The sequence below is a fragment of the Helianthus annuus genome, chromosome 8 (assembly GCF_002127325.2).
Source record: "Helianthus annuus cultivar XRQ/B chromosome 8, HanXRQr2.0-SUNRISE, whole genome shotgun sequence".
Classification (NCBI taxonomy): domain Eukaryota; kingdom Viridiplantae; phylum Streptophyta; class Magnoliopsida; order Asterales; family Asteraceae; genus Helianthus; species Helianthus annuus.
In genome coordinates, this window is record NC_035440.2 from 21,083,661 (window position 1) to 21,155,749 (window position 72,089).

Below are 72,089 nucleotides of genomic sequence, written 5' to 3' on the forward strand. Positions count from 1 at the left end.
GGGGTTACGCTCATCCTTCGGCCCGTCGTCGTTGCGTGTGGTCCGAGTAGTTCACCGTCTGAGGCGAGAGTATTGCAGAAGTGATCACGCTTCAGGATCGGAGACGTCAATCCATGAGTTTCAATAAACGAGAAGGAGTAGGAAAGGTATCGTTTAATCATTCGACGCGGGGACATCCAACACAGGGACGTTCGTATAAGCACCTAACATTCTACACGGTTCGCTAGGTGTTCTGATGGGTGTGAACGGGTAACACTCGACAGCATCGAGTTTCGAAAGAATCCAACGATAAAAGAGAAGTTCGCGTTTAAGTTTGAGTAGGGAGACAATTACTGCTATGGCCCCTATAGGTTGGTTATGTTTCACACTGATCAAATAACGGGACAGAACCCCTTTTTCCACTTGTTAAGCCTTACTGGGACTCATATGCACCCCACAATATTATTATGTGTGCACCCACAATAATATTGTGATTTGCATGTTCATCTCAGTTCCTCTTAACTCATGTCAAATGGTTCCCCACACTCGAGTGTATTTCAAAGAGTATCAAGTAGTGTAAGTTATGAAGGTTTAGGGAATGACCACCCTATCGGTCTCTTATTACATGAAAATGTACATGAATTCGTATCGTGGTGCTAAGCGTGCAATCACATGCTATATCGTATGTAGGTGTTCAATAGTTATGTAGTACAATGAGTATAAGAGGGACGAACCTTGCAATCTGGAGCTGAGTGTCATGGTCGTATTCTCGTTTTCAGAACTGTCCGGTTATAGTCTGGTTTTACAAAAACAGTTTCCTTTTTTTTTTAAACCAAGTTCACTATAACCAATGGCTCTGATACCAATCTGTCACACCCCCAAAATCCACATGCGGAGTACCACCGCTTGGAGGCGTGACTGACCAGGATCTTAACCATCAATCACATTGAACTCATAAGTATAAGTGAATAATACTTTCATTTATAAACAACAGGTGTTACAATATCACAATGTTTCACAGTTTACAGCAGAAGCTTATTTAACTCAATGAGGGTTTATAAAACCACATGTAAGTTCTTAGTTCTTGTGTTGCGTTTCCATGTGTCTCGACCCATGACCACTCCAGCATCCCAGACAGCAAGTTCCTTGGATATGCACCTATAAGCCTGCAAGGCATGTAATAGAGAGTCAACAACTAGTTGAGCGAGTTCACAGTTAATAGTTCAGTAATAGTATAGTGTGAGTAGTAATATGTTCGTTCGTTATGTCATGTATCGTATCAGTTTCCATCGCGGCCTCCCAGGCAGGTATGCGAAGATATTAGGGGATGTTTTTCCCGAGTATTCTAGACTAGGTTTATTTGTATCGCGGCCTCCCAGGCAGGTGTGCGAAGATTAGTACATTTAGTTCGTGGCCTTCCTATGGCAGGTGTGCGAAGTCAGTCATAATATCGCGGCCAACCCTTGGCAGGTGTGCGAAGATCAGTTCAATAAGTGTTACTAGTCTAGCCGTATCTTATCGTTAGGTTCTATCATCCGAGTATATACAATAAGTCATCCAATCCCATTCCCACCCGGGAACCCCATGCCTTGGCTGTGTGAACTCACCTTGGTTTGCTCGGTAGAATTAATTACTCGTGTAATAGTCAGCCAAACACGTCCTATCATTGTTTACCAACAACGTTTAGTTTATATTCACATGGCATTGCGTAGATTTTCACGTATTACACAAGTAACAAACAAGTAAGACACATATCCCTACCGCTTATCATAACAAGTGTACGAATCCCAAACACTCTCACGTCACAAATTCGTATCTTCCAATATCATGCAATCAAACAGTTAAGTTCACAAACTAGACAACATATTACGCAATGACCATTCGAGTCACAAGTTACTTGGTTTCACAAGTATAACCGACTAACAACTCATAACAGTTTAATAAGTCAATCCACTTAAAGTACGACCCACTAGTTAATTAGTGTTCTAATTATAAATCCTTGTTGTCAGACGGTGGCTTGAAGTCAATTACATTTGCATGTTATTCAAGGCCTATAATTCAAACACATAGCATATGATTTCAAAGTTTAAAGATGCCATTTAAAACAATTCAGTACATCACGTGACATCTCTTATACAATCCATATGTATCGGCCCATGTGAACATCAGCTTTAACATTTCAATCGGTCCAATTAATTTTTCTGAACAACAGTATGCGGCCCAATTACCTTTAAGAGCATTAATTGTGATGTTGGCCATTATCTAAAATCAATTCATTTACAAACCATGCTACCACTAACACATAAACAATGTTATTATATCCCTTTTTCATCACAGATTCATTTTTGTTATTACCCAAAACGTATCTTCCTAACACTGGTTCAAAACTTGTATCTCTTAGTCATTCTAACATTACAACCTTAATCACCCTTTAAAACTTCATGATCAAAATTGTATATACGCAATAGTTTAATTATAAAGATAATTCATAACAATTATTGATGATTCTATGAAACCCTAAACATTCTAAGCAATCGGTTAAACTATCTGAGTCTCATAATCATCCAAGGCATTTTATCATAACATAAACATCGACTACTGTGTAAATAACCAACCCACATGACCACATGAATACACATAACCCTAAACAATAAACATGTACTAATACAATTATGCATGATAAGAGAATCTGATTCACAATGAAGTGAGATTATACTAACCAGGCAATGTACGGAACGAAGCACAAGAGATGATCCCTAAGAGAAGGAGCTTCGACAGGGGGGGGGGGCTGTCTCTTGCCGCACGCAACTTGGAATAGGTAGGGTTTACCGATTAAAACATTCACGTAAAGGTTTGTACAAGAATAAATAATCGATCGCTACTGGGCCAAAGGCCCACTCTTGTTTTCGTTGTACCCATGGTGGACGAAAACACGTTTTCGTGGGTGGGGTTTTCGGCTAGAGGTGATTTCGTGGGTGAGGGTGTGTTTTCGACAAGGTTCCATATTTTAATTATACTAAACACAATATCAACATGAAACATATTATTAACATACACCCAATGTAATGCACACCATATGTATATATATACCAATCACAATACGATTTAACATATTGCCAACCTGTACAGTTGTGAAAACAAACAAGTCGTGTAAACAAACAACTTAAACAATTAACGTGCAATTAATGCGAAGATGGAATCTTGGAAACTCGAGTTGTCACATCGATGAGTCAGGTAAATTCTGATCCTCCTACTCCTAGTGTTTGTAATAGGTATGCAGATTTGAAGGAGGAATCCGAAAAGATTCATAGTTATAATCAAAGTTTGGTTATTGAGCTGTCTAAATCCAAAGAGGCAAACATGGCTTTAGCTCGAAATGAAATGGATTTCAAAGAAGTAATCGAAACTTTAAAGAAAAGTGTTTCCGAATTGACAAAAAAAATGTTTTTAACAAACAAATTGGTATTAACAACTACACTAATATCATTGAGGAAACAAAGAAAGAGCTATCCGTGGCAAAATGCGAGCATGATGCAATCAAGCTCAAATTGGAGAGTTATTCGAACTCCCGATATGTGCTTGATCACATCATAGAAGCTCAACAGCTGAAAGGGAACAAGAAAGGCGTTGGGTATAAGGCATGTCCACCCCCTTTGAGACACAACTATACCAAAATGCCCGATGAAGAGGATATGCCTCGGTTTGAACCTGGTGTGCCTCTTGATTATGAGGAAGTTACTAAAGGATTAGGGTTCAAACTGGACAATTCCTCGAGTGACTCATCTGTAGAAACAGGAAATTCAGCATCGATAAATCAAAGTCCTCCAATCGTCGAGGACTATGATTCGTCTGATGATGAATCAGATGTGAGTGATCAGGATACATCACTTGATAAGATGAAAGGAGTAGAAATTCCAATTGAGAATCATATTCTGTGTGATCCTTCTACTCCTACTATGCAACCAGTTGCCAAGCAAGTGATAGATCATGTCAAGGATGTCAAGGAAGTCAAGGAATCTATGTCTACCATTAAGAGTAATAATGTGTTGTACACTTTGGTCGGTGATGCTAAAATATATTCAGACAAAGATTTTCCAATTAAAAACGTCAATCCATCTTTGATTGATAAAGTTTTTGAAGATAACACAAGTAAGTTTTTGGGAAAGATGATCCTGGGAGTTGTTGTGACTCAATGTGATCCTATTCCAAAATTTGAGGTTAGAAAACAACTTGGAAATCAAAAACAACCGAAAAAGCAACAACCTATTGCTTCTAAGGGTAAACAACCAGAAAGGCGAGCTCAAAAGCCTAACGTTTCTCAATCAAAATTTGAAACAAAAGGAGCTCGTTACCAGAAGAAAAGCAGTAATGTCAAATTTGTAGCATCGAAGGGTACTGATAAAATTGAGACTTTTGAAAACAAATCAAACACCGATTTTGTCCAACAAGTCAAAATTTTAAAACGTAACAGTCAAAACAATTACACTCAACATACAAACGGATTTGATGAAAAGGCAAGTACCTCAGCTTCTACAGGTTCGACATCTGTTCGTCGATCAGATTCTCCTAAGTTTGTTGAAAGGAGAACGTGTTTTAAGTGTGGGAAGTTTGGACACATCATTAAAAATTGTACAAACACTCCCGTAGAGAAATTTGTTGAAAAAGCTCCACCTGAAAAGGTTCACCCACAAGGTCTTCCTGTTTCACCAAAACATGATAAAAGAACCATTAAAGAACAAGAAACAAAACAACGACGTCAAAACGTCAAAGTAGTTGAAAATGCTTTAAAATCTGAAGTCAAATCTGTTAATAGGGAACCAAGTTCTTCACAATCATTAAAACTAGAAGTTTGAAAATCTTTTAATAAGAATCAAACTGGTAAACAAAAACAAACTTGGAAACCTAAAACGTGTGAAAGTTCAGGGGGAGGTGCTGTGTTTGAAAATGTGTTTGTTGAACAAACCAATCGGGTGTGCGGATGCCTTGGCATGGATTGAACAACCGCACACTACTTCTCAAAGAGAAAGTCAAAGACCTTCGCTGGTGCAATGTGGAAGACCAGCCAGACCCAAAGGTTTATGATCTTGTTGCTGTGAAAGGATTTCACGGTTTATTGAAGTAGCTGCATAATCATCCTTGAAACCCACACCGGGTGGATATCCAGTTTGGGAGAGCACTCAGATTCCTTGCAATGCACGAAGCAGTTGCAGGATACGGTTTTGAATTTCTAATCTCTCCTATACTTGACGATATTTAAGCTGCTTTATGAATTATATCATCTCATACAGCACTCTTTGACCTGACACGTTGAACTTGAATATCACCTCACACGTGATTGTTTCACTATGAAACTCGTCAATGTTGTCATGGTCCACACCGATTACCAATGTGCCAACTGATTTTTCCAAAATTCGATAAATAATTCTGATTAAAGTTAATTTTGGTAAACGGCATTAAGGTAAAACATGAGTTAATCCGACATCAGGAAATCGTTTTTTTGTAAATACCTTTGTGTTTTTAAAATTTATCATAGTTTGTTGATTTTAGGGGGAGTAAATCCAAATTTAAAAAAAAATCAAAAACATCAAAAAATTTCAAAAACACAAAAACAATAGAAAAACAAAAATGAGTTTCCTGGCGAGAAAAAGAGAAAACGATAGTAAATTAGTGGTCTGTCGAAACATCTTCAAACTGAACTTAAAATGAAAAACGATAAGCAGCTCTATATAAGATGTATCGGTAGGCTCACAATCATGTTAAAGTGTGCAGGGTGATATAAACTTTAATCGATTGAAGACTGTGTGGGAACCACTCATTGGCATATGGTCTTAATACCGGAATTTCGTTTGAGAGATTGCCGAGGTTCTGAGATAATTGGTCTTTATGCTGTCTTATCATCTGGGTATCATGGGTGTATCTTTTACCGAAAAATAACAGAGACGAAGTCTAGATCTTCCATGATACTATACATACGTGTGCATACTTCATTTGACCTCAATAAGTGATAAACAATCACATGTCCAAACTAAATAAGTGCTAAAATATCACATTTATCCGGGAGTCAAGTTCGTCTCTTTGCTGTACATTGTACTGACCTGTTCACGGACTTGCTCATATGCCCTCATGCATATGAAAATCAAGTTCCTCATCAATAAGTGATTCTATCACATAGGGCTTGTTTTCAATCAAAATTAAGTGAGTATCTCACATTCTTTTATACGGTCAAACAGATGATAAACGGTATACTCACCGGTAAGATGAACTCTCGTGCATACCTTGATACGGGGATATGTCGTGTGTGGATGAACACCGGTCGGTAAGTATAAATCATACCTTAACGTATCCCTAATCATGATTACATCTTATAAGTTGAGCTTATGTGGACAACAATACCGATAATTGTTATAGGATTCTTATTTAAATGTTAACTAATTGAACAACAAGAGCTTTTTGGCATGACCGTACACTGATATGATTCTCTTACCCTCGAAACCCGCAAAAAGAATGTCTGTAAATATTTATTTACTGCTTTCAGTTTCTGCATCTTTGTATATATTTATTTAGTGCTTTCTGTCTTTACATTTGAAAAATGAAAAATACCAAAAAGATTTTAGGTGTGTTTTAATATAAACTTTATAATAGCCAAAAATATTTTGCTTCTAGTTTATTTTTGATCAACCGATGTTGGAACTCGAGTCTATCCTACCCAAAATCTTGATTATAAACCGGAAAACAATTGCATCTCCATAAACGGTCGAAGTTGATAGATTTTGAAAGTTAAAGGATTAAAACTGAACATTTTCTAAACTTTCAAACTGTTGTCGGTCGGTGTTTGATTGAGATTTGATCTCATATGTGTTGTTTGTTTAATTTGTATATATTCCAAGCGTTTGTTCTCATTGCGCATTTTGCTTTCTTGCATGTGTAGATGTTACATTCAATCCAGCTAAAGGCGAAGAGAACGTCATAGAAGACGAGCTCTAGAATGAAGACAGGACGTGAAGGCACTCAAAGGATAAAGATGATCGAGCTGCCGATGACCCTTCTTCAACACCACAAGGATCTAGAGATTCGAAGATCAAAAGATTCACGAGCATAACTGAATGGAGAGTTTATGTTAAGGGGGAGTTTATTAACGCACTTCCTAAATGAAATGGGGAGTTTGTTGATACACTTTCTACTTACGACATGTGAAGACCTTGAAGATCCTCCAACATGAAAGACATGGAAGACGAACCATCACGAGCAGCGTCCAAGGGGGAGTTTGTTGATACATTTTGTGTGGACGCGGCCCTTTCGGTTCGACACTTTTACGGAATGAAGACCAAGTCGGATATCCTCCTATCCTACTTGGGTCCGACAAGTTTGTCTCGTCTATTTTTGTAATGTTAAATGTACAATGCGTGTTGCATATTGGTTATTATGTCTATTTGTGTGTTTATATCAGTCTGCAGCAAACAGTTTGCAGCATATCCTGTTTGGCAGCCCTCGACGAAACCCCAAGCTTCGTCGAACTCATGTATGATGAAACTCCCAAGTTTCATCAAAGACATACATGGTGAAACTCCATTTGTGATGAAAGTCTAAGTTTCACCATGTTAAGTGATGAAACTCCTAGAGTTTCATCAACTTTGAAGTTTCGTCGTATAATGTATGGTGAAACTCCCTTTGTGATGAAACTTTAAGTTTCACCAAGTTAAGGGACGAAACTCCTAGAGTTTCGTCAACTTTGAAGTTCCGTCGTTCCCTCATTTGAGTTTCGTCGATGTTGTGTCAAGCTGCCTATATAAACACCTTCTGGTTTCAGTGTGAAACTATGAGAGCATACCCTGAGAGTTTTACTTCAAACTGTGTGTGTATCTGTTTGAACCGTGTTCTCATCTAATCAATTGATTGTGTTTCATAGGTTGCCTTGTGTTGTTACTCTCTATGTTTGGTTTGGCATAGTCACGGGGATTCCACACTCGTGACCGTGTTTGTGATAAACAAGTGATTTGGTTTCGTTAATCGATCCTCCAAGAATCGGGACCTACAGACGCCTTAGGTTTTAATTTATTGTATCAATTTTGTCTTTGTTGTTATGTTGTTTTCTTGTGTTGAACATGTTGTATTTGAATTTCCATGTAATGTTTGACAATTTGAATAATGAAATGAAAACGGTTTTGATTTAAATATTGTCACAAGTAACATTATGTGTGATGAGCAATCTTTCTTCGTCCCACTCCGATGTTTTCGCCAATGGTTAGGGTGTGACACTCTAGGGTTTGGATAATACGTTCAGTCTATCCATCTGTTTGAGGATTAAAAGCCGTACTAAGATTCAAGTGAGTACCCATAGCGGTTTGGAATGTTTGCCAAAGACGTGAGGTGAAACGACCATCACGGTCAGAGATGATGTCAATGGGGTTACCATGACGACATATGATTTCATCCGTGTAGACTTGAGCTAGTATCTCAACTTTGAAATTCTCATGAATGGGAAGGAAGTGAGCGGATTTGGTCAAATGGTCAATGATCACCCAAATGTTATCATGACCTGAAGGTGTGCGAGGAAGTTTGGTTATGAAGTCCATAGCAATGCTATCTCATTTCCAAACTGGGATTTCTGGTTGTTCCAGTAAACCAGAAGGGCGCTGACGCTCAGCTTTGACTTTCGAGCAAGTGAGACATTTGGAAACGAAGGTGGCAATGTCTTTCTTCATAACAGGCCACCAATAGGATGTACGAAGGTCATGGTACATCTTGTCAGCACCCGGATGAATAGAGTATCGGGACTTGTGTGCCTCCTTCAATATGAGTTCACGAAGATTGTCGCGATTTGGCACCCAAACGCAATCAAGATAGTATTGGAGTTCGTCTGATTTTGTCACAAGTTGGTCTTCAGAAGCACCACGTATTTCTATGAACAAACTTCCCGCATTTGCTGACGAATACTGAGCTTCACGAATGCAAGTATGAAGATCGCTACCGATATGAGAACAACGAATGCTACTAACATGAAATTTACAACTGAGTGTGTCGGCCACGACATTTGCTTTGCAAGGATGTAGCGAATTTCGCAGTCGTAGTCGTTAAGCAATTCCACCCAATGACGCTGACGCATGTTTAGTCTTTTTGGTTAAAGAAGTGTTGTAGGCTCTTATGGTCTGCGAAAACCACACACTTGTTACCATATATGCAGTGTCGCCAAATCTTTAACGCAAAAACAACTACACCAACCTCGAGATCGTGGGTAGCGTAGTTCTTCTCATGCATTTTCAGCTGTCTAGAGGCATACGCGATGACCTTGTCTCGTTGCATGAGAACACAACCAAGACTACGGTTTGATGCATCGCAATATACTACGAAGTCATCGTTTCCACCAGGGAGAGTAAGAATAGGAGCATTGCAAAGCAAGTCCTTAAGGGTTTGAAAGGATTCCTCTTGTTCGAGACCCTAAACAAAAGGTTTCTCTTTCTGAGTAAGCAAAGTAAGGGGAACGACGATTTTTGAAAAGTTTGAGATGAATCGATGGTAGTAACCCGCTAATCCTAGGAAAGAACGAATTTCAGATGTGGATTTAGGCGCAATCCAATTTTTCACTACTTTGATCTTGGAAGGATCAACATGAATTTCTTTTTCACTCACAACGTGTCTAAGGAATTGAACTTCTTTGATCCAAAACTCACACTTAGAAAATTTGGCGTACAGACGTTCACCACGTAAGAGTTCGAGAATGAGACGTAAATGTCGTTCGTGATCAGCTTGAGTTTTCGAATAGATGAGAATGTCTTTGATGAAGACGATTACAAAACGATCCATGTAGGGTTTACAAACACGGTTCATGAAGTCCATGAAGACAGCAGGTGCGTTGGTCAAACCAAAAGGCATAACCACGAACTTGTAGTGACCATAGCGAGTGTGATATATAGACGAAGAGTTAGCTACAAAGTCTAAATTTCCTAAAAAATGTAATATGGTATAAAACTCACCAAAAACCTCACACATAACATAATGAAGATTAGTAAAACATCATATATGTGGGTTTTGTGTTGTGTTTTGAATTATAAGGCTCTAATTATGGAATTACAAATATTAATGTGTTTTACGTTGATTAGCATGTTGTCTTTTATATTCATATTTTTACAATGATGTGTGAAGTTTTTGTTGGTACACTTTATGTGGACGCGACACTCGGTTCGGTTCGACTCGGTGCGGTTCGGCTCAAGCCCGATGTCACGACATTCCTCCGTCGTGCGCCCCAGAGTTCGACACACGAAGCACGAAGAGCCGTGAACCGTTTCCCGCCGACACATCATCATGACATCACCATGATGATGTCATGATGATGTCATTTGAAGACTTTTCATGTGAAGCATATACATAAACGTGAATTCATGTAGTTTGTCTCTATTTGTTTTATGACGAAAGTTGTAATCAGATTGCAGCACATGACGAAAAATCTGATCTCATACACTAGGTCCGACGAAACATCACATTGCTTGCTGTTGACGAAACTCTGTTCAGCTTGCTCATGACGAAAAACCAGCAAGTCTTTCATCATCTCTGGTGTTTCGCCAGGTGTCTTTCGTCAGCAATGATGATTCGTCGAGTTGTTTCATCGACTCATGATGTTTCGTCGACTACATTCATGTTTCGTCGACTACATTCATGTTTGGTGGACCTGTTACTCTATATAAGCAATGCTGAAGACAAAAAGAGGACAACACAGAAAGATGAACATAGAACTTAGAGAGACACACGAGAGAAAGTTGAGAGATTTATCTTGTATAAACAGTGTAGTGAAACGTCTATGATCTATAATATACAAGTGAACGTTAAACGTTGAATCTTTGTTCTGTTACGTGTTCTTATCTCGGTTTGCTTTCCCGGTTGGATTCCGCACAACCGGGTTTGTTCGTATACAAGGATTAGGCGACTAGATCCTCCGCTAGTGGACCTACAAGTGGTATCAGAGCCTTGGCTCTGATCCATGTTAAAACCGAGTTTCCGGTGTGATTTTCGAGCGGGTTTTGAGTTTTTCTTGGTTAAAATATCTAAAACCCAGTTGTGTTTCTCAAAAATTCAGTTTTTAAAGCTCAAAAATCGATGTTGTTTGATGTTGTTCTTGTTTAAAACTTGTTAAAATCTTTAGAGATTATCAAAGATACAAGTTATTTTGAGTTTCGACGTCAAAATTTGAGTTCGGAAAATTTGTCCGGCACCGGAAAACACATAAACTCATCCGGAGTTCTTGGTGTTCTTCATATGTTCATAAAAGATCATTATATTTTCTGGGTTTTTAAGTTGTCTGGTTGTTTCCTTTTATTGATAAAATATTAGTTTGATTGACAAAGTTGGTAACAAAATGATGGGCTTTTAAAATCCCTGTCGAAAAGTATGGTTGTTTGACTATTTGGTTTACCTACTCTCTCAAGATAAGGTTGATTAAAATATTGGTTTTCTCACCAACTAAAGTTTACATTTTTGTTGAATGTTCGTGAACCTTAATCTTCATGAAGCATTGATTTATGGTTTTTAAAAGTCTATTAGTGCATGGTGACATCACAGTTCAATTCTATTATTCTTCATGCACATGAACAACAATCATTTTTTTGTAAGCTTTCATTAACAATTATTTTTTAACAAAAAGTTTTTATATTCATAATTAGTGGATATTAGTATTTTTAAGTGGATATTGATTCTAAGTCGGGCAACATTCAACATCTATATCCATTAATTCTTAGTGGATATTAATTTTCACATTATTTTTTAGTGGTCTCGTTTCTTTCACAGTTGGTTCACATTTGCCTTTTAAGTTGCTTGTTTTCAATCCATCATGAGTACACACCTTTGGGGGTCAAGCATTTTAGGATCTCAATCATCAAATGATCCTTCTCATCAAAGTACACTGAAAATGACAACAGATATGTATGGTCGTTGGATACTGGATCCTAATGCTGATATGTATACGAGTAAAGTTTCAGGTTCAATTCCTTCATGGGCTTAGTCTCCCACACCCCCATCCTCATCAACTCCATCCCTAGTGAGTTTAATTGCGAAAATTTCTTATAAGCAAAAGGGTTCAGTACCATCTTCAAAAATCAAGCTTTGGGATAAATCTACTGTCGATTGTGATCCGACAGTTCAGTTGGAGAACAGTGGTCAAACAAGAACGGCGTTTTATGCTGAAATTGTCAAGAATGTCAGCGATGGTGAGTATGGTCACATTGTTAGAAACTGTCCATATCTTACAAAAGGAAAGGCAAAAGTTGATGCCCCCCGTGGTAACAGTTACTATAAAAGATCTGTTTCACCAAAACAGGACCCTCGTCTTATTAAACAACGAGAAGTGAAACAGAAAAAGAAACAACGAAAAGAAGTTAAAAAGGGGTTAAAAACGGAGGTTGTTCAAACACATTCTGTTAAATCAGATGTTAAAATGAAAAACAGAAACAAATTTGGAAACCAAAAACGGTAAATGTTTTAGGGGAGCTCAATCTATTCCGAATCATCAGGAAATCAAAGTCACAATCCTCGATCATGACGGACGACCCAAGTCTGTGAAGGCTTGGGTCCCCCTCTCCAACTAAACTAATCTCTGAATGAGTGTGAAGGATGTTCCAGGAGGAACTATGGATAGACTTAGGATTGTTGATTGTTGATAGTGGAGCGTCCATGCACAAGATCGGCAACATAAGGCTCCGAAATATTGTTACATCTAAGAGAATATTGGTGCCATTGATGGAGATGGAAAAAGAAAAGAAGACAAAAATTCCGATGAAGGAATGATGGTGAAAGAATGTGGTTGAATGAAGTTGAAAAATTCGACAAGTTGAAAATGTGCCAAAATTTGGTTGTTATGGTTTTTGATCGGGTCGACAGGAAAGATTCCAATGAAAACTACGCGCCTGCAGCACGTCTGAAGCTTTTCGAAGATTCATGGATTTTTCTTGCATAAGAAGTTCAAAGTCCATAAGATGAACGTGTAGGGTACTTTTCTCTACGGTGTGATTGAAGAAAATGTGTTTGTTGAACAAACTACACCGGGTGTGCGGATACCTTGGAGTGGATTAAACAACCGCCCACTACTTCTAAAGGAGAAAGACGAAAGACCTTTGCTGGTGCAAAAACATGTGGAATACATCATGCATGGATCGACCAATGATGATGTGTACAAGCTTTCTCACATGCTCCATTTGCCACTTACCAGCCGGACCCGAAGGTTTATCATCTTGTTGCTATGAAGAGATTTTTGAGTTAATTGAGGCAGCTGGAAAATCGACCTTGAAATCCACACCGGGTGGATATCCAGTTTGGGAGAGCACTCAGATTCCTGTCAATGCATGAAGAAGTTGCAGGATTACGGTTTTAAATTTCTAATCTCTCCTATCTTTGTCGATATTTAAGTTGTTTTGCGAATTACTAACATCTCGTACAGCACTCCTTGACCAGACACATTGATCTCAAATATCACTTCACACGTGATTGTTTCAACATGAAACTCGTCAATGTTGTTAAGGTCCACACCGATGACCAACGTGCCGACCTTTTTACCAAAGATTTTGACAAATCAAGATTTGAATATTTACTAATGTTAAACGGCATTAAGGTCAAGCCAGAGTAAAACCAACATCGGAAAATCATTTTCGTAAATATTTGTTTGTGTTTTCTTAATTTCTCGTACTTTTTGAATTTTAGGGGGAGTAAAAACGAAAATTACAAAAACATTGAAAAATTTTAAAAATCCAAAAACATCGAAATATTTCAAAAACAACAGAAAAACAAAAATGAGTTTCCTGGCGAGAAAAAGAGAAAATGATAGTACATCAGTGGTCTGTCCAAACCTCTTTAAACTTAAAATGAAAAACGATAAGCAGCTCTATATAAGATGTATCGGTAGGCTCACAATCATTCTAAAGTGTGCATGGTGATATAAACCTAAATCGACTGAAGACCAGGTGGGAACCGCTCATTGGCATATGGTCTTAGTACCGAAATTTCGTTTGAGAGATTGCCGAGGTTCTGAGATATGTGGTCTTTATGCTGTTTATCATCTGGGTATCATGGTTGTTTCTTCTACCGAAATATAACGGAGACGAAGTCTAGATCTTCCATGATACCATACATACGTGTACATATTGCATACGACCTCAATAAATGATCAACAATCACATGTCCAAACAAAATAAGTGATAATATATCACATTTATCCGGGAGTCAAGTTCGTCTCTTTGCTGTACGATAGTACTGACCTTAAACAACTGCATCTTCATAAACGGTCGAAATTTGCAAGTTTTTGAAAGTTAAAGACCAAAATTGATCAAATTTGTTAAACTTTCAAACTCTCGGACGGTAGTTGATTGAAAACCTGGTCACATGTGTGTCGTTTGTTTATGTTAATTGTATTCCAAGCGTTTGTTCTCATTACATGTGTGTCGTTTGTTTATGTTGGATAACTAGCTTCGGAATGAAGACACAACGTGGAGGCACTCAAAAGATAAAGATGATCGAGTTGCCGCTGACCTATCATCAACACCTCAAGGATCTAAGTGTTGAAAATGGAGTTTATTTTAAGGGGGAGTTTGTTAACACACTTCCTAAATGAAAGGGGAGTTTGTTGATACACTTTCTACTTATGACGCGCGAAGACTTTGAAGATCCCCCCACATGATAGACATGGAAGATAAACCCTCACGAGCAGCATCCAAGGGGGAGTTTGTTGATACATATTATATGTGGACGCGACCCGTTCGGTTCGACACCGCTACAAGAATTGATATCCTGCATCAAGTCTTGGCGCGATCTTGAATGTGTGTACCGTTTCTGCATATCCTGCTTGATTGCAGATCTACCAAGTTGTTGTAGTCTGGTCTGTTTGTCTTCAAGGGCTGCGACGAAAGACCTGCATATCTCATGATGAAAGACCTGCTCCTTGTAACATGACGAAACACTTGCACCTAGCCTTCATGACGAAATATCAAGCAGTTGTTCCTAACGAAAGACCTGATGTCTTTGGTCAGACTTGGTGTTTCGCCATGAGTGTTTCGTCGTCTGATGGACTTTTGTCGGCTGCTGATGGTGTTTCGTCGGCTGAAGTTGTTTCGTTGACCTTGCTGCTTATATAAACAGCAGACTGAAGACACCAGAGAGGGAGATAGAGCACAAGACATACAGCATAGAGAGAACTGAGAAAGTTTAAGTGTATAACTTATTGTAATCTTTGTAAACAAGCTTTCTAGTTTAATATATTGTGAGTTTGAAACATTAAATCTCCGTGTCTTGTATTCATCTCAATCTCGGTTTGCTTACCCGGTTGGATTCCGCACAACCGGGTTTGTTCGTATACAAGGATTAGGCGACTAGATCCTCCGCTAGTTGGACCTACAGTTTTTATGGACCATTAGAGTTTGAATATGATGGTTTAGTAATCTTCACTCTGTAATTTGTGGGTTTGGGGTGTGTTTTATGGATGAAATTATAGTGTTTTATAATTTTTTTACACTTTTTAGGAAATTTTTACTTTAAGTCCGAACGAGACCCTATTATATTATATTATTGTTATGGGTAAAATTCTGAGCCCATATCCTGGGAAATATCTTGAGTTATATCTTGATTGTATGATATCTGCTCATATCCGGGATGCTCATTCGGATATTGGTAACATCATGAATGGTATCCTCAGGATTACTAACGGGTTATGTGCAGGAGTACGCGTCCAGATGGAGCAACGTTCACAAAGACCCTTTCTCCAGGAGACTCGGACCAAGTCGTTCAAATGAAGACGTTGAAGCCGCATTACTCGGTCTACAACGTTCACAATGGAATATTCAGATCATCCCATATTTGTAGGAATTTTTGTTTGTATTTCGTTACTATAAATAGGTGGGTATATCAGATCGAATAGGACATCATAGCTACACTCACTACACTCTCACACTTGTTCTCTCGCAACTTTTACTTTCACACAAAGCATTGTAACACTTAGCGATCTAGTCAATATCCTGCACTGTATCCTGAAGTTTGAAGTAATAAGAAGAACTATGCAGCTGCGATTGTCAGCTCCCGAGGTTTTATGCCGGCAATCTAGATTGATCAAGGGTTTTCCTCATACATCTCGTGTCATTTCCTTTACTTTTTGCTCATAGTTTGATCGTAGATACAGCTCAATATCCTGAGCCGTATCCTGAAAACTGTTTTTACAAACAACATAACAAGCATATTTCCGGTACACTCTTTGGCACACTACCTCACTTAACTAATTTGATCACTTAATTACTTCGGTAATTTTTGACCAAAACAATTTGGCGCCCACCGTGGGGCAAGTGGTGCTATCTTTACTAAAAATCTTTGTGAAATCATTAATCGGTTTTCTGTTTTCAAAACTTTTTGCCACATTATTTGCAATGGCCACAAGATCAAGCATGAGCTCCTCCACTGTGTCTGCTACAACTTCTGCTACTACTGGTTCGATGCTTCCACTACCTCCTCCAAGGATGCCAGCCTCTTCACAACCTCAGGATGTTATCCCTACCCGGAGCGTTCAGGGATCTGCTCCCGTTTTAGCTTCTAATGATGAAATTATAACCTTATTTGGAAGTGTGCAAGAACAAATGAGGCAACAACAGGAAACTAACCAAATGCTGTTAAGAGAAATACAACTCTTAAAAGCTAGCTCGAGCAGATCCACTGAAGATATCGTCACTCCTCTACAACCCAGAACTTTGAACTTCAGTTCGGCTGTGTATACTGAGGATAATAGGGGGAATATTGTGCCTAGTCATTCCCAGAATCATACTCCTGAAATACCCTCATCGATCAGGATGTCAACTGTGAGGAGCTCAGGATATGTTTCAGGATATGGCCAGAATCCTCAGACCGGTAATGTGTCTAATAATAATAATACTCTTGCCACTAACAGTGTTGGATCTTTGCAGGATACAGCTGTGACATCAGCATTGTCTAGGGAGCTTCAGAAGCTAAAAGATATGATATCCAGTGTACCTGGGGTGGTTCAGCCAATTCCTGAAGTATCCTAGGATAGTCACAGGATATCTCGGTTTGTGCATCCTATTTGTGATGCTGAAATCCCAAAAAGATTCCAAACTCCCAACATGAAGCTTTATGATGGAACCACGGATCCTGAGGAGCATATTGCCCAATATAGGGAATGGATGGAAATCAATCCTATCCCTCCGGAACTTAAGGAGGCATGCTTATGCAAGGGTTTCGGCTCTACCTTAACAGGATCAGCCTTAAAATGGCTGTTAAATGTTCCTCCTCACTCAATTACTTCTTTTGCTCATTTGGTTAACTTATTTAATAGTCAATTTTCTTGCAGCCGGAGTTTTGAGAAATTAACCAGTGATCTTTACAGGATAACTCAAGGACCTCAGGAATCCTTGAGGGACTATGTGAATAAGTTTAGCCGGGAATCCTTGGATATCCCGCACCTTGATGTCGCAACAGCTGTGTAGGCTTTCAAGATGGGATTGCAGAAAGATTCCCAATTTTACCAGGATCTTGTGATGAATCCCTGCAGGAATCTGGATGAAGCTCGTAACAGGGCATTGAGATATATCAGGCTGGAAGATGATAAGAAAATGCAAGAGAGGATGAATGCATCCCCAACATATGAATCAACTAACAGGAAGTCAGAATCCTCGTACAAACCATACCGCTCTAAGCCATATGGTAGAAACGATAACAAGAAATTGAATGCTGTTGAAGACAAGGATCCTGAAGAATATCCTGAATTATCTGAATATTGCTTTTCTGATAACATTCCAGAATTAATGTATGCTATGCAGGGTTTAGGAGACAATGCCAGGTGGCCTCGAAAGAACCAACAAAAAGCAGATTGGAAGGATAAATCCAAATGGTGTACCTTCCATGAAGATTTTGGTCATGTGACTGGGGATTGCATTGCTCTAAGAAAAGAAATAAGTTATCTTCAGAGCAAGGGATATCTGAAGGATCTCCTAGGAAGAAAGAAGAAAAAGGGTCAGGATACGGAGAAGGATCCTGAACGAGCGGCATCACCTCCTGCGGATGCCAAGATAATCAACTTTATCTCGAGAGGATCCGACATTTGCGGGACTTCGTATTCTGCGGCCAAGAGGCATGCAAAGGAGGCTAAGACTGAAAGGGGAGATAAACCAGCCAGGATGAGACCCTTACAACTGATAAAGTGATCACATTCGATAGTGGTGACCGGGATACTATGCAGGATCCTCACCATGATGCTCTCGTAATAACATTATATGTTGCTAACCATTTTGTACGCAGGATATTGGTGGACAACGGTAACTCTGTCAACATAATTCAGCTGGAAACATTGAAGAGGATGAATGTATCTCCGATGGACATTACTTCGAAGTCTACTATGCTCGTCGGTTTCAGTAAGCTAGGAATACCGTGGGAGAGATAAAGTTACCAGTATATGTTGAAGGGGTCAACTCGATACAACGTTTCTGTGTGATGGATTCCCTATCCTGCTATAACATTATACTGGGCAGGCCATGGATCCATGACATGAAGGCCGTCCTATCAACCTATCATCAGTGTATCAAGATCCCTACTCCTTGGGGGGTTGTCAAGGTGGAAAGTGATCAACAGGAGGCAAATGAATGTTACTCATCCTCGATAAAATCCTCAACCAAGCTCAATGCAGCATAACAATTAAAGATACGAGCCCAGGATATCGCAGAGGCTTCAGAACAGGATGTTAAGAAAATTATCCTGGACCAGGATAATCCGGATATCTCGATGCTCGTAGGGACCAATATCCCTCAAGATATTGAGGATCAGCTTACTAACTTTTTGAAATGCAGGATGTCAACATTTGCATGGAAGCATGAGGACATGACAGGTATATCGAAAGATATTATAACTCATAAACTTGGGATTGACAGGTCTTTCAAGCCCGTTCAACAAAAGAGAAGGAAGTTTGCTCCTGAAAGAAATACAATCATACAGGAGGAGGTTGAAAGGTTATTAAAATCCAAGATGATTAGGGAAGTCAAATTCCCCAAGTGGTTAGCAAATGTGGTCGTAGTTCAAAAGAAGAACGGGAAATGGAGAGTCTGTGTAGATTACACAGACTTGAACAAAGCTTATCCTAAAGACCCATTCCCTCTGCCTCATATAGACTCGATGGTGGATGCCACTGCCGGTCACGAGATGTTAACCTTCATGGATGCATCCTCAGGATTCCAGCAGATCCAAATGGAACCTTCAGACCCGGAGGATACTGCTTTCATGACACCAACAGGTATTTACTGTTATACTGCTATGCCTTTTGGTTTAAAAAATGCAGGTGCAACGTACCAGAGATTGGTAAACATGATGTTTAAAGACAAACTGGGGGACACCATAGAGGTGTACATTGACGATATGGTAGTCAAATCCAAGAAGGCTGAGGATCATCTCCGAGATATTAAAGGAGCATTTGATATCCTGGACCAATATAACATGAAACTAAATCCTGCCAAGTGCCATTTTGGAGTGGGGGCAGGAAAGTTTCTAGGATATATGGTAACTAAAAGGGGGATAGAAGCGAGCCCGGAACAGATCAAAGCCATCTTAGATATCAAATCACCCTCTAACAAGAAGGATGTTCAAAGGCTAACAGGGCGAGTTGCGGCACTAAACAGATTTATCTCAAGATCCTCCGAGAAATGCAAAGAATTTTATGATATCCTGAAGAAAAACAAGAAATTTGAATGGGGAGAGAAGCATGAAGCAGCCTTGCAGGATTTGAAGCAGTATCTTTCAACCGCACCCCAATTGATGAAGCCTGAGGATGGTGAACCATTATCACTGTATCTTGCAGTATCAGGGAACGCAGTAAGTGTTGTCCTTATAAAGGATCATGAAGGTCAGCAGTATCTTGTTTATTATGTTAGCAAAAGTTTATTAAATGCTGAAAATAGATATTCTCATTTAGAAAAGTTAATATTGGCTCTAGTTATGGCATCAACGAAGCTTAGACATTACTTTGAGACACATAGGATTCATGTTAAAACTAATTATCCTGTTAAAAATGTGCTTAGGAAACCAGAGATGTCCGGTAGGATGGCTAAGTGGTCAGTGAAGTTGAGTGCTTATGACTAAGTATATGAACCTAGGAATGCCATAAAGTCGCAGGCTCTAGCCGACTTTGTGGCTGATTTCAGTAGTGACATTCAGGATGAGGTAGACCTAGAAGTCCAACAATTAGGAGAATCCTCAAGATCCTGGACATTGTACACTGATGGAGCATCTAATGTTAGAGGAGTAGGATTGGGTATACTACTAAAATCGCCACAGAGGGACATATTACCCCAGGCTATTAGATGTGAATTTCCTGCCACTAATAATGAAGCAGAATATGAGGCTTTGATTGCAGGATTAGAATTGGCTAAGAACATGAATATTAAAAGTTTGCAAGTATATGTTGACTCCTTGTTAATCACTAATCATTTTAATGGATCCAATGCAGTTAAAGGTGAGAAGTTAATCGAATATCTCGATATTCTCAAAACATTAGCAGGATATTTCGATGTTTTTACACTTGAACAGGTACCAAGAGAGGATACCGGAGGGAACCCAAATACCAATACTACATATCTTGTATCCTGCAACAAATCCTAAGGATAAAGAAGTAACAAGCATTCAGGATTCTGGTCATGATCCTGAAAAGGATATTGGGTCCTGGATGACTCCAATCATAAGATATCTCAAGGAAGGACACATTCCTGAAGACGAAAATTCTAAGGCATTTAGGATGAAGGTATCACGATTCACCATTATAAATAATATTTTGTATAAGAAATCTCTTGCAGGTCCATACCTAAGATGCTTGAAGGATCCTGAAGCCACGGAAGTGCTTCAGGATATACACGAAGGGGATTGTGGTAACCATACCGGGGGCAGGTCATTATTCTCAAAGGTGCTGAGAACAGGATACTATTGGCCAACGATGAGGAAAGATGCTACAGAATATGCTCGAAGATGTGATGCATGTCAAAGACACAGTAACATACTACATCAACCAGCTGAACCACTATATCCTATAGCTTCCCCTTGGCCATTTATGAAATGGGGAATGGACATAGTAGGGAAATTGCCAAAAGCCCCAGGAGGAAAAGTCTTTATGCTGGCAATGACTGATTATTTCTCTAAGTGGGTGGAGGCTGAAGCATTTGTTCAAGTCAGAGATCAAGAAGTAGTATCCTTCATAAAGAGGAATATCCTGACCAGGTTTGGAGTACCAGCAGAAATCATTTGTGACAATGGATCTCAATTTATAAGCAAGAGAACTACTGACTTTTGCAAAAGTTGGGGAATCAAGATGATCACGTCCACCCCGGTACATCCTCAAGCAAATGGGCAAGCAGAATCCTCAAACAAGATAATAGTCAACAACCTGAAAAAGAGATTAGGAGTTAAAAAAGGAAGATGGGCAGAAGAACTACCTTTTGTTTTGTGGGCCGATAGAACAACGGTAAAAAATGCAACTGGTCAGACACTATTTTCCTTGGTATTCGGAGCAGAAGCAGTGATCCCAACAGAGATGGTGATACCTACTGCGAGACCTATCCTCCAGGATCCTGAGCAGAATCGTGAAGCTTTGTGCCAAGATTTGGTCACCATAGACGAGACAAGAGATGCAGCAAGACTAAGGATGGCAGCATATCAACAAAGAATATCCAAAGCATACAACAAGAATATAAGGACCAGAAGATTCAAAGTTGGGGATTGGGTGTTAAGAAAGGCTTTTCAAAATACCATTAATCCTGCTGATGAAAAACAGGCTCCAAAATGGGAAGGACCATATGAGGTCGAATCAGAATCAGGAAAAGGAGCGTACCGACTTAAGAATATGGAGGGGGGTATGCTACCAAGATCCTGGAATGCTATACACTTAAAGCTCTATTTCAAGTAAGAATAGAATTTAATTTCTATCTCAGAATGGTATGTGTTCTATCTCTCTTAAATATATTTGAATTCGTTTATTATCTTGAACCCAATACTGACTTAGGCATCGGAGGGGTGTTAGCCAAGCTAACACCCACCTTAGTTTAAGGTTGTTTTGCAGAATATGCGTCAGGATATAGCTCCAGGATATACGCTCAGGATATTTAGGAAGATTAGAGGATTGGCCCCCTCTCTCACGTTTAAGGGATCCTCATCCCTTCAAAGGTTTAAAGGTATTCACCTTTCTTTCGAGTTGGGTTTGAACACCCCACCTGGAGCGCAAGTCATCTGGGGATAGTTCAAGGTAACGGGACCAGTTCATGTAAAAGTGGCTGACAATTTCGTTACTATTGGCTATATCCTGGATTCTAAAGGTATATGAGGATTGATCACCCTCTCTCACGAAAGGGTATTTTCATACCCTCTAAGGTTTAAAGGTTTTCACCTTTCTAAGACTTGGAGTTTATACACTCTCGCCTGTAGCGCATGTAAACCAGGGTTTATCCCCAGCATATTAAGGGTTTATGCCCAGCATATTAAGAGTTTATCCCAGGATATCAGGGGTGATCCCTGGATATTCAGGATCTATTCAGTAAAGCTAAAGTATGACTGTATCTACACTCCTATGTTAAAGACAGGGGACATATATCATACAATTTAAAGGATGGATCCAAGTTTGTAAGTCTGCACTGGGGACATTTCTATGTTGGAAAATTGGAGCTGATTCCTTAGGGAATTCCTGGTATGATATCTCCTTTTTATTTGGATAACTTACAGATTGTGTGTCAGTATCCTGGTCAGGATATCTTTCAGGAAACATTTACAATGTGTTCCCAAAAATGTCCAGACAAAATTATCTTTGCAAGTAAAATTCGTGTAATGAAAATATAACAATAGAAATAAAGCCAAAAAAGGATTATATTATTAACATACCATAAAGTTGTGCTCTTGGTTTCACCTCGAACCAAGGACCATCCACCAAGAGCGCAATAGTTCCTAGCCATATTTACTTAGCAATTGAAGGCTTCGTCTTGGAACCCAAGATACCTCCACCTTCAATTGTTAAAAGTGTTCAAAATAAACTGTACTAACTGATGACCAAGGGCTTCGTCCTGAAACTCAGGATCCCTCCACCTTTGGCCATCATAGTGTCTAAGTGCAGGAAAGTAAATTGTTTTAAAGACAAGAAAAGTAAATTGTTCGAAGGACCACAACCATCAAATCTAAAAAAGTGGGCTCCGGCCTAAGCATCAACATCCATCATCGCCCACTCAAATGCCCTCACATAGCGGCGTCTTCACCAGCCTTCTTCGTCTTCTCAGCTTCAGCATCCTGAGCAGCATCCTCACCAGCATCCTCTCAGCATCCGCCTCAGCATCCTTCTCGGCTCCAGCCTGGTCCACCACCTCTGCCGACTTAGAGGATTCACCAGCTTCAGCAGGAAGAGGCGCAGCCTTGCCTCCAAGCTCTTTCAGCTTTGCCACCCAAGAGTCAACTGGCCAAGATGGGCACACAAGGCCTGTCACCTTGGCCTCATAAGCCATCTTGATGCGGGCTTGTAGCAGAGAGACTATAGCAGAAGCCTTGATTCCTTCCCGGAATGAGACCATGGCTTGTTCATGATCCATTTGCACGGTGGCCAGTTTGAGCTCGGCATCCTGGGTGACCTTTTTCAGCTTATCCTCATAGTGCCGACTCTTCGCTTCAGCAATGGCACCTTGGTCGGCAACAGTAGTTTCAAGCTGCTTAATCCTGGCTTCGTAGAGTGCAGCAGTACCACAGGCATCATTATAAAGGTGGAGCAGATGCTGGAGGCCCTGTAAGTTAAAATTTAGGTATAAGTCAATATTTACTAACCAGAATATCCTGTCAAGATATTCTATCAGGATATTATGCAGGATGTAGTGCCAGGATATTACCTTGTTTAAGAAGGATGTCATCGGTTCTAAGGAGTCGGTAAAGCTAAGTTCATCATAGGAGAACCCTTCGGAGCCTGGGGCACTAACTTCAGAGCCCTTCCTCTTTTTTGCGGTAGAAGCACGAGTCCTCGGATTAGACTTGGGAGCCGGGAGCGGCTTGGAGCTGGTGGCAGCAGGGGTCTCCTTCTTGACCATGACTGGAGTAGGGTAACTGTCAAGCGCGTCAAGATCGAGAAGGATTGGAACTTTGCTGGAGTCTGCATACAGGGAGTAAAATTCTTTCCTAAATATTTCAAATGGAAACATGTATGCAGGATATCGAGCAGGATCCTTACCAGACATATCTGCACTAGAAAGAGGGCTTGGAGATGGTGGAGATGGGTTAAAACTTCCTTCGGCCTTAGGAAGGAGTCTGATAGCGTCAATCCTTTTCTGTGAGTCTGCAAGGGGAGGTGCGAGTTTCCTGAAGTCAGCTGTGTACAAGAAAACAAAAACGTCAGTACAAGATATAAAGCAGGATACAAGACAGGATCATCCTAAAGCCCCAAGTCCTACCCTTTTTCAACCACTTCACCGGATATTCCGTTCCACCAGGGATTGAGTCTCTTTTTACAAAGAAGAACTTAGAATTCCATTCCTCCTCATTCCTGGTGGCACGAAGTATCAGTGGGTCGCCGGAAGTAGAATAGAACAAAAATCTACAGGATCCATGGCATCTAAGCCGGTAAGCTAGGGGGAGGTCGTGAACAGAAAGATCAGGAATGTGATTCTTCTTGATCTGGTCAAGAACGGGTAAAACACGCCAAAGCATCGGCATTGTTTGGCTAGAAGAGATTTTTGTAATATTGAAAACTCGGTTATAAAGTTTGGAAAGGGGAACCGTAACCCAAAGGTGAAAGGAAAGGCATTAAAGCACAACCATTCGTTGGAAACCATATCCGACCGGATTTCCCGGTCAAACGGCCGGAATACTGTCCCTTCCTGGAAGATACCGGAGGATTTGAGGGCCGATAAATGGGCACTATCAAAGGAGCATATTTCTTTTTCCGGATCCTGGAGAAGATTCTGTTGTATGAATGTGGGAGCGGAGTCTCCGGAACTCGATCTTATTTGCCTTGTCATATTATCGTCGGAATGCTGAACCGAAAAAGAGAAGAAGATGGAAAAGAGAGAGAGCTTTTTACCTTTTTCACTTCGGTCAAGAATAAATGGGATAAGGATGAGAAGTTATAGGGTGGTGATGAGTAAATATAGGCTGAGCAGTTGCAAACCGTCATATCATGGGTCTAATCTCTTAAATTGCCTCGTTCTCCGGAAAAAATATAACCGTTAGTGCCAGGATACTAAACGGTAACATTTTTTGGGGACAATTGTTATGGGTAAAATTCTGAGCACATATCCTGGGAAATATCTTGAGTTATATCTTGATTGTATGATATCTGCTCATATCCGGGATGCTCATTCAGGATATTGGTAACATCCTGAATGGTATCCTCAGGATTACTAACGGGTTATGTGCATGAGTACGCGTCCAGATGGAGCAACGTTCACAAAGACCCTTTCGCCAGGAGACTCGGTCCAAGTCGTTCAAATGAAGACGTTGAAGCCGCATTACTCGGTCTACAACAATGGAATATTCGGAGCATCCCATATTTGTAATTTTTTTTTGTATTTCGTTACTATAAATAGGTGGGTATATCAGATCGAATAGGACATCACAGCTACACTCACTACACTCTCACACTTGTTCTCTCGCAACTTTTACTTTAACACAAAGCATTGTAACACTTAGCGATCTGGTCAATATCCTGCATTGTATCCTGAAGTTTGAAGTAATAAGAAGAACTAGGCAGCGGCGATTGTCAGCTCCCGAGGTTTTATGCCGGTGATCTAGATTGATCAAGGGCTTTCGTCGTACATCTCATGTCATTTCCTTTACTTTTTGCTCATAGGGTTGATCGTAGATACAGCTCAATATCCTGAGTCGTATCCTGAAAACTGTTTTTACAAACAACATAACTAGCATATTTTCGGTACACTCTTTGGCACACTACCTCACTTAACTAATTTGATCACTTAATTACTTCGGTAATTTTTGACCAAAATAATTATATCATAGGGTTATTGGATTTTATCACCCCTAAATATTGGATATTGGCCTCTGTCACCCCCAACTATCACTTTGACGCCCGCCACCCCCAACTTAACATTTAGTTTGATCTGTCACCATATCGTTAACTGATCACTAAGTTTTGATCATGTTACTATACTTTTGGGGGTGTCCTACGATCCACAAAGTCTTTCTAAGATCCATATGTTACCCCCAAAAGTATAGTAACATGATTAAAAGTTAGTGATCAGTTAATGACATGGCGACAGAATAAACTAAGTGTCAAGTTGGGGGTGGCAACGGCCAATAGCCAATAGTTGGGGTGATAAAATCCAATAATCTATATTATATTATATTATATTATGTTATGTTATGTTATGTTATGTTATGTTATGTTATGTTATGTTATGTTATGTTATGTTATGTTATGTTATGTTATGTTATGTTATGTTATGTTATGTTATGTTATGTTATGTTATGTTATGTTATGTTATGTTATGTTACGTTACGTTACGTTACGTTACGTTACGTTACGTTACGTTACGTTACGTTACGTTACGTTACGTTACGTTACATTACGTTACGTTACGTTACGTTACATTACATTACATTACATTACATTACATTACATTACATTACATTACATTACATTATTTTTTAATGATTATTTTTAAATCATTTTTCCTTTCTTTTTAAATTATATGTCCGTTATGATAATATATTTTTCTTTTTTTAATCAACGTTTTATTTATTTATTTATTTATTTTTTTTGCAAATCATATTTACTTGATCAATTAAGATTTAATATGATATTTTATTGAATAATTTAGTTTCTTTAAATTTTTTTTTATCTTTTAGTAATTATTTTTCTTTTTATTAAATCATTATTTTTTTAAATCATATTTTCTTTGTAATATTTTTTTCTTTTTTAAATCATTCTTCCTTTATCATTTTACTTGATTTATTTAATAAATTACATTTGTTAATTTTTTTAACAGTCCAAATGCATAGTTTTGCTTATTTTTTTTATATTCTAGTATACTTTTTTTTAAAACAAATACATAAATACCCACCAATTTTTTATAATTTTTACCACTTCTCTACTTCTTCTACCATGTCTCTTTATTTTTTTATAAAACAAACCCACAACATCCTACAATGCATCTCTTACCCGCCCACCCGGTAAGACACGTCAAAAAAGCGGCTTCAAAGATCGACGTGATAGAGTTTAGTAGAATAGCGTTTAGTTACGCTTTTGGGATTGCTACTTCACATAATAATAATTCGTAGTCTAAAATAGCGTTAACCAATATTTCAATTATCGAGTACAAGGCAATAATTAAGCAAGAAATGATAGATCTGAATAACAACCTGACGTTGACCTTGACTTTGACTTGTACTTTGACTTTGACTTCGGAAAGTCAGGTTGTTACACTTGCGGGTGTGGGACACAAGCAGTTGGTTTGGTTTATTTTATTAAATGATTCATTGTCTTATGGATTGTTATATGTGTTTGCACATGAAGTTGCTTGTTTATTTTGTTAAATAACATAAATCAAATAATAAAGAAAGATATATTTTCTAAAGTTAGATCTATTTACCAACTTTATGTTGACCCAAATCTTTTTACGCATGATACAGGTACACAACTTTGAGATGATTTGAAGTTGAAGACACATAGGATGTGTGTTAGTAATAAATAGGATATTTGTTCATAACCAATTATCTATTGGATACTATACGAATTTTGTTGTATATTTCTATGATTATGTGTGACAATTTTATTTTGTGCCTGTAATTATTTAAACATATTATATTGTCATAAGTTATGGACAATCATCATGCCCAGTACCATATCCGTTGCGGGTCAGGGTGTGACATACTGGTATCAGAGCCAACGACTATAGGGAATTAGCTTTTGGTTATTAGACCAATGACTAAAGTTAAACCCCAAAGCTAAAAATTAACCCTAAAGCTATCGTATCAACCCGAGACCGATCGAACAACGTTGCAACATGATTTTTGTTGAAAACGTAGTATTGTTACGATATCGTGCCAAATCGAGACCGGTCGAACAACACTGTATCGATACGGGTATTTATTTTTTATTGTGTTTCCTTTCGATAAACTAACATAGTATAATTACTGTACGGTATTGAACAACATCAATGCCGGTATATGTATTCATCTTTATGGTTTCTAATTTCTACAATTTTTCATTCATACAACTATGTCTGCAATAATAAATAAATATGAGTGCTACTGATGGATACCGTTCTAACAACGTATCGTACCAGTACGACAAAGAACTGAACTGATACTTATCAAATGCCCAATAAACACTCCCTTATTCACTATCTTACATAATATAAATTTTTCTTACATTCAAAATGTCCATCACATAAATCACAAAAATATCACCTAATAAAACTTCATATAAAAAAAAAAGAGTTAATTGTCATTTTAGTCCCTGTGGTTTGGGTCATTTTGCCAATTTAGTCCAAAGGTTTCATTTTTAACATCTGGATCCAAAAAGTTTTCATCGTTGCCATTTTGGTCCAACTGACTTAACTCCATCCATATCTATTAAGTCTGCCAAGGACATTTTTGTCATTTCATTTTTCTTTTTATTAACCCTTTTTTCTTTATTGCTTTTTCTTTTAAATGAAATGGTAAAAATGCCCTTGGCAGACTTAACATATATGGATCAAAATGGCAACGATGAAACCTTTTGGACCCAGATGTTAAAAATGAAATCTTTGGACTAAATTGAGAAAATGGCCCAAACCACAGGGACTAAAATGGCAATTAACTCTTAAAAAAAAAAAAAAAAAAAAAAAAAAAAAAAAAAAAAAAAAAAAAAAACTCTCTTAAATGTCCACGCAAAACCCTTTAAAAAAACAAAAATATCACCTCATAAAAGTCATATTAAAAGATCATAAAAAAACTCTTTTCAAAGTCCACGCAAAACCCTATAAAAAAAAAGAAAAAAAAAATTATTTCTACAAGTTTTCCCTTGTTCTTGATATTATGATTTTATGTCCGCCTCCTGCTCCCCGAGAGGCAACTCCCAAAAGAAAACTGGCGACTATGGACAAACTCCCAAAACAGCCGACAACCATGGAAAAACTTCCGGAGGAACTTCTATCCGACATTCTGATCCGATTACCGGCCAAACAACTTGCTCAATTTAGGTGCGTCTCTAAGCCCATGAATGCACTTTTATCTCAACCATCTTTCATAAAATCACACCTCCATCGTTCCATCCACAACAACGATGAAATGTTCATGGTCTTCTACAGTGAACTCTGTCTTGACGGTGAGATACCAATCATTGCACACCCCTCTCACTCTCCTGTTATCGAAAACCCTAATTTCATTAACTTACCAGCAAGTTTAACTATCCCACCTGGATATACCCACAGTAGTATTCTTGGTTCTCTTAATGGCTTGATATGTTTTGCTCTATGGCCTAGTGATACCGTATTCGTTCGTGATCCTATCATTTGCATTTGGAACCCTTCTCTAAATGCCTTAAGGATTCTTCCTCCATATACCATCCCAGCCTCCCTTGGTTTTGAGGGCATCGATCTTCACATTCGGTTTGGGTACGATCCTGAAACTGATGATTACAAAGTTGTTAAGTTCTCTCGCTTATTTCAACGGCCAGTTACCGCGTTTGAAAGCTTAAGCTACTTTAAAGAGTGGTTACAAGTGGAAGTGTATAGCATGAGAAAAGGCTCCTGGAAGTTGATCAATGACAGGTTTCCTTCTCATGTGGGTTGGATTTCGGACGTTGCCGGTCCTTCTATTATTGGGAGTGATGGGCATGATGGCCATATTCATTGGCTTTGTGGACTTAATGGCAAAATAACTAAGCACGCGATAGTAGCATTTGATTTGGCTACTGAGACTTTCGGTGAGATACCTCTTCCTGATTCTATACCACAGTATAACAAGGACCGGACGAAGCTTTTGGGACATTTGTCTGGAAATCTTTGTGTGATGTCATACATGGAAGATGGCGACATCGAGGTGTGGTTGATGAATGAATACGGGGTGGCTGAATCATGGGTGAAACACCATGTATTTTCCCAGTTTAGTGGTAATATAGTTCCCCTTGGATTCATACTAAATAAGGAGTTCCTTCTGCAAGGTGATAAAAACCGTCTAGCTTTGTATGATCAAATTGCTGCCAAGGTTAAATCCTTGGAGGTAATTGCTACTTCAAGGTTTGGTTTTGACAGGGTCAAAATTGTTTCTTATGTTGACAGTCTTGTTTGGATAGCACCTGCTAATTAGATTGGATCAACGGTTGAGGCATATGTTCATTTAACATTTCAATAAAGTCCTCACAGGAAGGTGATATGTCAATAAGGTATCGAGAAGCAAGATTTGGCCTCGTTATTAATACATCTTTCTGTTACAACCATTATGCATTAATTATACTATGTTTGTTTCATAATTAACCTTGGATCAAGTATCAAATGTTGTGCCTTAATTACATAAAGATTCTCTATTGTTAGCATAAGTGATGTGTTTGATATTCTGGTGTAGTTTTCTTTTCTGCTTCTATATCTATGACATTGGTGGTGCACGTTTATATCTTTTGCAACTTTTTCCGCTAAAAAGTTGGCAAGTGTTTGGTTTTATGATCTTTAAGGATCATGTGTTTATTCTACATTCAACTTAGGGTTATGGTATCCTGTTAAACCTTCTCATCCAGAAGGGTTTTTTTATATACTAGCTCGTGGGTTATTAGCCTGGTTCAATTAAGGTCTGCAAGGAACCCCCTAATGATGTTGCAATTGATAGGGTATTATGACTTTGTAATACACAGTCAGTTTCTCCATGAAAACACAAAATTGGTCTCTCCTACTTTCTAGATTCATTCATTAAGCATACATTGACTCACTCTTAGTACCCAAGCTATTTTTAGAGTAAGGATGATATGGATGTTTTGTTCCTGACTGTAATCAGTTGTTATACAGCTGATTTATTAACTGGGTTACTGTCAAAATGGTCTCATCAATGTGGATAACCACCGTTGGTGTTCTGTCACCAATCTTTGTTTTTTAAGAAAAATCATTAGTATTTAGTAACGTCCCCAATCCGTTTCCTAGATCATGTCTCGTCTCAGTTATGAATAGTTCTCAGAGATCATTTTAGCTTTTCAACATCACTTTGGCCCCCAACCGTAGTTATTTTCCTATAATTGTTTTTTTTTTTTTTTTGTAAAAGACCATTGAAAATCTTATGTTCCTGCACAAAGCGGCGCTAATGGAAACCATGCATGCTGATCCATGTTAACATATTTAGTGCTGGCCATGCTAACATTTATAGCAAGATTTTAATCATGATATCATCGTACAACAAGCATTTTAGTTATTAGTTAAAGATTGGAATGTGGCCGATTCTTTCACCAAGTCAATTGGTTTCATGAGAATTATGATAGCTCGGTTTCAAGTCAATTTCACATTAAAGTGGGATCAATGGTTCTATCCAAGAGCTCATCTATCATCAAAATCTGAATTTTTTGGCTTAACTAGCTGAAGTAGCATCTCTCGGATTCATTACTGTATAATTTTAACTGTCTAGGCTTGTGAGTACAAATCAGCTGGAGCTGTTATCCGTCAAAATACAATGGCATGCTCATGTTCACATGTAAGGGTGTTCCCCAAAATTTCCTACTATGTGTTGTGCTCTTTTTCTTTCCAAATCTTTTGTCTTACTGTATTTCATTTTTTGTTATTATTATTCTTCTCATTGATCAGGATCTGGTTAAGTACGTTTTCGGCATTCAAGGGTTCAATAATTATTAGCATTCTAATTGTTGTTATTTCATGTCTTATTCTAGAGATTTTCCAGCTGTTTTTCACTGAGACCAATGTAAATTTACCAATCTTGGTAAAACAATTAAATAGTTAGCTGATAACATGACTGCACCTTCTATTGTTGTCCCGAACAGTACTCAATCTGTTTCAAAACCGTGATCTGATATCTCCGTCTCTCAAGTTGTTGGGTCATGTTTTCTTAAAAGTATCAAGCAAAATGGTGAGTGTGAGGTGTGGGTAATGGAAGAATATAGGGCTGCTGAATCTTGGGGGAAACACTCTTTGTTTCCATCTAGCTTTCTACAAAAGAATTGCAGCCAAGTTTTTTTTTTTTTTTTTTTTTTTCAAAAATTGGCATAGAGGACATTACGACAGTGCATTATTTGTGAATTTAAATATTGGTCCTAGTGAATTTAAATATTCGGTCAATCTAAGACTTGTTCCTTACCCATAACCCGTTTGCTATTTGCTGACCCAGTTAAACAAAACCGATAACCGAGTTGACCCGTAAACGATCCGTAACATCAAGATTAATTCCATCAAGCAAAATGGTGGATATCCAATACGAGCTGCTAGATTAGCAAAATGGTGAGTGTGAGGTGTGGGTAATGGAAGAATATAGGGCGGCTGAATCTTGCGGGAAACCCTCCGTGTTTCAATGCGGAAATAGAATTGCAGCCAAGGTTATTTTTTTTCAAAACTAGGCATAGAGGACGACAGTGCATTATTTGTTTGCTGTGAATTTAAATATTGGTCCTAGTGAATTTAAATATTCGGTCAATCTAAGACTTGTTCCTTACCCATGACCCGTTTGCTATTTGCTGACCCAGTTAAACAAAACCGGTAACCGAGTTGACCCGTAAACGACCCGTAACATCAAGATTAATTCCATCAAGCAAAATGGTGGATATCCAATACGAGCTGCTAGATTAGCAAAATGGTGAGTGTGAGGTGTGGGTAATGGAAGAATATAGGAAGGCTGAATCTTGGGGGAAACCCTCCGTGTTTCAATGCGGAAATAGAATTGCAGCCAAGGTTATTTTTTTTCAAAACTTGGCATAGAGGACGACAGTACATTATTTGTTTGCTGTGAATTTAAATATTGGTCCTAGTGAAAACATGAGCTGTCAAAACAGGCTACAAGAGGCAAAACATGAGATCTACTTATTATATCTTTTGTTACTATTGTTGGCCCAGACTCATGATCATCATCATCATCGTCATTACGATGAATCATTGAATACTTGACAGCGGAATCGTTAGACATGTTTGAACAATTGATAATACGAAAAATAAATGAATGGACAAAGCAATAACATAATGTAATTGATTGTCTTGGTACCGAACAATGTTGCCGGTTCCCTGTTATTTATACATAGGAATATGGCGGTTAAATGTGGCGGGAAAACTGTCATCGGACAGTTTTCGAATTATCCTGCTTATCACCCGCCACAACTTATCACCTTGATCCGAGTTCTAAGTTATATGAATATATATACAGTTACATATCATAAATAATTAAGTTTAATAAGTCTATTCTATCACTTCCCCCTAAACTTAATTACGTTTAGCAGCAAACTTGAGAACACTTTCGTTGGCTTCTTCGACGGCTTTCCGTGCCTGATTAAAATTGAACTTCCTTCACTTCTTTTGCATGTTCCATGCACCTTCCCAATCGTTGCCCGCATAAAGTGCATAATGATCCATTGCAATCACATCCTTGATTACTTCTGCACTTGCACTCCTTCCATGGCTGCATTCCGGTGCTACTTCTTTTTCCTTCATTCTTTCTAAATCACCTGCTTTCTCCTGTACATCTTTAAACCTATAATAGTAAATTAAAACATCCAAGTACATGGCATAAACTACTCTCATGTACTCTCCATCCTTATACTCATAACCCAAATCTTTGGCAATTATCGGCCAGAGATTGTCTTCAGTCACGTTGCTGTGTCCACCATCTCTTTCTACAATCATATATAGACTTAACAAGTCTATCCTTTTGTTATCGATCATCACCGGTGGTACTGGTCTTGTGGTTATCCCCAAGAAGACTGTGATGAACCAGGATATCATCTCCTCGAACTTCTTCTCTAATTCATGTTTGTAATGAAATACAAACTTCCCATCTTCCAACATGTTTAACAGATTTTTGCAATCATTGAAATTCTTGAAATCTAAGGCCCTTATAATCATAACACTCCAATCCGTTTCACAAGAGGAGACATGTAGGTCTTCAAAATAAGAATTCAGATATTCTTCCTTATATTTTCCATTTACATCATTCAAACTTATCACTTTTTGTTTTTCTTTCAGACCCAGTTCATCTTCCTTTGATAACCCCGTGTCTTCATTTACCGTATTAACTATCGGAGGGGAGAACATGGGAAAGATCTTGCAAGTATCTTTGGCCTTTTTGACCGTGAATCCTTGCAAGGTCAATTGATTCATACTTAAAACATTCCTGTCTAATTCAGGCGTATAAATAACGCTTTGAATCGATAATCTTTCATTATTTGACTTAACTTCTACAACCCCTATCCCCCGCATAAACAGAAATTCATTTTCCCCTGAATTCGTTTCAACCCCCACTAAATGTTTTATCCATTTAAAAACATTTATGTTACCGGCATAGTGTTGTGAAAAAGAGTTACTGACATACCATATGTCTCCCCATATACCGCCTTCGGTTCCTGTCACTATCAGTGGGTTCCGATCTTCTGCAAACATCTTTTGATTTCGAATTCCTGCATTTACCGCTTGACTGATCAGTTGTGTATTCTCATCATTTTCTTTCGATTTACATTCATAAATGTAGTGCCCTGGACGGTGACAGTAAAAACATAATCTTGTTCTTTGATTTCTCTTCTGCAACTTGATTTGTTCTTCATGACAGTGTTGGCACGGAAGGATTGTCGAAGTGGGTCTGATACCACTTGTTGGCCCAGACTCATGATGATCATCGTCATTATGATGAATCATTGAATACTTGACAGCGGAATCGTTAGACATGTTTGAACAATTGATAATACGAAAAATGAATGGATGGACAAAGCAATAACAGAATGTAATTGATTGTCTTGGTACCGAACAATGTTGCCGGTTCCCTGTTATTTATACATAGGAACAAGGCGGTTAAATGTGGCGGGAAAACTGTCATCGGACAGTTTTGAATTATCCTGCTTATCACCCGCCACAACTTATCACCTTGATCCGAGTTCTAAGTTATATGAGTTACATATCATAAATAATTAAGTTTAATAAGTCTATTCTATCAACTATTAGATTATACTATATACTTAGGTGTTTCTTAATTAGGATAAGCAGAAGTACTAATTTTCAGTGCATTATATCTAGACTTTCTGAAGTAAACATGATGAGTTCAACATTGTGTTGTCAGTTTGCTTTTGTGGTGTTGGTTCATGTCTAAATTAAGTTTTTGGTGTTTATGGTCTCTGTTTATAGTCTTCCCGTAAAAACCTAAAAAACTTCTAGCTTTATGATCATAAATATGGATTGTATTATTTTCTTGAACTTGATGATTGTCGATTTGAATCACAACGATCTTGTGTTATGGAATCCTAAACATTCTAAGTTAAAAAGAGGTTTCTATTTTGAATAAATACTTGTACAAGTGGTCGTTTGGAATCCTTTATCCGTGGTAACAAATATCCCAACATATATACACTATGCCCTATACATATAATGTTTTCGCTTGAATTTATTAGGAGTTTTTGCCTAGAAATTATGGTTAAAACACCATGTTTATTTCATAGTTAGTATTGTGTTTCTTCTTGGACTGAACTTTAAGAATTGTAGAGCTCACTACCAATTACAACCAAAATTTGGGTTCATCCATTGTTGATTTACGATCTTGCGTAGATTTCAAATTGGATATACGACTTTGAGGTGTGGGTGATGGATGAATATGGGGTGGAATCTTGAATGAATAACCATGTATTTCCACAGTTTAGTGGTGACATTGTTCCTATTGGATTCACATTAAATAACAAGTTTTTTCGGCATGGTTATAACTGTCTAGCTTTGTATGATCAAGATGCTGCCAACGTTAAATTCTTCAAGGATATGGTAATTCCTAGATATCCTATGACAGGGTCAAAATTGTTCCTTATGTCGACAGTCATGTTTGGATAACACCTGTTAATTAGAGTGGGCCAACTGTTGCAGCTTATGTTCAAGTATCAGTTATACATGTTTCTTAGCTAGGCTTAAGTCAAGTATCACCTGTAGTGCCTTAATTACATATGAATTCTCTATTTGCATATATGATTCGGTTCATTTTGCTATTCTGCTTCTATATATGTAGCGTAGAAAGGTTGTTCCTTGAACATATCCAGGAATCCTCTAATTCTTTATTAGCATAAACGATTTGGTTCAACTGGTTGTCCTTTAATTTCAAATTAAATGAACTGGTGTTGCATGTTTTTTTTTTTTTTTGTAAGTCCTTCCACCACAAACGAAAATTGCAAGTGTCTAGAGCAATGGTAATTAAGGAATCGTCTAATTTCTTCAACCTGATAGCTTACAAATCACATCGATCTTGTTTATTCTACATTCAGGTTTGTCTTCTCAGAAACCTATTAAATCTGAATCAATTTAGTATGCCAAATGGCCATATTCCCTGTCTTTCTTTAAGGAGAGACAAAACGGTTTTTAACTGATTCAGGTGTCAAAACTTTCAATCTGAGGTCATTCCAGATTGTAAGTAGTAGATTATAATGTGCTCTAAATAGTAGATTGCATCTGTTTTATTAACTGGGTTGTAGTATAATTGATATCCTACTCCATTACGAATACCAAATTTCCAACTACTAATCTCAAAATTGTAGCAGAGTTATTGCCATATGATTGATATCCTTCCCTTTTACAAAAAAATTTCTTGTGTCTAGCCTCACAAAGAATGGAATGTTAACCAAGGAGGTACGGCCACGGGCATCATTTTTGAATTCACAACATAGTCATCAAGCCTTTACGAACCTGAGGCGTGTTTTGAGTTATAGACATGCAATTGGCCACCTAACTTTTCTTTTGAGGTAAATGTCATTTTAGTCCCTATAATTTGTATCATTTTGTCAGTTTAGTGCAAATGTTTCATTTTTCGCCTTTTGGTCCAAAAAGGTTTCACCAACCATTGTCATTTTAGTCTACCGGTTTCTGTTAACGAGAAGGGCTATTTGGTTTTGTGTTGTGTTTTGAATGATAAGGCTTTAATTATCGAATGGCAAAAGTTAATGTGTTTTATGTTGATTAGCATGTTATGTTTTGTATTCATATTTTTACATTGGTTTGTTTGAAGTTTTTATGGACCACCTTTTGGTCCAAAAAGGTTTCACCATTGTCATTTTAGTCTATTGGGTTAACTTCATCTATATTTTCTGTTAACGAGAAGGGCAATTTGGTTTTGTGTTGTGTTTTGAATGATAAGGCTTTGATTATCGAATGACAAAAATTAATGTGTTTTATGTTGATTAGCATGTTATGTTTTGTATTCATATTTTTACATTGGTTTGTTTGAAGTTTTTATGGACCATTAGGGTTAGGGTTTGAATATGATTTTTGGTAATCTTCACTCTATAATTTGTGGGTTTTAGTTGTATTTTATAGCTGAAATTATTGTGTTTTATAAATTTTACACTTTTTAGGAAATTTGGACTTTGAAGCCGAACCACACCCTATACTATACTATACTATACTATACTATGCTATGCTATGCTATGCTATGCTATGCTATGCTTTGCTATTCTATGCTATTCTATGCTATTCTATGCTATGCTATGCTATGCTATGCTATGCTATTCTATGCTATTCTATACTATGCTATGCTATTCTATGCTATTCTATACTATAATATACTATTTCTATACTATACTATACTATACTATTCTATACTATGATATGTTATACTATGCTATGCTATACTATACTATACTATCCTATGCTATGCTGTGCTGTGCTATGCTGTGCTATGCTGTGCTATGCTGTGCTATGCTGTGCTATGCTATGCTATGCTATGATATACTATGATATACTATTCTATACTATACTATACTATGCTATGATATGGTATACTATCCTATACTATCCTATACTATGCTATACTATGCTATACTATGCTATACTATACTATACTGTACTATACTATACTATACTGTACTATACTATACTATACTGTACTATACTATGCTATGCTATGCTATGCTATGCTATGCTATGCTATGCTATGCTATGCTATGCTATGCTATGCTATGCTATGCTATGCTATGCTATGCTATGCTATGCTATGCTATGCTATGCTATGCTATGCTATGCTATGCTATGCTATGCTATGCTATGCTATGCTATGCTATGCTATGCTATGCTATGCTATGCTATGCTATGCTATGCTATACTATACTATACTATACTATACTATACTATACTATACTATACTATACTATACTATACTATACTATACTATACTATACTATATTATACTATACTATACTATACAACATTATATTATATTATATTATATATTTGTATATTTATTTATTTTATGTATATTTTTAAGTGTCATGAATACTAACATGACTCTTATTTTTTAATGATTATTTTTAAATCATTTTTTTCTTTTTTAAAATTATATCACTACAAGAAATTCAAGTATTAACGCTGACACTTTTAGCGGCAACATCTAAAAAGTCGCCGCTAAAAGTCTTGATGCAGGACATGGGCTTTGCAATTGATCTGGGTCGTTGTTTGCTTAATTGATCGAAGGACTAGGGTTTATCCTTGAATAAAACATGTGTAAAAAGCTCAAACAACCCATTTTTCCCTCTTTTCCCTCCAAGATGAAATCTGCACACACCACAACTCATCATCTCCACCGTCGCACCGTTGCACAACCTTGAGTCTGCCGGAGCACTATCGCACCGCCGCACCACCTTCACTCTCCGGAGCACCTCCATCTCGCCTGATTCTCTGACGCCACTTTGAAAACAGTACGAATATTCCAAATTGCTTTGTAATTTCAGTTGTTATGTTAGTAATTTGAGAAGATCTATTGTTGATTTCATGATGTTTGACTATTTTTTAGTCAAATAAAAGTATGGTTAGGGTTGCAGGTCTGGGTGCAGGTTGGGTTGGGCTTTTTTTCAGAACACAAGGGTTGGGTTGGGTTAGGCTATTTATACATGGCAGTAGATGTATTTCCAGTAGGTACCTAAGAGAAGTTTAGATTAGGAGAAGTAGAAGTGCACAAATCGAGTTTTTGGCTCAAACTGGTTCGGTTGAAACCTTGTGTGGTTAGCTCAAAGAAAGTCATACCCGGTTCGGGTTCTGACCTGGCTTTTTAGGGGAAAGGCCCGGGTTTGACCGGTTTAAAATCGGGTACTGGTTTGGTTCGGGTTTGACCGGCTTGAGTGACCACAGAAGTCGTCGCTAAAAAGTTAAAGGAATTAGTGGCGACAAGTACTATTAGCGGCGACATGACAAGCATTAGTGATGGTTCATTAGCGGCGACAATTGGGAGTATTAGCGACGACAAAAGTCGCTGCTATTGCGAGAATTCTTTGTAGTGTATGTCCTTTACGATAATATTTTTTTCTGTTTTTAATAAACATTTTTTTTTCTTTTTTGCAAATCATATTTACTTGATCCATTAAGATTTAATATGATGTTTTATTGAATAATTTAGTTTCTTTAAATTTTTTTATCTTTAAGTAATTATTTTTCTTTTTTTTAAATAATTATTTTTTAAATCAGATTTCCTTGGTAATATTTTTTTTCTTTTTTAAATCGTTCTTCCTTTATCATTTAACTTGATTTATTAAATAAGTTATGTTTGTTATTTTTTTTTTGTAACAGTCTAAATGCACAGTTTTGCTTATTTTTTGTATATTCTAGTATCATTTTTTTTTAAACGAGTTTGTATTCAAAATATAGTATTTTTTGGTATCAAAAAACTCTACAATAATAAACTGAATTGATGATGACGGTTTGGCTTTCTAAACAAAATCTTTCATTCTAAAATAACATTTATTTTACATTATCATTTGCTTCGTTGCGGCCGTCGTAACTTGCGACTTCAGCAAACCAAGTATATATTAATATAAACTGATGATGAATAGTGGTATATATTTTTAATTTTGAGTAAATTGCCAAGCTCGTTCATAAGGTTTGAGAATATTTGCTTGTTTCATCAAAAACAACTTTTTTTTTGTAATATATTGCCCTTCACTTTTGAATATTATTTTTGCCATTTTTATCCAAATATCTAACTTTTTTCCCATAAATGTCCCAAATGTTTGAGATTTTTCGCCGTTTTCATCCAAATATTTGACAGATAAAATAACCCAAATTAGACGTTTGGATAAAAATGGCAAAACATCTAAAAGCGAAGAGAACTATGATAGGAAAAAGTTGTTTTGGATGAAACTGACAAACATATCGAAACCTCATGGGCGAGTTTGGCAATTTACTCTTTACTTTTCATTAGTTTTGTATTTTTAAATTATAGATGCTAAAATCACTATAAGAAATTTTCTCAGATAAGTCGACTTTTCTCGACGACGTGTTGTTGGGATAGCCTATCCCGACGACCAGTCGTCTAGAAAAGTTATGTCACGACACCTGCGACGCTAATGGTCAAAATGTCGTCGAGAAAGAGTCGTCGGGGACTGAGGACCCTTTAATAACGACAAGTTGTCTCTAAGGGGTCGTTGAAAATAAATATTATTTAAATAAAAAATAATTATATAATACTACAAAAACCAACTTGGGTATGTCTCTTTTATTTAAAAGTCACACCACTTCAATTTAGAAAATTAGCAGCTAATGAAGAGATGAATGGGTGTCTTTTCAAACCATTATGATGTTGAACTTGCAACTCATAGAAAAGGTTTGATGTATATAAATCATGTTGATTCAAAATAAATATAGATAGTGTAAATAAAGAGAGGAAAGGATAAGTGGGTTTATTAATTATATAACTAAATAAGAAATCTTTACATATGACCATTTACATAAATTAAATAAATTAAATTTAAAGTAACAGCCACATCTGCTTATCAACCGGCACATCATATCCCAAAAAATCATTTTTTAATTTATTTGTATTCCTTTCACCAAGTCTTCTTAACCCAGATCAATACATTATTCAAATATCACCAAATCTTAAACGCCTTGACGAAACTAAATTGGCATACTGACGAGGTATGGTACTGGACCCGACCCGAGCGGTCGGACTTTCTTGCTATTTATCACTTTTATAGTAATTATATATTATTATCGTGTACTAACCCACGAAGCCCAGCGTGTTGTAGTTTATGCAACACTAGGCTGTGGGCTCGTAGAGACAACCCCTAACTGGGCCTGGCCCATTGAGGTTAGGGTTTTCCCATATCTTCTATATTAGGAGGTCTCCACCACCTTATTAGGGCATGAGATATAGGGCAACACACTTTTGTAGCTGGAAATAGAGGATTCTTCCTCTACCGGTCATCTCTACATTGCCCACGTTTCTCTCTTCTTGTTTACAGGTCAAGGACGAGACCGAGAAGATGAGATGTGGCCGTATCCGAATTCATCACCGTAGAAGTATTGACCCGCTCGGGTACTTGCTTCTTCATTGGCGCTATCCGTGGGACCGTAATCGTAATTCACGACAACAACCACATCTCTCGTTCTGCCTTAAAAGTCCAAGATCTAAAGCTCCACAGATCTATGTTCAAAGGGAAATATATAAACGATTTCTCATTCAACCAAAGGTGTTCCAGATCTAGTATGTTTTTTCTTTTATTGAAACACATGGAAACCATGCTAGATCTACACAAAAACATTCGTAGATCTAATAAATTTATACTAAACATACGACATACCCAAAGTTTCCAAAGATATTCTTATTGCTTACATGATTCTTTTTTCGAAACACGAATCTCGTAACAAGTGATGGAAATTATATCTTTGAGGGCACAAATCTGACATTCGTAATTAATTCAAAGGAAAAAAGGAAAGAGGTGTGGGATATACAAACTCTCCTCCTATTTGAAAAGGATACGTACATGCGGTACTATAGGAAGGTTATGATATCCTTTGATTGATACCATCATAGAAGGGTTTTCATGCTAAAAAAGAAAAAAAAAAGTATTACATATTCTTCACTAATAAAGTGACGATGAGACAGTGTGCAAATAATTATGATGAGATGTAAAAGTACAATTTGTGTTAGACAATGTGCTTACAATTCATGCATATGTTATGTGATGCATTGTGGCGTATCACCATCTTGACCGGACTCCGCTTGATTGTCGCGCACTATCTCTTTCACGCCTCTTACCCTTGCGCGGCGGGGACATTGCCTTCGTGCCGCCTTCATCCACAACGCCCGCGTCCACAGACACTCTTGCTTACACGCCTCCACAATAACCGCTTTCGCACAACCTTCCTTCGCGCTGACATTCGCACTAGCCCGCCTCCGCGCATCAGTACTTCCTTTACACAACTCCCTTTACAAATCTCGAAAGTAACAGGGTGCTCTATAAATCTGGTACACAACTTCCTTTACAAAATATTTTTGTAAACTCACCATATAGCGTGTCTCCAAACCTTAAAAAACCATCTGATGGGTTTGTGCGAACCAGTTTCAATTTCATAATAAGTTAAGAGACCTAAAAGCAAGTGCACATTTATGCACATATGAGGTCTTCAAGCAATAGATGTCACTCCCTTTGTTTTTTATTGAAATTTGTTGACAAGCACAGAAGCACCCATGTACACACCGAAAGCACGCGGTGGTGTCTAAAGGTGTGTCGCTTACAGTATTAACGTGGTGGCGTGTCGCTCCCAGCGTTCTCGGCGACGTTATCTATGGCGCGCCACTAACTGGTAAGTGATTTCGTATGCCGCACCATTATCGGCGGACAATATTCTTAAACGCGGGTTATTATCTCAAATTTAACCGCACGTCGTGCGCTCCTGACAAACTTACTCGCGCCTACGCATGTTGGAAGGTCCTACACTGTCCCTACATCGGTTGACTTTTGTTCACACTCAATTTTTAGTGGGCCACTGTATAAACTTCACCGGGAACAGTCATTTCGCCCGCGCCGCTTCCGGCAGACGCCTTATACCACCCGACCACATATGGTGGGTGTTTTTCCTTTGCCATACCACCTCTGGCGGAAACCTTAAATCATACTCCGCTACACCATGACATCGGATGCACGGCGCCACATAATCCGGCGTGCGACTCATGCGCTTGCCTGCGAATGAATGTAACTCCGGCGAAAGGCCATTATACCACCACGACTTTTGAAATCTACCTAAGCGGGGGTTTCTACACTCGTGCGCATCCTAAGGTAATGGTGGCGGATGACCTCCGCTGCACACCCATAGCATTATACCCATCTTAACTAGTGGCCTCATTTACCACTAAGGCATCAAATTCTTGGCAGACAACATCTACGAAAGGCTATTACCTGAGAAACCATACAAATCGGAAATCTAGTGTTTTAACCACCTCACCCGTATTCCCAGGAAAGGGAGACAAAGAATATAGGTAAAAAATACACACATTATTTGGTGAATAAATATCACATCTAGCATATTTCATGGTAACATATTGAAACCGCGGGACTTACATTGGCAATGCTGCTACCACCAAGCTAGCTATAAGTTAGCATTTGACCCTAGCTAACCATGTGCCATTGGTCAAGTCAAACAACCGTTGGTAAACCGTTCCTAGTGAACATTCTTTTACGCCTGTTGAATTCACCTATGGCAGGGAGCCTTTATGGTTGCGCCGCCTCTAGCATACAATTCTTTCAACCACCGGCCTTCACGCAACTTGACTTTGTGCCGCTTGTCTTTCGCATGCCCATCGTGTATTCCTATTTTGACTAGGTTTTAATCCAAGGAGTGATAGTATCCTCTTAATACTCTGCTTCATATCAAAACATTTTTAAGTGTAGTTATGAACGCGTATATAGCAAGGCACATGTACAACACATTTTTGCCCCTGGTACAACCTACTTTGGCCTTGTCGTTTTTAGATACATACGCGATATTGTATAAATATCGGTTCTAAGAAGAAAGTACGCCATGTTTTTTAGTATAACAAATATGCGTAAACTTTAAGAGGACTATTTCCTCTTATGTGGTATCTAACACGGTCCATGTCGGCGGACACATTTATTCGTCGCGCCACCTCTGGCGGATAACTTTATTCGCCGTGCCACCCCCGGCTGGCACCTTTCTTCGCCACGCCACCTCCGGCAGACACCTTTATTCGTCTCGCCACCCCTGGTGGATAATCTCCTCCGTCGCGTCACCCCTGGCAGACAACATTCTTGGTTGCGCCACCTCTAGCAGACGATTTTTTTCAACCCGCCTCTATCGGCGGGAGCTTTTATTCAACCCGCTGCCACCGACGGAAGGTTTTATTCTCCCCGGAACGTTTCCAATGGACGTTTTTATCCACCTACGCCGCTTTCGGCCGATTACTTCATCACTCCGCCACATATGGCGGATGCTTTGGTTCACCACGTTACCCTCGACGAACATTTTTATCCACTCCATCACCTTAGCGAATGCTTTTATCCACCGCGTAACTCAGGCAGTCGTTTTTCATCCACCCACACTGCTGGCGGGAGCATTCATTCTACCCGCCACTTCGGCGGACTTTTTCGTTCACTCCCACCATTTCCGACGGATACCTTCCTGGTTCTCGGCATCTCTGGTGAGCACCGTCTTAAGTAACGCCTCTAGTCACGCTTGTAAACTCATTTCACTATACAATAAAACGCGAGAGCATCTGTTGGAAATCCTCAGCTATACTTTCCAACTTTCTTGCTTATTCTAATAAATGGGGTTGTGGCTCATTTAGTCACGTCACCGCTATAGCGCCCATCGCGCCACTCCTCCACCTGTGTTTGTCGCACATACACCGGAGTGTCGCTTTAAATGGTGTTACTAGAGCTTTTAACGGAAGCGAGCCACTTATAATGGTCCAATGTTGTCCTCTTTATACTACACCACATTTTACACCTACCGATGCTTTATAGCACAAGATTGTATAACTGTTGTTGCATTACCTTTAAACATATATGAGTATATGTTCATTTAACTAAAACTATGGGGTGTCGTGTAACCACCCCCCCCCCCACATCCACATCATCTTTCGCATCGTGGACATGCATTTATATTAATTAACATGAGGTCTTTTACAGCCGCAAAGCCGGTACTCGAAATTTGGTGGCATAGATCCTGTCCACCATTACCAAGGGCAAGCGTAAATCATTTTCTTCAAAATGATCGAAACTACATACTATTGTTGCAGTATAATATCGCTGTGGTCAAGATATGTAAAAAAAATATAAAAAATAATAACAACTAAGCTCGACCATCTTGACTTATACACGAAATAGTCCTTGTCTAATTAGGACGTGTTTTGGTAAAACTTATGAATACATGTTGATTCTATACAAATAATGCAATTTGCTACCGTGTTATTTCAATGCTACTAATGTTTATGTAAGCAGCAATAGACTGGGAGACTAGCACGGCGGGCTAACCACTCACGCCCCAGCTACAATTAAATCTTGAAAGCGGACAATTAGTAAAACCAAACGGCACATCGGTTGGAATTGACATCCTCAAGCTAGAAAGCTTTCCTGATAATGTTCTCGCCGTCTCCAACATGACACATTGAACACATGACGCCCCTGCTAACATTATCTAGCAACATCGAAGTAAGGGACGGGGACAGTTAAACACTAAAAACACTACAGAGCGTAGTCCCCAAGATCAAAGGTCTTGGTTCGGACATTCGATTTACACACCAGACAACCCTTCCTCAACAACGTGATTTCTGTTGGACAACCGCCTGTCAAACCTTCTTACTTGTAGGGTGGTTCTTGTCGCCGTTTACGCCTTCACCAAGCTATACTTTGGTAAGGATAGACCTAAGCTGGAGTTCATAACGTTGAGCTAAATATTTAGGAACACAATTCTAGGTACAACTCTTTTTTATTGCTTTATTTAGTTGCACAACATGCTTTTATTTGTTCGGACGCGCTTGGCATCTCATTGCACGCCCTTGGCTCACTTGACTATATACATATATCTCTATATGATGGTCCGTATATACTGCATGTGTACTTGCCGATTTCTTTTTAGTACCTATCAAGTTCAAACCTACTAACAAGAGCGTTTTGGCATGACCGTATATGATTCTCTTACCCTCGAAACTTGCAAAAAATGTCTGTAAATATTTATTTACTGCTTTCGGTTTCTGCATCTCTATATATATTTATTTACTGCTTTCAGTCTTTACATTTCAAATATTCAAAAATACCAAAAAGATTTTAGGTGTGTTTTAATATAAACTTTATGAAAACCAAAAAGATTTTATTTCTATTTTATTTTTGATTGCCCGATGTTGGATCTCGAGTCTTTTCCGCCTGAAGGCTGATCGAAACCTTAAACAACTGCATCTTCACAAACGGTCGAAATTTGCAAGTTTTTGAAAGTTAAAGACCAAAATTGATCAAATTTGTTAAACTTTCAAACTGTCGGACGGTAGTTGATTGAAAACCTGGTCACATGTGTGTCGTTTGTTTATGTTAACTGTATTCCAAGCGTTTGTTCTCATTACGTGCTTAGCTTTCTTGCATGTGCAGATGTTACAATCAAACCAGCTAAAGGCGAAGAGAACATGTTGGATAACTAGCTTCGGAATGAAGACACAATGTGGAGGCACTCAAAAGATAAAGATGATCGAGTTGCTACTGACCTATCATCAACACCTCAAGGATCTAAGTGCTGAAAATAGAGTTTATTTTAAGGGGGATTTTGTTAGCACACTTCCTAAATGAAAGGGGAGTTTGTTGATACACTTTCTACTTTACGATGCGTGAAGACTTTGAAGATCCTCCGACATGATAGACATGGAAGATAAACCCTCACGAGCAGCGTCTAAGGGGGAGTTTCTTGATACATATTATATGTGGACGCAGCCCTTTCGGTTCGACACCGCTACAAGAATTGATATCCTCCATCATGTCTCGGTGCGATCTTGAATGTGTGTATCGTTTCTGCATATCCCGCTTGATTGCAGATCTACCAAGTTGTTGCTGTCTGGTCTGTTTGTCTTTAAGGGCTATGACGAAAGACCTGCATATCTCATGACGAAATACCTGCTCCTTGTAACATGACGAAACACCTGCACCTAGCCTTCATGACGAAATATCAAGCAGTTGTTCCTGACGAAAGACCGACTTGGTGTTTCGTCATCAGTGTTTCATCGTCTGATGGACTTTCGTCGGCTGCTGATGGTGTTTCGTCGGCTGAAGTTGTTTCATCGACCTTGCTGCTTATATAAACAGCAGACTGAAGACACCAGAGAGGGAGATAGAGCACAAGACATACAACATAGAGAGAACTGAGAAAGTTTAAGTGTATAACTTCGTGTAATCTTTGTAAACAAGCTTTCTAGTTTAATATATTGTGAGTTTGAAACATTAAATCTCTGTTTCTTGTATTTATCTTGATCTCGGTTTGCTTACCCGGTTGGATTCCGCACAACAGGGTTTGTTCGTATACAAGGATTAGGCGACTAGATCCTCCGCTAGTTGTTCGTATACAGTTTTTATGGACCATTAGAGTTTGAATATGATGGTTTAGTAATCTTCACTCTGTAATTTGTGGGTTTGGGGTGTGTTTTATGGATGAAATTATAGTGTTTTATAATTTTTTACACTTTTAGGAAATTTTTACTTTAAGTCTGAACGAGACCCTATTATATTATATTATATTATATTATATTATATTATATATATTATATTATATTATATTATATTATATTATATTATATTATATTATATTATATTATATTATATTATATTATATTATATTATATTATATTATATTATATTATATTATATTATATTATATTATATTATATTATATTATATTATATTATATTATATTATATTATATTATATTATATTATATTATATTATATTATATTATATTATATTATATTATATTATATTATATTATATTATATTATATTATATTATATTATATTATATTATATTATATTATATTATATTATATTATATTATATTATATTATATTATATTATATTATATTATATTATATTATATTATATTATATTATATCATATTATATGATATGATATCATATTATATATTATATGATATCATATCATATCATATCATATCATATCATATCATATCATATCATATCATATCATATCATATCATATCATATCATATCATATCATATCATAGGGTTATTGGATTCTATCACCCCTAAATGTTGGATATTGGCCTCTGTCACCCTCAACTATCACTTTGACGCCTGCCACCCCCAACTTAACACTTAGTGTGTTCTGTCACCATATCGTTAACTGATGACTAACTTTTGATCATGTTACTATACTTTTGGGGGTGTCCTAAGATCCATAAGACTATCCACACTCACAACCCAACCCAACCCAACTTTTAATAAAAAAAACTAATTTTTCTCTCTTCCACGTAACCAACCCAATCTATCTCAATATTTCACACCCATTAACAACCCAACCTAAACTATTTTTTACTAAATATATTATTATTTAGATTTTAAATTATTATATAAAATTTATTATAAGTAATAAAATGTTTATTTTTTAAACTATATTATTTTAAATATAAAAAATGATTAAAAATTATATGCATCAACATACTTAAATTAATAGATAAATCAAGTTACAATTGGAACACGAAAAAATCTGAACAAGATTGTACTTAAATTAAATTAATAAAAAACCTTTTTTGTAAAAAAATCAGTTTTTAATAAAATTTATATCTAAATGCTCACAAAAAAAATCTGAACAAGATTGTACTTTTTGATTTTATTAAAAACATTTAAATATTATAAGTTATTGTAAATAATCTAATTTATTTAAAACTAATTGTTTGAAACAAAAAAGGAAAAAAAATAACAAAAGCAACCAATTAACTAGGGACATGTGTCAAAAAGATGTGGAGGTTGGGTCACAACCTAAGGTTGTGGGATCAACCAGGTTGTGAAGAAATTAAGATTTTTTCTTTTTTTTTATTTATTAAAAGTGACAACCTAACCACATAGGTCACCAATGGAGAAGGTCTAAAGTCTTTCTAAGATCCCAATGTCATCCCTAGGGGTGCAAACGAGCCGAGCCGAGCCCGAGCTTGACCAGGCTCGAGCTCGAGCTCGTTTAAGATATGAAAGCTCGAGCTCGAGCTCGGCTCGATTCGAGCTTTATTTCTAAAGCTCGAGCTCGGCACGAAGGTAATGTTTCAAGCTCGAGCTCGGCTCGGGCTCGACTCGTTTAGTATTTATTAATTAATTTATATTAATTATAATTATTATTATACATATAATTAAGTTTTTTTTATATTTATATAAATGGTAATTATTATTATATAAATATATGTTTAATATATTAATAAAAAATATATAAACAGAAAGCTCGTTTAGGCTCGCGACCCGGCTCGAGCTCGATAAGCGAAGCTCGGGCTTGGGCTCGTTTACTAAACAAGCTTGTTTTTTAGGTTTGGGCTCGAGCTCGAGCTCGTTTAAGCTCGGCTCGTTCGAGTTTTTTTCGAGTCGAGCTCGAGTAGCTCGCGAGTAGCTCGGCTCGTTTGCACATGTAGTCACCCCCAAAAGTATAGTAACATGATTAAATGTTAGTGATCAGTTAATGACGTGGCGACAAAATAAACTAAGTGTTAAGTTGGGGGTGACAACGACCAATAGCCAATAGTTAGGGTGATAAAATCCAATAATCCTATTATTATATATTATATTATATTATATTATATTATATTATATTATATTATATTATATTATATTATATTATATTATATTATATTATATTATATTATATTATATTATATTATATTATATTATATTATATTATATTATATTATATTATATTATATTATATTATATTATATTATATTATATTATATTATATTATATTATATTATATTATATTATATTATATTATATTATATTATATTATATTATATTATATTATATTATATTATATTATATTATATTATATTATATTATATTATATTATATTATATTATATTATATTATATTATATTATATTATATTATATTATATTATATTATATTACATTATATTACATTACATTACATTACATATTTATATATTTATTTTATATTTATTTTTAAGGGCCATGAATAATAACATGACTCATATTTTTTAATGATTATTTTTAAATCATTTTTTCTTTCTTTTTAAATTATATGTCCGTTATGATAATATATTTTTCTTTTTTTAATCAACGTTTTTTTTTCAAATAATATTTACTTGATCAATTAAGATTTAATATGATATTTTATTGAATAATTTAGGTTCGTTAAATTTTTTTATTCTTTTAGTAATTATTTTTCTTTTTATTAAATTATTATTTTTTTTAAATCATATTTTCTTTGTAATATATTTTTCTTTTTTAAATCATTCTTCCTTTATCATTTTACTTGATTTATTAATAAATTACGTTTGTTAATTTTTTTAACAGTCCAAATGCATAGTTTTGCTTTTTTTTATATTCTAGTTTACTTTTTTTTTAAAAGAAATACATAAATACCCACCAATTTTTTATAATTTGTATCACTTCTCTACTTCTTCTACCATGTCTCTTTATTTTTTTATAAAACCAACCCACAACATTCTACAATGCATCTCTTACCCACCCACCCGGTAAGACACGTCAAAAAAGCGGCTTCAAAGATCGACATGATAGAGTTTAGTACAATAGCGTTTAGTTACGCTTATGGCATTGCTACTTCACATAATAATAATTCGTATTCTAAAATAGCGTTAACCAATATTTCGATTATCGAGTACAAGGCAATAATTAAGCAAGGAATGATAGATCTGAATAACAACCTGATGTTGACCTTGACTTTGACTTTGACTTGTACTTTGACTTTGACTTCGGAAAGTCAGGTTGTTACACTTGCGGGTGTGAGACACAAGCAGGTGGTTTGGTTTATTTTATTAAATGATTCATTGTCTTATGGATTGTTATATATGTTTGCACATGAAGTTGCATGTTTATTTTGTTAAATAAAATAAATCAAATAATAAAGAAAGATATATTATCTAAAGTTAGATCTATTCACCAACTTTATGTTGACCCAAACCTTTTTACGCATGATACAGCTACACTACTTTAAGATGATTTGAAATTGAAGACACATAGGATGTGTGTTAGTAATAAATAGGATATTTGTTCATAACCAATTATCTGTTGGATACTATACGAATTTTGTTGTATATTTCTATGATTATGTTTGACAATTTTATCTTGTGCCTGTAATTATTTAAACATATTATATTGTCATAAGTTATGGACAATTATCATGCCTAGTACCATATCCGTTGCGGGTTAGGGTGTGACATACTGGTATCAGAGCCAACGACTATAGGGAATTAGCTTTTGGTTATTAGACCAATGACTAAAGTTAAACCCCAAAGCTAAAAATTAACCCTAAAGCTATCGTATCAAACCGAGACCGATCGAACAATGTTGCAACATGATTTTTGTTGAAAACGTAGTATTGTTACGATATCGTGCCAAATCGAGAACGATCGAACAACACTGTAACGATACGGGTATTTATTTTTTATTGTGTTTGCTTTCGATAAACTAACATAGTATAATTACTGTACGGTATCGAACAACATCGATGCCGGTATCTGTATTCATCTTTATAGTTTCTAATTTCTACAATTTCTCATTCATACAACTCTGTCTGCAATAATAAATAAATATGAGTGCTACTGATGGATACCGTTCTAACAATTTCTAACAATGTATCGTACCAGTACGACAAAGAACTGAACTGATACTTATCAAATGCCTACGGTAACGAACTGATACTTATCAAATGCCTACGGTAACGAACCGCCACCAATGTCATATTAAAAATCACACCCATAAGATAAATAACTTTTTGGTTTATAGATCTGTATAAAATTCACACATTAAATTGTATTAGATAAACAAAATATTACAACAAATACAGGATGCTGATTCGAATATAAATTTAATTTGAATCATCAAAATGTACATTTTACTCTTGATACACGGCGAAAAATAATAATACTAGAATAGTTTCATGTATGAATGAAAATCTAAGCAGACATTTAACATGATCTTTAAGTTAAAATTGATACACGACATTATGTGTTTCATTTTTCTTACATCAACAAATATGTACCACTAGTGTGAGATTAACTTGGAAACACTAAGGGAACTAAGGAACTGTACATTTAACATATTAAATATATTTTAAAAATATAACTTAATACATTAAAAATCAATTTTGCGCTTTTGGATATAAAAATCTGTAGAAGATAATCCAATAAAAAATCATTTTTAAACCTTTTTTAATTATTTTTTAAACATTTTTTTGTATATTTTTAGTTTTTGAATTTTTTTATTAAAAAGGCTTCTACCTTTATTTATAAGGAAAAACGCTGATTTTTTTCTTAAAAAATTTGATTTTTAACATGTTAAGTTAAATTTTTAAATTATTAATTACTTAATTTCTCATTTTTTTTAGTGTTACCCAATAAATACTCCCCTATCCACTATCTTACATAATATAAATTTTTCTTACATTCAAAATAAAGTATCACCTCATAAAACTTCATATAAAAAGAAAAAAAAAAAAAAAAAAAACCTCTCTTAAATGTCCACGCAAAACCCTATAAAAAAATACAAAAATATCACCTCATAAAAGTCATATTAAAAGATCATAAAAAAACTCTCTTTAAAGTCCACGCAAAACCCTATAAAAAAAAAAAAGAAAAAAAAATATTTCTACAAGTTTTCCCCTGTTCTTTGATATTATGATTTTATGTCCGCCTCCTGCTCCCCGAGAGGCAGCTCCCAAAAGAAAACTGGCGACTATGGACAAACTCTCCAAACAGCCAACAACCATGGAAAAACTACCGGAGGAACTTTTATCCGACATTCTGATCCGATTACCTGCCAAACGACTTGCTCAATTTAGGTGCGTCTCTAAGCCCATGAATGCACTTTTATCTCAACCATCTTTCATAAAATCACACCTCCATCGTTCCATCCACAACAACGATGAAATGTTCATGGTCTTCTACAGTGAGCTCTGTCTTGACGGTGAGATACCAATCATTGCACACCCTTCTCACTCTCCTGTTATCGAAAACCCTAATTTCATTAACTTACCAGCAAGTTTAACTATCCCACCTGGATATACCCACAGTAGTATTCTTGGTTCTCTTAATGGCTTGATATGTTTTGCTCTATGGCCTACTGATACTGTATCCGATCGTGATCCTATCATTTGCATTTGGAACCCTTCTCTAAATGCCTTAAGGATTCTTCCTCCATATACCATCCTAGCCTCCCTTGGTTTTGAGGGCATCGATCTTCACATTCGGTTTGGGTACGATCCTGAAACTGATGATTACAAAGTTGTTAAGTTCTCTCGCTTATTTCAACGGCCAGTTACCGCGTTTGAAAGCTTAAGCTACTTTAAAGAGTGGTTACAAGTGGAAGTGTATAGCATGAGAAAAGGCTCCTGGAAGTTGATCAATGACAGGTTTCCTTCTCATGTGGGTTGGATTTCTGACTTTGCCGATCTTTCTATTATTGGGAGTGATGGGCATGATGGCCATATTCATTGGCTTTGTGGACTTAATGGCAAAATAACTAATCACGCGATAGTAGCATTTGATTTGGCTACTGAGACTTTCGGTGAGATACCTCTTCCTGATTCTATACCACAGTATAAGATGGACCAGACGAAGCTTTTGGGACATTTGTCTGGAAATCTTTGTGTGATGTCATACATGGAAGATGGCGACATCGAGGTGTGGGTGATGAATGAATACGGGATGGCTGAATCATGGGTGAAACACCATGTATTTTCCCAGTTTAGTGGTAATATAGTTCCCCTTGGATTCATATTAAATAAGGAGTTCCTTCTACACGATGATAAGAACCGTCTAGCTTTGTATGATCAAATTGCTGCCAAGGTTAATTCCTTGGAGGTACTTGCTACTTCAAGGTTTGGTTTTGACAGGGTCAAAATCGTTTCTTATGTTGACAGTCTTGTTTGGATAGCACCTGCTAATTAGATTGGATCAACGGTTGCAGCATATGTTCGTTTATCATTTCAATAAAGTTCTCACAGGAAGGTGATATGTCAATAAGGTCTCGAGAAGCAAGATTTGGCCTCGTTATTAATACATCTTTCTGTTACAACCATTATGCATTAATTATACTATGTGTGTTTAATAACTAAGCTTGGATCAAGTATCAAATGTTGTGCCTTAATTACATAAAGATTCTCTATTGTTAGCATATGTGATGTGTTTGATATTCTGGTGTAGTTTTCTTTTCTGCTTCTATATCTATGACATCGGTGGTGCACGTTTATATCTTTTGCAACTTTTTCCGCTAAAAAGTTTGCAAGTGTTTGGTTTTATGATCTTTAAGGATCATGTGTTTATTCTACATTCAAGTTAGGGTTATGGTATCCTGTTAAACCTTCTCATCCAGAAGGGTTTTTTTATATACTAGCTCGTGGGTTATTAGCCTGGTTCAATTAAGGTCTGCAAGGAACCCCCTAATGATGTTGCAATTGATATGGTATTATGACTTTGTAACACACAGTCAGTTTCTCCATGAAAACACAAAATTGGTCTCTCCTACTTTCTAGATTCATTCATTAAGCATACATTGACTCACTCTTAGTACCCAAGCTATTTTTAGAGTAAGGATGATATGGATGTTTTGTTCCTGACGGTAATCAGTTGTTATACAACTGATTTATTAACCGGGTTACTGTCAAAATGGTCTCATTAATGTGGATAACTGTTGGATGTTTATTGAATTGAACGTGAATTTCTTCAGAGTATTTGCAGGAATCGTATGATATTGTTCATGTAATTATGAATTGATAATCTGAAAGTAATGATACAGAATGTATATATACATGTACAGGAAACCGATAACTACCCTAAATAATACATAACTTATAATAAGCGAATAATTATTAAATATGTAACGCTATATCTAGCTTACTTATATATATATTTATATATATCTAACACCCTCCCTTAAGCTAGATCATCTCAGTGACATCCGTAGAAGCTCCTTTAGACGTATGAAGTCCTTTGGTTGTAAAGCTTTGGTCATGATATCTGCTAATTGATCTTTTGTTGCACAGAAGATAACCGTTACTTCTTGTTTCTTGATCAGTTCTCTAATAAAATGATATTTAACCCGAATATGTTTACTTTTCCCATGATATACAGGATCTCTAGCCAAGCATATAGTTGATTTATTGTCACAGTATATAGGAGTAGGAATGGAATAGTCATTTGATTCTTGTAGATCATGTAAAATTCCTTTGATCCATATCGCTTGACAACCGGCTAGAGACAGTGCCATATATTCAGCTTCAGTTGAAGATAAGGCTACCACCTTCTGCTTCTTTGACTGCCATGATACAGGGCCTGATCCTAAGTGAAAAATGTATCCTGAGGTACTCCTGCTATCATCCAAATCTCCTGCATAATCACTATCAGAAAAACCCACAAGGTTCTTCTTTCCTCCTTTGGAATATGTAATTCCTTGATCTTGTGTTCCTTTAATATATTTTAGTATACGCTTTGCTGCCTCCCAGTGACTTTTCTTTGGACATTCCATAAATCTACTAACTTTGCTTACAGCAAACATGATGTCTGGTCTTGTATTGGTTAAATACATTAGACTTCCTACGAGACTTCGATATATACTCTCATCTACTAAATCTTCCGGATCATCTTTGGACAGCTTTAATCCGTATTCCATAGGTGTAGAAACAGTATTGCATTGTGTCATTCGAAACTTCTCTAATAGATTTCGCATATATTTTCTTTGAGAGAGTATAATATTTCCACTATCATAAAGAACTTCCATACCGAGAAAATAATGTAACCTCCCCATGTCAGTTAAAGTCTCCATATTTATATGTCCGTAACGCTTGTGCCATAACTTTGAAGGATTCTTAGTTGTCATATTCATGACAAATTGTATATCACTTTTCGGATAGAGAGGAAACATTTTATTGCTCGTCATTCTGACTATTCCTAGAATTTCATTATTCATATCCTTGATAGTGCATCTTTCCTCTTTGAATGAAACCTCATAACTCCTTTGTATGAGTTGTCCTACACTTAGCAAGTTGTGTTTTAAACCTTTTACATAAAACACATTCGGTATCTTTCTTGTCCGTCCCTGTAATGAGATTGAAACATCTCCGCTGCCTAATACATCTAACCTTTTATCATCACCCGTCCTAACCTCTTTCTTTAACGATTCATCGAGATGAATGAATAGTTTTCGGTTACCGGACATGTGATTGCTGCAGCCACTATCAAGATACCAGCAGTCATCGTTGACTGCCTCTTCCATATTGAATATCATGAACATAGTATCTTCTTGTTCATCCGTTTCATCTTCCTTGTGAATTAGCATATTATCCGTCTTTTCGCGTTCATCCTTCTGTTGACAGAACTTGGCGGTATGACCAAGTTTGTGACAGTTAAAACACCGTATCATATTCATATTCATATTCCGTCCCCTGTTCTTGAATCGTCCCTTTCCCACTGAATCATTTTTGTTTGTTTTCTTATATCTATCTTGGTTTGCACTTGTAATTTGGAAAGCATGTTCAACCGGACTATCATCATATCTCTTTAATCTCAATTCATGAGATTGTAGAATTCCCATTAATTCTTCGGTGGAGATATCATTCAAATTTTTTGTTTCTTCTACGGTTATCACAACAGATTCATAATTTCTGGTTAAACTTCGCAGAATTTTTTCTACCACTCTCTGTTCTTCTATTTTCTCTTCATTCATTCTTAGTTGATTTACTATATGGGTTACCCTATTGAAGTAATCTTCAACAGATTCGCCCTCTTTCATATTTAATGAATCGAATTCACATCTAAGAGATTGAAGTTTGACGATTTTTACCCGATTTTCTCCCTTGTATGATTTATGTAGAATTGTCCATGCTTCTTTCGCTGATTTCGCCAGAGAAATTCGTTCGAATACTGAATCTATTACAGATTGAAAGATGATGTGCAGCGCTCGTTTATCCTTTTTTACAGATTCACGATATGTTGTGGTTGCTTCGTCGGTAGGGTTTTGCCCCAGTTCTTGATATCCATCATCAACTACCGTCCATAATTCTTGAGACTCGAGTAATACCTTCATTTGGATGTGCCAGTGATAATAATTCTGCCCTGTTAATTTGGGGATCTGCGTTTGAATTCCCTGTGTTTGATTCATAGTTTCGAGTGTTTGTGGCTCGGATCGAGAGTGGCTCTGATACCACTATGTTGGATGTTTATTGAATTGAACGTGAATTTCTTCAGAGTATTTGCAGGAATCGTATGATATTGTTCATGTAATTATGAATTGATAATCTGAAAGTAATGATACAGAATGTATATATACATGTACAGGAAACCGATAACTACCCTAAATAATACATAACTTATAATAAGCGAATAATTATTAAATATGTAACGCTATATCTAGCTTACTTATATATATATTTATATATATCTAACAATAACCACCGTTGGTGTTCTGTCACCAATCTTTGTTTTTTAAGAAAAATCATTAGTATTTAGTAACGTCCCCAATCCGTTTCCTAGATCATGTCTCGTCTCAGTTATAAATAGTTCTCAGAGATCATTTTAGCTTTTCAATCACTTTGGCCCCCAACCGAAGTTATTTTCCTATAGTTGTTTTTTTTTTGTAAAAGACCATTGAAACTCTTATGTTCCTGCACAAAGCGGCGCTAATGGAAGCCATGCATGCTGATCCATGTTAACATATTTAGTGCTGGCCATGCTAACATTTATAGCAAGATTTTAATCATGATATCATCATACAACAAGCATTTTAGTTATTAGTTAAAGATTGGAATGTGGCCGATTCTTTCACCAAGTCAATTAGTTTCATGAGAATTATGATAGCTCGGTTTCAAGTCAATTTCACATTAAAGTGGGATCAATGGTTCTACCCAAGAGCTCATCTATCATCAAAATCTGAATTTTTTGGCTTAACTAGCTGAAGTAGCATCTCTCGGATTCATTACTGTATAATTTTAACTGTCTAGGCTTGTGAGTACAAATCAGCTGGAGCTGTTATCCGTCAAAATACAATGGCATGCTCATGTTCACATGTAAGGGTGTTCCCCAAAATTTCCTACTATGTGTTGTGCTCTTTTTCTTTCCAAATCTTTATACTAAAGTCAATGGGATATAAAATGTTAGAAAGAAATAAGAGGCAAGACAGATTTATCTACATGCATATTATATATATGTTTCTTAATTAGGCTGAGGTAAAGCATCACTGTTTAGTGGATTACACAAGGATCTCAATTATAAGCATGTTGTGTTTAACATTGTGTTTTAATGTTCTTTTGTCTTACTGTATTTCATTTTTTGTTATTATTATTCTTCTCATTGATCAGGATCAGGTTAAGTACTTTTTCGGCATTCAACGGTTCAATAATTATTAGCATTCTAATTGTTGTTATTTCATGTCTAATTCTAGAGATTTTCCAGCTGTTTTTCACTGAGACCAATGTAAATTTATAAATCTTGGTAAAACAATTAAATAGTTAGCTGAGAACATGACTGCACCTTCTATTTGTTGGAAGTCAGATGACTTGGTTGCAGCGGAAGTTGATGACAAGTTTGGATTATAAGAAGAATCCATGTTGTCATAAACGAGAGAACCAAAATGAATATGCATGACAGTTTTAGAACAATGATCGAATGACAGAAAGGGTTTGGACAATTCTTAGTGAAGATTAAGAAAGTCTTGATGCCGGTTATGGTTCCCGGCAATTCTAATTTATACATTACATTTGGCGGTTAAGATAGGGCGGGTAACCAATTTGCAGTTATTTGAAATGGATTCCCGCTTATCTTCCGATCGTTGATAATCATATCATTAACTAACTTAATAAGCTAACCTAATTATATGTCTGAACATACGAATTAATTACATAAAACATAACATAGTTTAATATTTCTAACATAACCCCCTTAAACTAGGTTATGTTTGCGAGACCGATCCAGCACACTCTGATTTGCTTCTTCCACAGCCCATCTTGCATAATCGAAATTGAAGCGCTTTCTCCTCTTCCCTTTGCTCCAATCTTCATCATCGATGCGAGTGAACAACGCAGCTTGTTCCATTCCTGCAGATCCTTGTGCAGACCCTTGTTGAGCATCTTCTGCATTGGTTGATACCTTCTGTTGACTTTCGGTAAGTCTGCCTTCTTCAACAACAACCTCTTTATCCTGCATTTTCTTTCGACATTGATTGAAATTATAGTAATACTCCAGGATATCAAGATACATGGCATATGCAGTTCTCATGTAATCTCCGTCTTCGTAGTTAAATCCCAGATCCTTCGCTATTGCAGGCCACATGTTTTCTGTTGTTACAGTCTTGTATCCTCCATCCGCGGCTACCAACAAGTATAAACTTAGTAGATTAACCTTTCTCTTATGCAATGCAACTGGTGGAATCGGTCGATTCGTGATGTTCATATAGTTAAATAAGAACCATTTAACTAATTCTTCAAACTTTGAATCAAGCATATGCTTATACTTGATCACAAATTCACGATCATCTAATAAATTTATGAATGCAACGCAGTCATCAAATTCATTAAATTCCATGTTCTTGACAATCATCATATTCCAATCTGGTTCATGTGAGGACAGATCCAGATCTTCGAAATATGAATTTAGATACCTTTCTTTAAATTCATTGTCATGCACGTTTTCTTCGATAATGTTCTGTTTCTCGTGTAACCCAATTTCTTCCTCTCTTGTTAACCCACTTGTTTCGTTCATAGAGTTATCAACCGGAGTAGAGAACATTGGATAGATCTTACAAGTATCACCGTTCTTGTTAACGGTAAAACCTTGCATGGTTAATTGATCTATACTCAAAACATTCCTATCTAATTCCGGAGAATAGAAAACGCTTTGAATTCTCATAATTTCATTTCCGGTTTTGATTTCAACCGAACCAACCCCACGTGTAAATAAGAAATTATTTTCCCCGGATTGAGTATCAACCCCGATTATGTGTTTAATTCGTTTAAACACGTTCAAATTTCCAGCCATATGGTGTTTAAATACAGAACTAACGTACCAAATATCGCTCCATAGCCCACCTTCGGTACCCACTACAATCATCTCTTGATGATTACTGAAATCTTCTCTTTGATTCTGTATGCCCACATTCACCGCTTGCCGGATTAACTGTATCGCCTCGTCTGTTTCTTTCTTATTACACTTGTAGATTTGATGCCCTGGTTGGTGACAGTAAAAGCATGTCTTTTCTCGCTGAAATCGCTTATTCTTGTTCTTCATTTCATCCGTGCAATGTTGACAAGGCAACATAGTGGACGTTGGTTTAAGTTCAGTCATCGGCATCTTCCCTTTCGTCGCTCTGATACCACTTTGTTGGAAGTCAGATGACTTGGTTGCAGCGGAAGTTGATGACAAGTTTGGATTATAAGAAGAATCCATGTTGTCATAAACGAGAGAACCAAAATGAATATGCATGACAGTTTTAGAACAATGATCGAATGACAGAAAGGGTTTGGACAATTCTTAGTGAAGATTAAGAAAGTCTTGATGCCGGTTATGGTTCCCGGCAATTCTAATTTATACATTACATTTGGCGGTTAAGATAGGGCGGGTAACCAATTTGCAGTTATTTGAAATGGATTCCCGCTTATCTTCCGATCGTTGATAATCATATCATTAACTAACTTAATAAGCTAACCTAATTATATGTCTGAACATACGAATTAATTACATAAAACATAACATAGTTTAATATTTCTAACACTATTGTTGTCCCGAACAGTACTCAATCTGTTTCAAAACTGTGATCTGATATCTCCGTCTCTCAAGTTGTTGGCTCATGTTTTCTTAAAAGTATCAAGCAAAATGGTGGATATCCAATACCAGCTGCTAGCATAGCAAAATGGTGAGTGTGAGGTGTGGGTAACCGAAGAATATAGGGCGGCTGAATCTTGGGGGAAACCCTCTGTGTTTCCATCTAGCTTTCTACAAAAGAATTGCAGCCAAGTTTTTTTTTTTTTTTCAAAAATTGGCATAGAGGACATTACGACATTGCATTATTTGTTTGCTGTGAATTTAAATATTGGTCCTAGTGAATTTAAATATTCGGTCAATCTAAGACTTGTTCCTTACCCATGACCCGTTTGCTATTTGCTGACCCAGTTAAACAAAACCGGTAACCGAGTTGACCCGTAAACGACCCGTAACGTCAAGATTAATTCCATCAAGCAAAATGGTGGATATCCAATACGAGCTGCTAGATTAGCAAAATGGTGAGTGTGAGGTGTGGGTAATGGAAGAATATAGGAAGGCTGAATCTTGGGGGAAACCCTCCGTGTTTCAATGCGGAAATAGAATTGCAGCCAAGGTTATTTTTTTTCAAAACTTGGCATAGAGGACGACAGTACATTATTTGTTTGCTGTGAATTTAAATATTGGTCCTAGTGAAAACATGAGCTGTCAAAACAGGCTACAAGAGGCAAAACATGAGATCTCCTTATTATATCTTTTGTTACTATTAGATTATACTATATATTTAGGTGTTTCTTAATTAGGATAAGCAGAAGTACTAATTTTCAGTGCATTATATCTAGACTTTCTGAAGTAAACATGATGAGTTCGACATTGTGTTGTCAGTTTGCTTTTGTGGTGTTGGTTCATGTCTAAATTAAGTTTTTGGTGTTTATGGTCTCTGTTTATAGTCTTCCCGTAAAAACCTAAAAAAACTTCTAGCTTTATGATCATAAATATGGATTGTATTATTTTCTTGAACTTGATGATTGTGGATTTGAATCACAAAGTTACTCACGCCTACGCATGCTGGAAGGTCCTACACCGTCCCTACATCGGATGACATTTGTTCACACTCAACTTTTAGTGGGCCACTGTGTAAACTTCATCGGAAATGTTCGTTTCGCCCGCGCCGCTTCCGGCAGATGCCTTATACCACCCGACCACATATGGTGGGTGTTTTTCCTTTGCCATACCACCTCTGGCGGAAGCCTTCAATGATACTCAGCTACACCATGACATCGGATGCACGCCGCCGCATAATCCGGCGTGCGACTCATGCGCTTGCCTGTGAATGAATGTAACTCCGGCGAAAGGCCATTATACCACCACGACTTTTGAAATCTACCCAAGCGGGGGTTTCTACACTCGTGCGCATCCTAATGTAATGGTGGCGGATGACCTCTGCTGCACACCCATAGCATTATACCCATCTTAACTAATGGCCTCATTTACCACTAAGGCATCAAATTCTTGGCAGACAACATCTACGAAAGGCTATTACCGGAGAAACCATACAAATCGGAAATCTAGTGTTTTAGCCACCTCACCCGTATTCCCAGGAAAGGGAGACAAAGAATATAGGTAAAAAATATACACATTATTTGGTGAATAAATATCACATCTAGCATATTTCATGGTAATATATTGAAACCGCGGGACTTACATTGGCAATGCTGCTACCACCAAAATCGCTAGCTATAAGTTAGCATTTGACCCTAGCTAACCATGTGCCATTGGTCAAGTCAAACAACCGTCGGTAGACCGTTCCTAGTGAATATTTTTTTTACAACTGTCGAATTCACCTATGGCAGGGAGCCTCTATGGTTGCGCCGCCTCTAGCATACAATTCTTTTAACCACCGGCCTTCATGAAACTTGACTTTGTGCTGCTTATCTTTTGCGTGCCCATCGTGTATTCCTATTTTGACTAGGTTTTAATCCAAGGAGTGATAGTATCCTCTTAATACTCTGCTTCATATCAAAACATTTTTAAGTGTAGTTATGAACGCATATATAGCAAGGCACAGGTACAACACATTTTTGCCCATGGTACAACCTACTTTGGCCTTGTCGTTTTTAGATACATACGCGATATTGTATAAATATCGGTGCTAAGAAGAAAGTATGCCATGTTTTTTAGTATAACAAATATGGGTAAACTTTAAGAGGACTATTTCCTCTTATGTGGTATCTAACGCGGTCCATGTCGGCGGACACCTTTATTCGTCGCGCCACCTCTGGCGGACAACATTATTCACCGTGCCACCCTCGGCTGGCACCTTTCTTCGCCACGCCACCTCCGGCAGACACCTTTATTCGTCTCGCCACCCCTGGCGGACAACTTCCTTCGTCGCGTCACCCCTGGCGGACAACTTTCTTGGTTGCGCCACCTCTAGCAGATGATTTTTTTTCAACCCGCCTCTATCGGCAGGAGCTTTTATTCAACCCGCTGCCACCGACGGAAGGTTTTATTCTCCCGGAACGTTTCCAATGGATGTTTTTATCCACCTGCGCCGCTTTCGGCCGATTACTTCATCACTCCGCCACATATGGCAGATGCTTTGGTTCACCACGTTACCCCCAGCGAACATTTTTATCCACTCAGTCACCTTAGCGAATGCTTTTATCCACCGCGGAACTCAGGCAGTCGTTTTTCATCCACCCACACCGCTGGCGGGAGCATTCATTCTACCCGCCACTTCGGCGGACTTTTTCGTTCACTCCCACCATTTCCGACGGATACCTTCCTGGTTCACGCCATCTCTGGTGAGCACCGTCTTAAGTGACACCTCTAGTCACGCTTGTAAACTCATTTCACTATACAATAAAATGCGAGAGCACCTGTTGGAAATCCTCAGCTATACTTTCCAACTTTCTTGCTTATTCTAATAAATGGGGTTGTGGCTCATTTAGTCACGTCACCGCTATAGCGCCCACCGCGCCACTCCTCCACCTGTGTTTGTCGCACATACACCGGCGTGTCGCTTTAAATGGTGTTACTAGAGCTTTTAACGGCACCACCTTATTAGCGCATGAGATATAGGGCAACACACTTTTGTAGCTGGATATAGGGGATTCTTCCTCTACCGGTCGTCTCTACATTGCCCACGTTTCTCTATTTACTTGTTTACAGGTCAAGGACGAGACGGAGAAGACGAGATGTAGCCATATCCATATTCATCACCGTAGAAGTACCAACCCGCTCGGGTAATTGCTTCTTCATTGGCGCCATCCATGGGACCGCAATCGGAATTCACGACAACAACCACATCTCTCGTTCTGCCTTAAAAGTCCAAGATCTAAAGCTCCACAGATCTATGTTCAAAGGGAAATCTATAAACGATTTCTCATTCAACCAAAGGTGTTCCAGATCTAGTATGTTTTTTCTTTTATTGAAACACATGGAAACCACGCTAGATCTACACAAAAACATTCGTAGATCTAATAAATTTTTACTAAACATACGACATACCTAAAGTTTCCAAAGATATTCTTATTGCTTACATGATTCTTTTTTCGAAACATGAATCTCGTAACAAGTGATGGAAATTATATCTTTGAGGGCACAAATCTGACATTCGTAATTAATTCAAAGGAAAAAAGGAAAGAGGTGTGGGATATACAAACTCTTCATTCCTATTTGAAAAGGATACGTACATGTTCTGAAGCATGCGGTACTATAGGAAGGTTATGATATCCTTTGATTGATACCATCATAAAAGGGTTTTCATGCTAAAAAAGAAAAAAAATTATTACATATTCTTCACTAATAAAGTGACGATGAGACAGTGTGCAAATAATTATGATGAGATGTAAAAGTACAATTTGTGTTAGACAAGGTGCTAACAATTCATGCATATGTTATGTGATGCGCTGTGGCGTATCACCATCTTGAACGGACTCCGCTTGATTGCCGCGCACTATCTTATTCATGCCTCTTACCCTTTGTTGGTGCACTACATCTGTTGATTTCGTATTGGATCATGTTATGTATTGTATTGATTAGATTAGGGCGCATTTTACGAGAAAACTGGAGAGTATATGTGTTTTAGAGAGTAGGTCCGCTTATACGTACATGTCCGTATATGGGAACCTACCTGGTTAGGTCCGCTTATACGTACATGTCCGTATGTGGGAACCTACCTGGTTAGGACCGCTTATACGTACATGTCCGTATGTGGGAACCTACCTGGTTAGGTCCGCTTATACGTACATGTCCGTATGTGGGAACCTACCTGGTTAGGTCCGCTTATACGTACATGTCCGTGTATGGGAACCTACCAACACTATAAATACCTCATAAGCGAATCTCATTTGTAACCTTCTTGATTTCCATACCGAGGTGCTGCTGGTGTGAGAATTGGATGTAAACGCTGTTAAATCAATCAGAAAAGTGATTTAAGAGAATATCTAGCTGTTTCTACGTCAGGTACTTGTTTTCCGCACCTGTATATGATCAAAACTCCTCTGATAGACTCGTTCGGGTCAAAACACGATCCTACAAGTGGTATCAGAGCTTCACGAGGAGGAGTTCTATAGAGATTTGCTGGATTTCATCAAAAATTCTTACTTCTACACCTTCTTTCTTCATCAGAATGAGATTTTACGGTCGGAATTTGCTCAAAACTTCATAGATTGTAGATAATTGATCATAGTCAAACCCTTGAAAGTTTCATATCAAAATTCGACCTAAAAATGGACAAAAATACCCTCGAACTAGGTTCCGCTTATTTGAACATTTGGTAGATCCGCTCATTTGAACATCTTCAAGTCCGCTTATTCGGACATTTTTTGATAGATCCGCTCCAAACTACAACAGGTCCGCTCCAAACTGCATTCAAGTCCGCTCATTAGGTCCGCTTATAATAACAATCAAGTCCGCTCATTAGGTTCGCTTATTAGTCAGTTCATGGTTCCGCTCGTATGAACCAATAGAGTTTCGCTTTTTAGTCATCACTGTGGTTTCGGTTCATTAAGATCGTCTGGTTAAAATCAGATTCCATTAATACTTGAGGTCCAATAATATTCAATTGTGTATTAAAATCGTCGGACGAAAATTGTTGACTAAGGTCTTGCATGTGATTCCAAGATAATCTTGTCGGCCACATTAAAGGTTAAATGTGTTGATAAAAATCATGTGTATACAAGTAATAAGTAATTTGGTCCTATCATAGTCATTTTAAAGGATGGTCCAATGGGAGTTGTTCAAATAAAGAACATCAGTTAATCGGCCTAATCAAATTAAGTACTTGTCGGATATCAATTGAGGCCCAATCACAAAATGTTATATAAAGTGCTTGTCGGATTAAGTGGATTGTGAGGCCTAATCAAATTAAATAGAGTAATATAGGCTCAATCAGGTGTGCATGTGATAACATCATTTAGTATTTGATCCGGTCAAGGCTGCATGTGAACATCATAGCCCATGTGACTTATAGTGGGTGGCCCAATCATTGTTATTAGATTTGTTTGTAACAATTAGTTTGTCTATGTGATTGGTTCATAATAGCGGCCAAATAGATTTTGTTTCATTTAAAAAGTGTCAGCCAATTTCAGTACATAGCACGATCAAACATTTCTTTGAAATTGTGTTTGGCCCATTGAGTGTTATTTGAGGCCCAATCAGTTGTCGGCACATGTTTCCAATTAAAGCCTTGCATGTGAATCAATTTGTCAGCCCAACTTTGAAAATAGATTGCATGTGAAATTTTGTCTGCTCAACAATGGTTTGGTCCAATCAGCAATCAGTTTGCATATGGGTTTGAAATACAATACAATTCAAAGGTCCAAGTCATCATTCAAAGTGTACTATAATCGGTCATTTAGGGATCAAATCTTTTGAAAGGTCCATCAGTTCACATGTAGTGAACCAGTCAAATTGGAAGAAGGACAAGTTGTTTGGAAGTCCAAGTTGTGTTTTTGTAAACCAGGTCATTTGAAAAGGTCACTTGAATTCAGTTTAGATTGCTTGAAACTGTACCAGGTCGTACGGTTTGGAGTTCACAATTGTCAAAAGTCCATCAGGTCGTTCGAAAGTCTATCAGTTCGTACGTAGTGGGTCAGGTTGTTTGAAATTGATCCGAGTCCTAGCAGTCCGCACGGTGTGTCAATCTTTAATCCGCATGGAATATTCATCAGTTCGAGTGTTTCAGTTCGCATAGAGTATCGGTTTGATTCAGTTGCTTTAATAAGTGTTTTAAACTGATTGTGTTTTGTTTGTTCCTACGTCAGGTGATACAAGTGTGAAACATGGATACTGAGTTCTACAACGCCTTTGCTACAACCCCGACAAGTCCATCCGACATTACTAAGACCATGATAATGGAGATTGAAACCGGAACAATGCAAAAACCCTCGAAACTTATGGGAATTGAAGACTATCACGGATGGAAGAAACGGTTCGAGAATTGGGTTCAGGCAAATCATTTAAAAGCTTGGGAGAGCATCGAAACTGAATATGAGAGGCCAAAGAATTCAGTGGGTGTTGATAAAATCATTTCAGAATTCACGGAGCAAGAAAGAGATAGTTATAAAGGCGAGAAAATGATGATCAGTCTGTTACAACAAGCTGTTAAAGAGGATATATTTGTGTTACTTCAACATGATGATAATGCTCATTATATCTGGGAAGCTCTTAAGAAGAAGTTTGAGGGAAGTACTGAGATGCTACAGAGTAAAGCAGCTTTACTAAAGAAAGAGTTTGAATTGTTTACTTGCATGCCTAGTGAAACGACAAAGACTCTTATTGAGAGATACTGTCATCTTGTACGCACTATGTCACAGCTGAAGATAACAAAAACTCCGGTAGAATGGGTAGAAAAGCTTGCTGACGCTTTACCGCAAAAGGAATGGGGTACATATCTGATGATATTGAAGAATTCCGGACAATTTAGCAGGCTATCTATTGCACAGTTTATCGAGAAGCTGGAGGCACAGGATTTGGAGCAGCAGAAAATTGCTAGAATGAACAGTTCTACTCATCAACAAGATATTAAATTGTACTATAAAGGAAATGTTCAAACTGCTGAAGCAAGTCCAAAGATACAAACTGCATTTAGTGCTGGAAATCAACCTACACCAAGCAGTCAAGGATCAGTCAACTCTAGTGGTTTTTCAACGGTGAATCCTCCAAGTGTTCAAAGTGCATCTGCTGGAAATGGGCATTCGATTCAGTGCAATGTAGCTCTACATCTTCAAAATGGTCAAAATTATTCTGAAGAAGTTGTAAAGCATCATATGGGATTATTGGTCACTGCATTAGAGTCTTATGAAGGGTTGATTGCCGGAAGAATTGGCAATCCGATGCTCACAAAGGAAGATTATGACCAAATTGATGTAGAGGAGCTAGAACTGATGGATATTAAATGGGCCTTAGCGAGCGTTTTGAGGAGAGCAGAAAAGTTTAGATTGGTTACAGGGAGAACTGATTTCTTGGATGCAAATCTTTCTAATCTTGGATTTGATAAATCTAAAGTTGTTTGTTTTCGTTGCAGGGAGAAAGGCCACTTTAAAAGAGAGTGCAAGAATCAGGAGCCAAGAGGAGCAAAGGAGTCTTCTGGAAAGGATGATTATTATAGGAAAACCATTTATTAGCAAATCACTCATCAACTACAGCAACAAAAAGAACCTCAAACGGCACATGGAAAAATGATCGAGGATGCAAACAGAAAAGCTTATTATGGCATCGTTGATCAAGATGATGAGAAAATGGCTGAAGGTTTTAGCTGGGACAAGTTTATTCCAGCTGATTCAAATGTTAAAGCGTTCATTGCACATATTATTCGAAAACCAGAAATGTTGAAAGAATGGATGGAAGTGTTATCAGATGAAGAGAAAAGTGAAGATGAAGAATTTGTTTCATCTGAAAACAGTTCATCAGAAACAAGTGATTGTGATGAAGAAATTGAACAGATTAATATTGGAAAAACTCACTTATCTTCTGATAGTTTTGAATTTTATTTTGCAGAAAGACTGAAGAAACTGAAAGAGAAGAAAACTGCAAAAGAATTGAAAAAAGTCAAAGTGATTGAGAAGATTGTGGAAGTTGAAAAAAGAGTTGAAGTCGAGAAGATCGTTGAGGTCATAAAACGCTGTCTTGCATGTTTAGAGTCTTGTAAACAATGTATAGAAAAAGATGAGAGGTTTAGTGAGTTAGAAAAGTTGATAGAACAATTGTTGTTTGATGTAAAGAATTTGAAAAAGTCGTATGATGTATTGAATAGGCTTGTGAATAGTCTGGAGAAGACTAACTCTGAAAGAGAGAAAGCTTTGAAGATGATGAATGCTACCATGATGACAAAGCAGAAAGAGATCAACTTGTACAAGAAGAATGTGTAAAGTGGAAGAAAGAGTTGGATAATGAAGCAGCTGAGAATGAAAGAATTAGAAGATTGCTGCAAAGTTACAAAGGTTGTGACTACGTAATCGATAGAATTTATCCAACAGTTGAAGGTTTTGAGGCATTTAAAGATGAACAGCCAAAGAAGAAAAAGGATACTGGTAAGAAACAGGGTGTCTGTTATAATAAGTGTCCGCCTCCGATTTGGGAAGGGTACTCGCCTAGAAAACCTAATGAGGAAGAACTAAAACAGGCGGTCAATATTAAGCTAGAATCCGAGATAACCGATGTTTTACCGGACAATATTGACGTCACGTTCACAGCGTCCAACACAGATCATGAGTCCGAACTGATAAAACGAGTGGTCGATCAGGTGTTGGATAAGGATGAGGAGTCAGAGTCAAAATCCAAGTCCGAAAGTTCGTGTCAGTCAGTCGGGAGTTCGAGTTCATCCGAAAAGAGTTCAAAATCGTCGGGAAAACGGGTTTATAGTAAAGAATTTTTGCTATCAAAATCTAATTTGAATGATGAAACGTTTAAAGTTGTGTATACTTTGAATGGTTCTGACAAATTATATTTTAATAAAGACTTTCCAATAAGAGGTGTTAAACCAGAAATGATCAAAAAGGTTTTCAAATTAACAGAAATTAATATTTCTGAAATAAAAGATGAAAATCTTAAAGTATAACCTAAATCTTACACCTCAAGAGTTCAACAAAGGTTAAACAAGAAAAAGGGTTACAATTCTGGTTCTGGGTTTCAAAAGAAACCAAACCAAAATCGTAGCTACAAAAAGAAAGGACTTGGTTTTACTCCACCAGAAAACTACAAAAATGGAAAATTTTCTAAAACAAATACAAAATTTGTTCTAGGTACAAGCTCGGAAGAGGAAGCAAAAAGCTCATTCTGGAAACAAACAAATCAAGAATTTCTTGCCGAGAAGAAAGAGAATGGAGCTTATGTGAAGAAAGAAAGCAGAACCTGTTTCCGATGAAGCCGGTCACATTCCATGGAACTGTCCGAAAGCGACAAACACAAAACAGGAAGTTTCTGGAAAACTGAAAGAAGTTGTTGTTGATAAAACCGAACCACCAACTGAACAATTTAAAGTTTTCAAAAATTCAACATTTGAAGTTGGTGAGTGTTCGAAGAGATTTTACAGGCGTAGTGTTAAACTTGACAACCAAAAATGGGTTGTTAAGAAATCTGAGGTAAAATCTGGTGATGAATCTGATTCCACAAAATCAGAGGAGCCACAGTTTGATGAGAATGATGAAAACTCAGTTCCTTCAATGGATGATGAGAACTTTCCACCATTGAGGACTGAGAATTTTAAAAGAAAAGTTGGAAAGACTGAAATCTCAAATCAGGGTTATTCTGAAAAGGATAATTTTGATGTTGAGAAAGTATTTAATGGAAAAGTAAAGAAGATTTTCGGAAAGATGGTCGATGGGAAGATGAAAGGGGTAAAAGACTTCTACGCTAAAAAGAAAGCAACTTACACCCCAACAAAACCTGAATTGAAATCACCCAAGGCTGGTCAGGCTTGGGTGGACATCTTCTTTGCTTAAAACACCTGTCTATGCCGGAGATCCCAAGTTTGTAATCGTGGATCGGGAATCGGCATCATTCATGTATTATGAGTTTGTATGAAAAATTCTTAAAATTGTTAAAACTTTACAGGATGAATGACTACGCCGGAGCTTCCAGGTTGGTAAGTGCGAAGCAGGAATCGGCATTCTGATTGGTAAAATGGTTTGTGTAGAGGTGTCATTCCTACAAGTGGTATTGTTTGGTTATACTTACATATGGTGATTTTTACAAGTGGTACAGGTTGCTTGATTGCAAAACGGTAAATCAGGGACATTGATTTGCACTTGATTTACTATTTATGATAACTCAAAGAACAATATGATGAACCATATCCCCAATTTTAACACAGTGATAAACCTACAAGTGGTTTTTATCTAAACAAACTTATTTTCCTGAAAAATCATTTTGATTAAAACAAACTTAAGTGTTTTGAAATCATAATGAGAAAATGGTTTGTGATAGGGGGAGTTCTGATTGTTTAAGCCTAGTGAATGGCGAATTGAGGCGATTTGATATCGGTTGTCATGTTTCTGTACAGTTTATTTTGAATTTTCTTCAAATGAGTCAAGAGTTTAGTTTGTTTTCAAATTTTTTAATGTGTTTGCATTTTAGGGGGAGTAGAAAATTTCAGAAAATCCAAAAACATTAGAAAATTTGAAAATCCAAAAACATTAGAAAATTTGAAAATCTAAAAACATTAGAAAATTTGAAAAAGCCAAAAACATGATAAAATAAAAAATGAGTTTCGTTGTGAAAAGAGGAAATAATAGTACATCAGTAGGCTGTCACAACATGCTAAAGAAATGAAAAGATAAAATGTGATAAACAATCTCACTGAGGATGTGCCAGTAGGTTTTTACACACTTAGTAAATTGTGACGAGATATAAACTAAATTTCAAACTTGCTTGTTCTGTGGGTTAACACAAACTTGGATATATAGGTAACCCCTGAAATCTTGTTTGAAAGGTCCCTTATTCTGAGATACTAGGTCATTTTGCTCAGTGATATCTGGGGTATTATCCCAAGACTTCTGCTGTATGGAAATACTGACCTAGTCCCCGGATAATGCTTTCTGCTATGCTTTGAAACATAAGTGCCGCCCTTAGCTAGCTGATGAAACAATAAAATTGATAGTCGCTGCTGTTGTAATTCAAAAGATCCTCTAAAGGGGACACACCGAAAAGTCGAAGCCGTCATCTCTCTGCGTATACGGAAGTATTGACCTCAGCTCTCACGGCCCGCGCATTTAACCCCTAAACAGATATCATCTGTGGTATACTCACCTGTAAGACTGAATATTGGGATCTGGATACGGGAGTATA

General features: G+C 37.2%; 2 protein-coding genes across 2 annotated transcripts; both read left to right on the plus strand.

Annotated features, from left to right (window-relative positions):
* Positions 1 to 29,037: 29,037 nt before the first annotated feature.
* Positions 29,038 to 30,249, plus strand: LOC110869707 (F-box protein CPR1). The gene has a single exon (XM_022118936.1). The coding sequence runs from the start codon at positions 29,038 to 29,040 to the stop codon at positions 30,247 to 30,249; it is 1,212 nt and encodes a 403-aa protein (XP_021974628.1).
* Positions 30,250 to 52,784: 22,535 nt separating this feature from the next.
* On the plus strand, positions 52,785 to 53,996 carry LOC110869706 (F-box protein CPR1). Its single transcript, XM_022118935.1, has one exon. It carries the CDS (start codon positions 52,785 to 52,787, stop codon positions 53,994 to 53,996), a length of 1,212 nt encoding a protein of 403 aa, XP_021974627.1.
* Positions 53,997 to 72,089: the final 18,093 nt, after the last annotated feature.

Coding starts and splice junctions, on each gene's coding strand:
- LOC110869707 (XM_022118936.1), top strand. CDS start 29,038: ATGGACAAACTCCCAAAACAGCCGACAACCATGGAAAAACTTCCGGAG.
- LOC110869706 (XM_022118935.1), top strand. CDS start 52,785: ATGGACAAACTCTCCAAACAGCCAACAACCATGGAAAAACTACCGGAG.